The following is a 72089-nucleotide window of genomic DNA, read 5'->3' as shown; positions in this document are numbered from 1 at the left end:
AAATTTTAGTTTTTATTGAAGTTTTTGTGAAGTAAAGTAGACAGAAAATGTTGATGGCAGCATGTTCATCATTGTAAATTCTGAAATGTATTGTGTAACCCTTTACTGCCACACCTGTTTGAGCCGTAATGACCAAGTTAGTGGTTTAATTTCTTTTTGAGTCAATGGGGCAGATTTACTTACCCGACCCATTCGTGATCCAGCGGCGCGTTCTCTGCACAGGATTCGGGTCCGGACGGGATTTATGAAGGTAGTTCCTCTGCCGTCCACCAGGTGGCGCTGCTGCGCTGAAAATGATCTGAACGCTCCGGAATGCACCGAGCTGGACCAGGTGAAGGTAAGCGCTTCCCAAGCGACACATTTTCGGGTTTTAAATGCGTTGGTTTTTCCGAATACGTCGGGTTTTCATTTGGCCACGCCCCCCGATTTCCGTTGCGCGCATGCCGGCGCCGATGCGCCACAATCCGATCGCGTGCGCCAAAATCCCGGGCCAATTCAGGTACAATCGGCGCAAATCGGAAATATTCGGGTAACACGTCGGGAAAACGCGAATCGGGCCCTTAGTAAATGACCCCCAATGTCTACTACAAATTCAATTTTTTTTGTTTATTACGAGTGAGGTCTTGTTTTTGGTGAATAAATTAAAGTTTTTAAAGGCACTATTTAATAACACAGCTGGTCATCAGCTGCTCCAGGATCTGAAGTCCTACTATCTTTGTTAGAAAATTCTGTTGTAAAAAGGCAAAACATCAGAAGAAGGCCCCTCAATGGCCAATATAAAAGCCCAATAGGACAGTTATTAAACAAAATTGGTTTCTATTAAACCAATCAGAATTAACTTCAATGTAAGTATATACTCTGATTTATAATGGTGGCATATACCATGGTCCTATGTCAATATTATACCCCCTTGGATTCACCTAAAGTCCCAGGGTAGAAGAAAATGTTACAAAATATTAATCTCATCAATTTTCCCAAAATTTGAGAAGGTAGGATTGATGTAGGGTATAAGAGGGCCACAGCAGTAAGTGTCAGGTTCTGGTTTGGATGGTTGTCATTAGGACACTATATTTATATATATATATATATATATATATATATATATATATATATATTTACTTATTTATTTCATTCAATTAAGCTATTTATAGGGAGTGGTGATGAAAGGAGACATAGGGATAATAGGGATATCCATGGGTGAGAGCAGACTATTGTCCTTTATTGTCTAGGGTAAAAAAACAGGTAAAAATGTTTAAATGTTTTTATAATATAAGATAAAATTCTATTTAAACTATAAATCACCCCTCTATTACTCTTAAATATTTAAAATATTTTTAAGTTAATAAATTTAAAAAGTATGTGAAAACGCACAAGTGAGGGAAATTGATCAAAAAGTAAAACGTACTCCATAAAATCATATCACAAAAGGGAATAAGTCAGTTTGGTCCCTTGGTATAAAGATGAAAATGTTACATCTTTAAGAGTGAGATACAAAATGATTTAAAGAAAATGGTTTTCATGGTTTAACATTCGCAAAGCAAGAAAATATATAAGAAAATTGGATATTGTTGGAATCTAGATAGTTGTATTTGTGTTACACACTGTCAGAGGTGCTAAGTATCTACCTGTATATATTCTCCATATGTCTGTATTGTTTTATTAAATCTCTGAATTTCAAAAGAATAAATTGGCTTTAACATTTAACTATGTACTGATACATACTTACTGATGTATTAGCGAACCGTCACATTTAAGACACATCTAAACCCCAAAATCCGCATTGCATGGAATGTAAGCCCCAAACCTAGACCTTAATACATTAAATTGACTCTTAATTTAGCAAATTGTATTCAAATTTAGATAATTGTGTCACAGAATAAGGACACGTATGTCCTCTATGTGACACGTTGTTCCTCTATATGACACGTGTCTCCTCTATAACACTGTTCATATGGGAACACGTGTCTGATGTTCTCTGGAAGAGATCACATCAGTGCAGAGCAAACATCTCATCATTTATTCCTGGCAATCCAACAGTCACTTCCAAAAGGAACAAACCCAATAATAAAATGCAAATAACAAGTGGAACAGTAAACAGTCCCCGATCTTCCACTATGTGACACCTGGAGCCTGGAGGGATCTCGGATTAGTAAATTGACTTCCTTGCAGAAAGTTTCTTGGCTTCTTGCATCAGTCTTCCTTCATTATTCCAGGTGCTTAGTTTTTTCAGTCATACTATATGGCAGTGATGGAGAACCTTTTAGAGACCGAGTGCCCAAACTACAACTAACACCAACTCATTGATCGCAAAGTGCCAGCACTGCAATTTAAGCAGTAATTTATTGCTACCTATTCTACCATAACTTTCAATCATTTCTGCCTTTAGAAGCTGTAAAATCTGCTTAGTTTTGGGGTGCCAGTTAATAAACAGGGGATTTATTAAGGGTACAATACAGGGAAATACACATAGAGGGTAAACTAACTAAGGGATAGAGAGACGGTGGGGAGGAAGTGCTCTGACTAAAGATCTGTATACCATCTTATATACACACACACATAGCTCACACACATTGCCCATCATCCCACCTCCACCACTGATTTGGCCAATCCAATGATGATGTAGAGTCAATATATTCTTATCACACAAACTTGCAGGACAAGTAACTTGAGTCTTTGTTTCCCACAGGATCTGGGAGAATCTCAAGGGGGCAATGACATGCAGCTGTCCTCAGTGTAGTCAGGATGTTGCCTTAGCCTCCAGGTGTAATAGCACAGTCCATTGTAATCACATGCAGCTGTCTCTACAATCTTTATTAGGAGCAATGTAGGCATTTATGGCTTAGTTCTTCCTCTGTCCACAAAGACCATTACACTGTCTCAAGCCACATCATGTTATATTTCCAACATTATGCCCCTTTGGGCCTGAAAGGCCCACAAACTATTAGACCATGTTTAGAACAGAAATAAAAATCCATTTCTCCTCCATGATCTTCTTTGGGTGTGGAAATGATCTTTCTTTTTCTGGCTTTTCCTCAAGACAAAGTAGTTGAAGGTTGTATGGGTAAGGATTAGGGCACCAATGGTCATCACACCATTCACTCACATTCATTCTCCTATCCATTTCTTGAATAACATTTTTCATCTATACCATTTATCATCTATAGATAACCATATATGCTAGTAACTGTCATATTTACAATATACATTAAACTAACACTGTATATCATATACAGAGCAAACTGAAAATCATTATAACGCAGATATGGAATTACATCACAATAAAATAAACAAAAAAATCTAAATAATAGAAACCAATAACAGTAGTAAAGCAACAACTGATTCCAACAGATAGTCCATGGGGTAATCTAGGGGTTTCCAGATTATAATTTATTATAAGTTTATAACTAGTTTCGTAAGGATGAAAAATCAGTTGTATCTAGAGATGAGCGAGTATACTCATCCGAGTATACTGCTCGGTCGAGTATTAGCATACTCGGACCGGCTCGTTACTGGGACGAGTATCTCGCCGGCTCGAGATCGAGCATTAAATTAAGTGAAGAACAGTATTTTTATTACATAATAAAATATCCCAGATGTTTACTGATGTTTTGCTTGTAAGAACAAATTGAAATAACACTATTCTTCACTTTCCAGGTGTTTGCGCGTGTCTCCCGCTAAGTTAGGAGATGTGCACGAACATCTGGAATGTGAAGAATAGTGTTCTTTCAATGTGTCCTGCACTTAAATGTTCGTGTTTTCACTGTTTTTAATGTTTTAATTCTATTCTTCACTTTGCAGCTGTGCACGCGTATCTCCAATCCTACCGGGAGACACGCGCGCACACCTGCAATGTGAAGAATAGAATTAAAACATTAAAAACAGTGAAAACACGAACATTTAAGTGCAGAACACATTTAAATAACACTATTCTTCACATTGCTGATGTGCGCGCACATCTCCAACATTATCGGAAGACACGCGCTAACATCTGCAAAGTGAAGAATAGAATTAAAACATTAAAAACTGTGAATACAGGACCATTTAGGTGCAGAACACATTGAAAGAACACTATTCTTCACATTCCAGATGTTCTGAACATCTTCTAACTTAGCGGGAGACACGCCCGAACACCTGGAAAGTGAAGAATAGTGTTATTTCAATGTGTTCTTACAAGCAAAACATCAGTAAACATCTGGGATATTTTATTATGCACGGTTCTTTTAATGTTCTCTTTTACTAAAAAAATGCTCGGGTTTCCCATTGACTTTAATGGGGTTCGTTATTCGATACGAGCACCCGAGCATCGGGAAAAGCTCGTATCGAATAACGAGCACCCGAGCATTTTAGTGCTCGCTCATCTCTAGTTGTATCACATTTACCCCATTACCAAATTTAATGTCTATTTTTATAAAGTTTGATATTTACACTCCCCAAATACTTTTGCATTACATATCATATATGTCTTCTGTTGTCCAGAGTTGTATAGATTTACTAAAGGTATATCATGAATACATATCATGTAAATAAAAATGTCAGCAGTCACTATACTAGTGCAGGGCCGGACTATAGGCGGGGCTCCCGGGGCTCGAGCCCGGGGGCCCCCACCATCTTGCCCCCCCCCCAAGGGGCCCCCACCAGATCGCACCTCCCGTGCCCCCCCTCATGAGCCGAACGCCGTCCTCCGCCTCCGAGCATAGGTGAGCGCCTCCCCGGCGATCCAGCCCCTGTATAAACTGCCCGCCCACTCATCCTGCTGCATGGGGAACCGCCCGCAGCCACTCCGCCCCCCCTCCGGCACAGGTGACAAGCAACCCCGCTCGCCCCCCGGTCCGCTTAATCCCGGCTTAACACCGCCTCCTGTTCCACGCCCCCTGCTCCGCTCACTCGCTCCCCGCTCCGCTCACTCCCAACTCAACATCGCCTTCGGCTCCCCGCCCCCCCGCTCCGCTCGCTCCCTGCTCATCACCGCCTCCCTGCTCCGCTCTGCTCGCTCCCCGCTCAACACCGCCTCCGGCTCCCCCGCCCCCCGCTCCCTGCTCAACCGCCCCCCCCCACCCGCACGAAACATGCACCAGCCAACCCCCCCCCTTCCCGGCCGAATAAGCAACCGACCGACTCCCCCCCCCCCCCCCGCGAACAATCACCGGCAAGAACCCCCACCGCCCGAACAAACAGGCACCCGGTCAACCCTAACAGGTAAGTATATACATATGTGTTTTTCTGTGTGTGTATATGTGTATATACAGTGTATGTGTGTATATACAGTGTATATGTGTATATACAGTGTATATACAGTGTATAGGTGTATATACAGTGTATAGGTGTATATACAGTGTATATACAGTGTATATATAGTGTATGTGTATATACAGTGTATGTGTATATACAGTGTATAGATGCATATGTGTATATACTGTGTATAGATGCATATACTGTGTTTATACACGCATATATTTATATAAGCATATATGTGTGTACATTTATATATATGTGAATGATGTGGTTTTTGTATATACTGTGTATATGGAATATATGTATATACTCTATATATATATACATATGTACATATATATATATATATATATATATATGTGTGTGTGTGTTTCGTGCTGTCGCCGCTGTATGTAGCTGTGTTACAGGGGATGAGGTGGCTGTATGTAGCTGTTTTACTAGGGATGAGGCGGCTGTATGTAGCTGTGTTACTGGGGATGAGGCAGCTGTATGTAGCGATGTTACTGAGGATGAGGCGGCTGTATGTAACTGTGTTACTGGGGATGAGGCGGCTGTATGTAACTGTGTTACTGGGGATGAGGCGGCTGTATGTAGCTGTGTTACTGGGGGCGAGGCGGCTGTATGTAGCTGTGTTACTGGGGGCGAGGCGGCTGTATGTAGCTGTGTTACTGGGGCCGAGGCGGCTGTATGTAGCTGTGTTACTGGGGGCGAGGCGGCTGTATGTAGCTGTGTTACTGGGGGTGAGGCGGCTGTATGTAGCTGTGTTACTGGGGATGAAGCGGCTGTATGTAGCTGTGTTACTGAGGTGAGGTGGCTGTATGTAGTGGTGTTACTGGGGACGAGGCGGCTGTATGTAGCTGTGTTACTGGGGTGAGGCGGCTGTATGTAGCTGTGTTACTGGGGGTGAGGCGGCTGTATGTAGCTGTGTTACTGGGGATGAAGCGGCTGTATGTAGCTTTGTTACTGGGGTGAGGCGGCTGTATGTAGCGGTGTTACTTGGGACATGGCGGCTGTATGTAGCTGTGTTACTGGGGTGAGGCGGCTGTATGTAGCTGTGTTACTGGGGTGAGGCGGCTGTATGTAGCTGTGTTACTGGGGTGAGGCGGCTGTATGTAGCTGTGTTACTGGGGTGAGGCGGCTGTATGTAGCTGTGTTACTGGGGTGAGGCGGCTGTATGTAGCTGTGTTACTGGGGTGAGGCAGCTTTATGTAGCAGTGTTACTGGGGTGAGGCGGCTGTATGTAGCTGTGTTACTGCTGGGATAGTGGAAAGGAAGCAGGAGGACGTGTGTGTACGCTACACTTAGTGGGGGCCTCCACCAGATTTTGCACCCAAGGGCCCCCACCAACCTTAATCCGGCCCTGTACTAGTGGATTCAGAAAATGTCACTAACCACCCTCTAGAGTAGGTGTCCTTCAACTAATCTTACTTGTGTACAATAAAATATAATATACAATGTAATTATGTAGCTGAGACATTAATTACTATATGTTTAGGCATCCATGGAGACAGACACACATAGATTAAGAACATTAAAATAAAAAAAAAAATTCAAACTGAATGTTTTTCATTTAGATGCTTTACTGGTATAAAGGAGCGTGCAGTTTGTTTGAAAAAAAATTAAATTAAGTTACCAGTGAGACAAATGTATCAAAGGAAAACCTTAAATTAAAAAAATATATATATGCAAACATCTACATATCAGAATGTATCTGAGACTGTTTTGTTTATAGTCAATCACATTCATAACTAGATGTGTCTGTACACAAAGCATTACAAATCACCACTAATATTTGTCTCACACCAGGAACAACTTGTCTTCTATTCAGCTGGTAATGTACGTTATTACTCCACTACTAGTGCTGGTGTTTAGGCAAAGTAAAAACAACCAAAAATTATCACCTTGAAATTTATTTCACCTGACGGCACATTATTTAATTTTAAAGGCTTCTTCTCCTTAAAAATACAAACATTTTGTAAGGTCCTCTGGTACATGCCTAAATGGACAAAATTGACGCACATATCCATTGCAAAGACCGAAGTGGGAAAATTTAGTAGGGGTTGGATTTCAATTAGGCACAGTCTGCCATTTGTCCTTTTTTATTTTACGTTTATTTTGTTTAATAACTCAGTGTCATCTCATCTGGCATAGTAGCTAAATATAAAGCTAAATATAAAATGATCCTCATCCTCCTTATTTATTTATTTTTTTTCCTTATAAAAAAACTAAAATATTTATGCAAATTCACTATAGTCTGCCCCTTTGGTACTGAATTATTTTCCTCTACAAACCATGCCCCTTTGGTACCACAAAATGGTACCAAACACCATTAACCCCTTAAGGACGCAGCCTGTTTGCAGGTTAAGGCTCGCAACTTTTTTTTGAAATTTGACCAGTGTCTCTTCCTGTGGTAATAACTTTTGAACACTGTTACTTATCAAAGCGATTCTGAGATTGTTTTTTCCCCACATGTTGTAATTCATTTTAGTGGTAAATTTTGGCTGATAAGTTTTGCGTTTATTTACAAAAAAAAGAAAAAATGAAACAGCATTTACAAAGATTGTTAACCCCTTGAGATCTTCATAGTAATTGAATCAAAATGGCGGTGAAATTTAGAATGGTCAAATTTTGTCGGTTATACGTTCATTTAGCCCTAAAATTTACACATTTCCAAAAGATAAAAAGAGAAAACTCACCATAAAATTTGTTCTACAATTTCTCCTGAGTGCAGCGACCCCCCACACGTGTCCGTTACTTGTGTTATGGGGGCACAGCGAGGCGCAGAAGGGAAGGAGCACCCTGCAGCTGCCCGGATTTTACTTTTCTGGTTGCCCCTTTTGAAGGCTATAAAATTTTCGCTTTTCCGTTATTTGGGCCATGTGATGGCATTTTTTTTGCGGGACGAGATGCTTTTTCCAGTGTTACCATTTTGGGGTTGGTATCACCTATTGTTGAAAATTTTGGAACTTGTTTTGAGGTCATGAGTAGAAAAGCATCAATTCTGTACTGGATTTTTTACTTTTTTTTTTTTCGTGTTCACCGTATATCCTAATAATCCTGTTATCTTTATTCTATGGGTCAATACGATTACGGGGATACCAGACATGAATATTTTTTCTTATGTTTTACTAAATTTGCCAAATAAAACCCTAATGTGGGGAAAAATCTATCATTTTTGCATTGCTGTCTTCCAAGTGGCATAACATTGTTACGTTTTTGGCTACAGAGCTGGTTGATAGCTTGTTTTTTGCGGGACATGTTGTTCTTTGCAACAATATCATTCTGGAGTACATATGTTTTGTTGATCACTTTTTATTGCATTTTTAGTGGGATATAATAGGTAAAAATCATAATTTTTGGAGGGTTTTTGAGTTTTTTTTTTACGGCGTTCATCATATGGGTTCAATAGTTATTTAGTTTTATTCTATGGATTGTTACGGACGCGGTGATACTATATATGTGGGGTTTGTGTTATGATTTAGACTTTTTTGAGCGTTATATGTCTCTTTATATGTTTTGGGGCTTATGGGCATTTTTAGTGATTTATAAAGTAATTTTTTATTGAAAAACATTATTTTGTACATTTTTTACATGATCCACCATGGGATATGAACAAGCAATCATCTGATTGCTTGTTCTTGATAATACTCTGCAATACTAATGTATTGCAGGGTATTATCAGTGCCAGCCTATGCAGATGCATAGGCTGACACTTTGCCTTTAAGATGACGTCACAGACGCCATCTTAAAGGTAAACCCTCCAGGCTTCTCTGGGGTCCCGATCGGACCCCAGAGGAGCCAAAACAGCGATCGCCCCCCCCCGAAAACGGTGCGGGGGGGCCGATCGTGGGGTTAAGACCCCCAGAAGGCATGTTAAATGCCGCGGTCGCGTTGACCGCGGCATTTAACGGGTTAAACTCCCACGATCGGAGCCCACTCCGACCGCGGGTGTTAGCCGGGGATGTCAGCGGTAGATTACCGCTGAAATCCCGCGGCTAACGATGCCGGTTCGGCTGCTATGCGCTAATCGTCGGCTGCTATGCGCTAATCGTCGGAAGCTGCGCAGTACAGCTACGGCGCGGAGCGCTAAGGGGTTAAAAAAATAATACTTGAATCAAGAAAAAAACCCGGCTTCATTAAAAAATAAATAAATAAATTAAAAAAAAAAAATCCATCATTCCTGAGCACCGGATATTTAAAAAAAAATGTGTATTGACAGCAGGCAGTTTCCAATCAATCTTCTGTCAATGATTAAGTAAGGTCATCTATGGGACGAGATAAACAACAAAAACATAGCACAAAACAAAACAACAAATACATTACACACAGGACCTACACATCACAATGGGATGTTACTTCATTTTTTTAATTGTTTGCAAACAATTAACCCTCATAAATTTTGAGCTCATTACACCACATGGTTTTATTTGTAAAGACATAAACTTTAACCATTATTCCTAATACAAACTATCTTTCACATACTACCTTTTTATGACCTGTAAACAATCATGTCAATATTAATAATTTGTTTCTTCAGCAAACCACCTTGTTGTCTAAAAACAAAAACACAATGGGGCACATTTACTTACCTGGTCCGTTCGCGATCCAGCGGCGCGTTCTCTGCGCTGGATTCGGGTCCGGCCGGGATTCATCAATGCAGTTCCTCCGCCGTCCACCAGGTGGCGCTGCTGCGCTGAAGTCCGCTGGAATGCCTCGAAATACACCGGCCTACCCAGGATGAAGGTGAGTGAAATTTTCGCGACACAATTTTTTTTTTTAAATGCGGCGGTTTTTCCGAATCCGTCGGGTTTTCGTTCGGCCACGCCCCCCGATTTCCGTCGCGCGCATGCCGGCGCCGATGTGCCAAATTCCGATCGCGTGCGCCAAAAACCCGGGGCAATTCAGGTACAATCGGCGCAAAACGGAAATATTCGGGTAACACGTCGGGAAAACGCGAATCGGGCCCTTAGTAAATGACCCCCAATGGGGCAGATTTATGATGGTAGTTCCTCCGCCTTCCACCAGGTGGCGCTGCTGCGCTGAAAAGCATCTGAACGCACTTCAATACACCGAGCTGGACCAAGTGAAGGTAAGTGCGTCCCAAGCGACACATTTTCGGTTTTTAAATGCGGCGGTTTTTCCGAATACGTCAGGTTTTCGTTCGGCTATGCCCCCCGATTTCCATCGCGCGCATGCCGGCGCCGATGCGCCACAATCCGATTGCGTGCGCCAAAATCCCGGGGCAATACAGGGGAAATCGGCGCAAATCGGAAAAATTCGGGTAACACGTCAGGAAAACGCGAATAGGGCCCTTAGTAAATGTTTCTTTGTCTTGGAGTCATATGACAAAAGAATTCCAGTCTACAAGAGAAAGAAAACATAGTATCAATGGATTATAATGTGTCCCATGGTTTGCATTATTTACATTTCAGAAACGTTTAATATGTCCAGGCCTACTACATCCATAGCAATACCTGACATATCTCGTCCTCCTAGCTCTGTACTCTGTAGACAGATTTCCTGATGGTTCATCCCTATTGTTAGACTCCTCACACCAGTCTCTGAGTATATTAATAAAGTTCTCTAGGGATGTGGCATTCCTCAGGGCAATCCTGGTGGTGTAATCCACATTACACTGATTTGCCATTGAATAGAGGAATTTAGGGTCATCCTGAGACATAACAGGACAGTTGTAAACACTCCTAAATAAGGTCAGGTACTTGTTACAGAACATAAGGCGGTCATCACCTGTCCTGAACCTATGTTTTCTCAGGGTACTCTCACCCCTTATGTCTCTCCCTCCCATGATACGCTGCAGTTCCTTCCTTCTTAAGTCTGCACCAGTATCATTATCTCCCATGTGTGTAGATGACAATTGTGCGGCCAGAGGCCCAGGAAGCCATGCTTGGAGCAGAGACCATGCATCCGCATTACACAAGTTGTATTGCCTCACCACATCTTCAAATTTATTGGATACAATTATTGGTGATTCATTTGTATCCCATTCTCCAATAACCTGACACAGATGTAGTCTATCTTGGATGGTGAGTGTTGGAGACTTATCTGCAGGTATTAGATTGTGTTCATCACTCCCGGGTGTGACAATGCAGACATCTGCTGCTTTATGGCACGTCTGGTTTTGTACTTGGAGGGAACGGATCTGCTCTTCTTGTTTATACAGTTGGGCCATTGCTTCAGACAACTGACCCTTTAGTGAGGTAATTAACACATCCCTCTGATGGATCTCCCTTTCTAAGGAATGTATATGAGTTTCAGTAGACACAGAACTCAATCTACACTCATGTAGCTGCTTATCCAACTCTTCATTTCTTAAAGAAAGCTCATCCACCTTTGCTTGTAGATTATCCATCTCACTAGTTGTTTTTGCAGAAATTTCAATCACAGAGTCACTGATTCTGTCTATACTTTCCTTACATTGGAGCCTTTGTATGTACCAATTTACTTGCTTTACCTCAGCCAATTCTCTCATCTTAATTAACATCATAATTTCATTGCCCAACCTTTCTTTCTTCCCTCTCTTACTGAGCACGTTCCTATCTAACTTCTCATTATGGGCCTTACACTGCATCATCAGCTCCTTATATTGCTCCTCTAGTGAACCATCTGCACATGACTGGTATCTAGCAGAGGAATACTTTTTCACAAACTTTTGAACAAGTTCCATCTCTGTTACCACAATACACACTGACAAACACACAAAATGACAAACCGAGCAAACACAGTTTGTATAATAAATTACTACATTAACTTTCCGAAAGGCTACTTTACACACTGCTTACACCTTTATATTCATTCAATCTAGGAAAATGTACAGCTATATCCAGGAACAAACTTTTTCCTACAACTTTACCTCTGTACACTAAAACACAACCGCTCACATTTAACGTTAACCTACAATCTCAACAAGCGACTTCCTATACATTCACATAAAACAACCTGGCTTATGAAAGATAGTAATGTAATATGAAAACTTGTTACTTACCAGGATTTTCTCTGTACCAAAGATCCAAATTCCGTTCATAGATTGAAATAGCGCAGATATGTTGATGTGGATTCTCTGTAGAATTTAAATTACAGGTCCAGACTGGGGTGCCAAATGTAAAATCTGCTTAGTTTTGGGGTGCCAGTTAATATTAAATTAACAACAATATTCAATGGATCTTTATAGGGGATTTATTAAGGGTACAATACAGGGAAATACACATAGAGGGTAAACTAACTAAGGGATAGAGAGACGGTGGGGAGGAAGTGCTCTGACTAAAGATCTGTATACCATCTTATATACACACACACACGTAGCTCACACACTCATTGCCCATCATCCCACCTCCACCACTGAATTGGCCAATCCAATGATGATGTAGAGTCAATATATTCTTATCACACAAACTTGCAGGAGTCTTTGTTTCCCACAGGATCTGGGAGAATCTCCAGGGGGCAATGACATGCAGATGTCCTCAGTGTAGTCAGGATGTTGCCTTAGCCTCCAGGTGTAATAGCACAGTCCATTGTAATCACATGCAGCTGTCTCTTCAATCTTTATTAGGGGCAATGTAGGCATTTATGGCTTAGTTCTTCCTCTGTCCACAAAGACCCTTGCACTGTCTCAAGCCACATCATGTCATATTTCCAACAGAAGCCATTAATACAATTGAAAGATGGAGGGCAAATTTTCACTATCATTGTAACGTCTTGTAAGGGTCCCCCAGTTTAGCAAGAAACGTGGGGTCAGCAGGAGCTCTACAGATAATAAGCCCCTTTCCACATGTTCTACCTATTCCTGCAGTCCCAAGATACCAAGAATGTGTTGCTTTAAAATAGTCCTGAGTGGAGCATTTCTTGAGTTGCAACTGCAGGATAATTCTTTGAGTCCTATCTGAACTCCTTGCTACTAGACCTGCTACTGTTATATGAGAGGTCACTGCTATGGATGAGATTGTTAAGGTATAATTTTTCCTTTTGATAATTGCAGCACGCTGAATGCTATTCTAATAGCAATAGAAAAGACATTTCCTGTATTCCTATATTTCCTATACTGTAGTGTAATGATCCCTTAAAACAAAACTACCAACTGTGGTTTGTTCACCCCTGGTTTAGAATAATAAACAAATTATGTATTTTATTTTACTTGCCCTGTCACTAGACATTAGAGTACAACGGCTGACTGCTGTTATCTAGAGATGAGCGAGCACTAAAATGCTCGGGTGCTCATTATTCGAGACGAACTTTTCCCGATGCTCGAGTGCTCATCTCGAATAACGAGCCCCATTGAAGTCAATGGGAGACTCGATTTTCGATTTTTCAAGGGGACCAAGGCTCTGCACAGGGAAGCTTGGCCAAACACCTGGGAACCTCAGAAAAGGATGGAAACACCACGGAAATGGACAGGAAACAGCACGGGCAGCATGCATGGATGCCTCTGAGGCTGCTTAAACGCACCATTATGCCAAAATTATGGGCAACAGCATGGCCATGACAGAGTGACCGAATGAGGCTAGATAGCATCTAAAACATCCAATAATTGACGCTGACACTATAGGGGACGGCATGCAGAGGCAGCGGCAGCAGCGGCAGGCCAGAGAGTGGCATGGTGACATACCCTAAATGGACCTAAATGGGTGGCAGAGAGGAACCAAAGGAGGTGAGCAAGAAGCGCTGAAATGATTTCCTCTGTGAACAAAAGGTTGACTGTATATTTAGTCGATAACACAGCATGATGGCGACTGTTAAGGAGGTCACACTTGTTTCGGACGCCATCTTGACTACTGTCCGCCATCTTAGATACAGCGGCCATGTTCCCTGACCATTGTCAAGTTAATGTCATGATTCAAACTTCATTTTATGTAACATGTTTGCTGCCTGTCAGCTAATACCCTTTGACACTTTGAACTGAGCACAATTAATTCACTTTTTTCCCAGAATATGCTGATGTCCAATAGCTTTGCAGTATACTATTCACACCCCTTTGATGACTCTTCTGTCTGATATATATTATGCATTTTGATTATTAAAGGAGGGAAGATCTTGACTAAGAGATTGTATGTCTTGGTCCTTATGTTCAATCATGAAAGGGTTAATTAGGACTCACCTTACAAAAGTCAAGAGGGCTGTTGGGGCCCTGCATAAAAATCCCTAACAGCGACATAGTGACCAAGTTCCATAACGTATCTGGTGAAACACCCGAAAAATGAGCCTGACACAGCTCGTTTGATAAGGGGACGACATGTGGAGGCAGCCATGGAGACGACTTCCATGATTAAGAGCGACAGTATGGGGCATCCATATTGCGCTGCTATGATTGCAACTGCAGGTCTCCAGCATAGCGGCGACAGATGGGCCGAGTTCCACTATGTATCTGGTGAAACACCCAGGTGTAAAAGTAGCATTTCGGACATTTGGGCGCCATTTCCCGCCTCGGAGGTCACCGCCGGCCGTAACCGTTTTTATATTTTAAAAGATCGGGCATTTTGGGATGCGGCGATACCTAATATGTTTGTGATTTTTACTGTTTATTATGTTTTATATCCGTTCTAGGGAAAGGGGGGTGATTTGAACTTTTAATATTTTATTAATTTTTTTTATTTTTTAAACTTCTTTTTTTTTTTTTTTTTTCACTATTTTTTAGACCATCTAGGGTACATTAACCCTAGATGGTCAGATCGCTCCTACCATATACTGCAATACTTCTGTATTGCAATATATGGCATTTTTGCAGCACTTTCATTACAATAGCGGTGGGGGTTTTGTGCAAAATGCAAAAACCCCCACCTTTGTATGAAGAGGACTCAGCCCGTGAGCCCTCTTCATACATCCCTTATACCTCTGCACCGTAGAGCTACGGCGCAGAGCGTTAAGGGGTTAAAGGTGCTGCAGTAAAAACTATGTTAGTTGGATCTTGGGATGGAGCTGGCGCTCCGCTGCCAGGCGAGCTTTCGCCTGTCCATGCCCCTGTCTCTCGGCTCCTCCCCAAACAGCACCTCTAAGAACCTTTTGTATAAGATCAAGTGTAGTAGTGTTCTTATAAGTTTGGGTTATGGCGGCTGAGGGGAATGTAAACAGATGCGCAAGAAGCGCTGAAATAATATCGGTAAATCATAAAAGTTTGCCAGTATATTTTGTGGATAACACAGCAGGGTGGCGACAAAGTTAACAAGTTTGATGTGGAAGCCATGAAAACAACCCAAATTTCTGCCTGACACAGCTCGTTTAATAAGGGGACGATGTATGGAGGCAGCTATATGGACGACTTTTGGAGGCAGCTATGGAGATGACGTGTGGAGGTAGCAATGGAGACAACGTGTGGAGGCTGCTATGGAGACAATTTAATTTGGATAGTGCCTGTATGTGGCAGTCCAAAAAAGTTTTCAAACCAGAGGAGCAGGTAGGTGGCCCTCCAGAAAAATTAAATAGATTGAGTGCCTGTATGTGGCAGTCCAAAAAAGTTTTCAAACCAGAGGAGCAGGTAGGTGGCCCTCCAGAAAAATTAAATAGATTGAGTGCCTGTATGTGGCAGTCCAAAAAAGTTTTCAAACCAGAGGAGCAGGTAGGTGGCCCTCCAGAAAAATTAAATAGATTGAATGCCTGTATGTGGCACTCCCAAAAATTGTCTAAAACAGAGGACCGGGTAGGTGGCCCTCCAGAAAAATTAAATGCATAGAGTACTATAGCTAGAGCCAGTGGGCCCTGTCAAAAAATAGCCAGTACAAAGAGGAGGAGAAGGAGGAAAATGAGGAGGAGGAGTGCATAAATTATTCAGGTTGAGCTTCCTTCACCTGGTGGAGAATGGAAATTCTGAGAAATCCAGGCTTTATTCATCTTGATAAGCGTCAGCCTGTCAGCGCTGTCAGTCGACAGGCGTGTACGCTTATCGGTGATGATGCCACCAGCTGCACTGAAAACCCGCTCGGACAACACGCTAGCGGCAGGGCGGGCAAGAACCTCCAAGGCGTACAGCGCCAGTTCGTGCCACATGTCCAGCTTTGAAACCCAGTAGTTGTAGGGAGCTGTGTGATCATTTAGGACGATGGTATGGTCAGCTACGTACTCCCTCACCATCTTTCTGTAAAGATCAGCCCTAATCTGTCGAGACTGGGGACAGGTGACAGTGTCTTGCTGGGGTGACATAAAACTGGCAAAGGCCTTGTAAAGCGTACCCCTGCCAGTGCTGGACAAGCTGCCTGCTCGCCTACTCTCCCTCGCTACTTGTCCCGCAGAACTACGCCCTCTGCCGCTAGCACTGTCAGAAGGGAAATACTGTTTCAGCTTGTGCACCAGGGCCTGCTGGTATTCATGCATTCTCACACTCCTTTCCTCTCCAGGGATGAGAGTGGAAAGATTTTGCTTGTACCGTGGGTCCAGGAGAGTGAATACCCAGTAATCGGTGCTGGAATAAATTCTTTGAACGCGAGGGTCACGGGATAGGCAGCCTAGCATGAAATCTGCCATATGCGCCAGAGTACCAACGCGCAAGAATTCACTCCCTTCACTGGCCTGACTCTCCATTTCCTCCTCCTCCAATTCCTCCAACTCCTCTTCTTCTGCCCATACACGCTGAACAGTGAAGGACTGAACAATGGTCCCCTCTTGTGTCTCGCCAACATTTTCCTCCTCTTCCTCCTCATCCTCCTCCACCTCCTCCGATATGTGCTGAGAAACAGACCTGAGGGTGCTTTGGCTATCAACAAGGGAATCTTCTTCCCCCGTCTCTTGTGACGAGCGCAAAGCTTCCGACTTCATGCTGACCAGAGAGTTTTTCAACAGGCCATGCAGCGGGATGGTGAGGCTGATGATGGCGGCATCGCCACTGACCATCTGTGTTGACTCCTCAAAGTTACTCAGCACCTGACAGATATCAGACATCCACGTCCACTCCTCATTGTAGACTTGAGGAAGCTGACTGACCTGACTACCAGTTCTGGTGGAAGTTGACATCTGGCAGTCTTCAATCGCTCTGCGCTGCTGGTAAACTCTGGATAACATGGTTAATGTTGAATTCCACCTCGTGGGCACGTTGCACAACAGTCGGTGAGCAGGCAGTTGGAGGCGGTGCTGTGCTGCCCTGAGAAGGGCAGCATCTGTGCTGGACTTCCTGAAATGCGCACAGATGCGGCACCCTTCGTGAGCAAATCAGACAGATTGGGGTATGTCTTGAGGAACCGCTGAACTATCAGATTTAACACATGGGCCAGGCATGGCACATGTGTCAGTCTGCCGAGTTGCAGAGCCGCCACCAGGTTACGGCCGTTGTCACACACAACCATGCCTGGCTTCAGGTTCAGCGGTGCCAGCCACAGATCAGTCTGCGCCGTGATGCCCTGTAATAACTCTTGGGTGGTGTGCCTTTTATTGCCTAGGCTCAGCGGTTTGAGCACCGCCTGCTGTCGCTTAGCAACGGCACTGCTGCTGTGCCTAGAGCTACCGACTGATGGCGCCATGCCCACGGATGGTAATTCGGAGGAGGAGGTGGAGGAGGGGTGGGAGGAGGAGGCAAAAGTAGTTGCGGCTGGGGACCGAACACCGAGGGGCGGCCACCGCCAGGAGGTTTGGAAAGGCCTCGGTCTCTACCAGCCTATAGGGCAGCATCTCCAGGCAGTTTGGAGATGTGGACGTTGAGGGCTTGGGCGTGTGGGTGGGTTGCACTATACTTCCTTTTGCGCTCCAGCGTCTGGGGTATGGAGAGCTGAACGCTGGTGGATGCTGTGGAGGATCGTGGAGGCGAAGATGGGGTTTTCACACGGGAGGTGTTTGGGCCGGGGTCCTGGGCAGGGGGCTGACTAGTAGATGACACAGGGGAAGGAGCAGTGGTGTGCCCGGCCAGAGGTGAACGAGTTTGGTGCCATTGAGTGGGGTGTTTAGCATTCATATGCCTGCGTATACTGGTGGTAGTTAAGCTAGTAGTGGTGGAACCCCTGCTGAGCCTGGTTTGGCACAGGTTGCACTCCACAGTCCGTCGGTCATTCGGTGTTTCTTTAAAGAACCTCCAGACTTCTGAAAATCTAGCCCTCGCCACGGGAGCTTCACTACGTGAAACATTTGGGGCTGATGCACCAGCTCTGGCCCTGCCTCTCCGTCTGGCCCCACCACTGCCTCTTCCAACCTGTTCTGGTATAGGACTCGCCTCCGTCTCAGAAGCACTGTGTTCACCCGGCCTATCAACCCAGCTTGGGTCTGTCACCTCATCATCCTCCGATCCCTCAGTCTGCTTCCCCCTCAGACTTCCTGCCCTGACAACATCTTCACCACTGTCTGACAACCGTGTCTCCTCATCGTCCGACACCTCTTTACACACTTCTTCCACTACGTCAATAATGTCATCATCACCCACAGACTGCGACCGGTGGAAAACCTGGGCATCGGAAAATAGCTCAGCAGCAACCGGACCAGTGGTTTGTGACTGTGGGAAGGGTCCAGAAAACAGTTCCTCAGAGTATGCCGGTTCAAATGCCAAATTTTGCTGGGAGGGGGCAGACTGGGGGGAAGGAGGCTGAGGTGAAGGAGCTGGAGGAGTGCTGATTTCGGTGAAATGGGTGGACTGCATGGAAGACTGACTGGTGGACAAATGGCTAGAAGCATTATCTGCAATCAACGACATCACCTCTTCGCACTGTTCTGGCCTCAACAGTGCTCTACCACGAGTCCCAGTAACTTGAAGCATGATGAACCTAGGGAGTGTAGCTCTGCGGCGTTCCCCTGCTCCCTCATCAGCAGGTGGTGTCTCACCCCGCCCAGGACCACGGCCTCTGACCCCTGCAGTAGTTGGACGCCCACGCCCTCGTCCTCTACCCCTAGCCCTGGGGTTAAACATTTTCCAAATTAAAGTGTAAACTTTAATTTTTTTTTTTTTTTTTTAAACAAAACGATGCTATCCTATTGCTATGGCTAGTTTCTAACCTACACTGACAGCACATAAATGGATTTTGTGCTGTGCCTGATGACTTTGAGTTCTAAAAAGAAATAAACGTAAAAAAAAATAAATCATTAGACTGTGCCTAATTCAAATCAAACCCCTAATAAATTGTCCCACTTCGGTGTTTGAGGTGGATATGTGTGTCACTAAGAGCTAAACACAAGGGCCGCAAGTCTCCCTGCAAATTATTCACAATATGGTACTAGCTGCACTACTAATGCCAGCAAGCCCAGCCACAAGCAAACCAAAAAAAAGGAAAATATAACGCTATTGTAGGCCTAAGTAAGCCGTTGGGGTTCTCCTATGGCTATTTTCTAGCCTACAGTGAAAGCACACTGCTTTGCCAGATTACTGTGAGTTTTAAAAAGAAATAAACGTAAAAAAAAAAAAATCAGCAGACTGTGCCTAATTCAAATCAAACCCCTAATAAATTGTCCCACTTCGGTGTTTGAGGTGGATATGTGTGTCACTAAGAGCTAAACACAACGGTCGCAAGTCTCCCTGCAAATTCCTCACAATATGGTAGTAGATGCAAGCCCAGCCACAAGCAAACCAAAAAAAAGGAAAATAAAACGTTATTGTAGCCCTAAGAAGGGCTGTTGGGTTCTTGTAGAATCACTCCTGCCTAACACTATTCTAATAGAACACCCTAACGCTTTCCCTGACCAGCAGCAGCTCTCTCCCTAGCGGCATCCAGACAGAGAATGAGCCGAGCAGCGCGGGCAGGGGCTAGTCTATTCCAGGGTCACCTGATCTGGCCAGCCAACCACTGCTATCGACATGTAAGGGTACCACGTCATGCTGGGTGGAGTGCAGAGTCTCCTGGCTTGTGATTGGCTCTGTTTCTGGCCGCCAAAAAGCAAAACGGCAGGAGATGCCATTTTCTCGAGCTGGCGAAATACTCGAGCAACGAGCAGTTTCGAGTACGCTAATGCTCGAACGAGCATCAAGCTCGGACGAGTGTGTTCGCTCATCTCTACTGTTATCTCTTTGTGAACTTCTCCTCATGCTGCCATTTAGGATTTCATCTTAGGCTGCATTCACACTCATGTATGGGGGACGTATATACGGCCGACGTATATATATACGGCCGATATACGTCCCCCATAGGCAGCAATGGGTGCACGGCGCCATACGGGAGCAGTACGGTGCTGCACACGTGCGGCACCGTACCATTCCGTACCCGGGAAAAAGATAGGACCTGTCCTATCTTTTCCCGTAATACGGCGCCGTGTGCCATACATCCCTATGGAGAGGGGCGAGGGTGAGCTGCGCTCACCTCCTCCTCCTCTCCCCGTGTACTGCCGTTGCCCGCTACGGTACGATACGGGCAGGCAACGGCAGTGTGAATGCAGCTTAAGTTTGGGAATATGCTCTATCTGTATAATCAATCTTTCTTTTCCAGATAGTTTATTCCTTCTTTTATCTTTTTATAGAGATTTATGTTATATCTTCCTCAGTCCAATCCTGTTTTACCCTCAAATCTGTCCTATACCTCACTGTTAGATCTGATTTTCTCTTCCTATGAAATCAGATACATATTATTTTTGGTGGCAGATAAATGTTCTATTCCTTTCTAGTACATACATCTACCTCATTTCTATTATCTTAGTCTTCCCTTCTCTAATTTTTACCTCTGGTTTATCTGTGATGCATTTGTGCCGTGGCTGATTTATACCCAATGCTACACACAATTCTGCAGTGAAAGGGGCGTTTCAGTGCACAGTCGGACCGTTTGCCACATTTATCATGCAGTGTCTGACAGAATTGTGTTGCTTGATATATGTTAAAGGGAACCTACCACCCCGATTCTACCTATAAAGGTAGAAGGGGTGGTAGGTGGATGAATGGGACGTGAGGATTAGCCCTTTTTTGGGCTATTCCTCACGTCCCGGGTGTCTTTTAGAAAACTTTATTGCAGATATATGCAAATTTTTTTATGTGGCTACAGGAGCGTGGAGTAGCCGGACATGAGGTTACTCCACGCCCCAGTAGCCACGTTACTCCGCCTACCAGGTAATCTTCGGCGCAGCTCCTGGTAGCTGCGCGCCCTCGTCTGAGTCCCCTGGCATCTGCGGCCTTCTGCGCATGCGCAGTAGCTCCGGCCCCGGAGCCGCGACCGCGTAGCCGAAGGCCTGCGTTCTACACTTGCGCAGAACGCAGGGTGCCAGGACGAGGGCACGCAGCTACCAGGAGCTGCGCGCCGAAGATTACCTGGTAGGCGGAGTAACGTGGCTACCGGGGCGTGGAGTAGCCGCGACTAGTAGCCTCATGTCCGGCTACTCCACGCTCCAGTAGCCGCATAAAAAAAAATTGCATATACCTGCAATAAAGTTTTCTAAAAGACACTCGGGACATGAGGATTAGCCCAAAAAAGGGCTCCGGCACACGCACACGCGCGCCTGCGCAACTTAGCACGGCCTGTTTCCCCGTGCTGAGTTGCGCAGGCGCACGCGTGCCGGAGAGCTCGGTGACATCACCGGCTCTCCAGCACTTTAGAATCCGGCGCACGCACGGTGCGCCGTGCCCGAGTGCGGTGCGCCGAGTTATAAGTTAATATAACTTATAATTCTGCGATAGGGGCTTTGTTTCCCTAACAAAAATATGCTCTGGCACCAGCTCACCCTGAGCTGGTGCCATGTATATGTGTATAAACCTACCACTTTTAAGTGGTAGGTTTCCTTTAATGTGCCCCTGTTTGCACTGGAGGAGCCTGGTATTATCACTGAAACATACAGGGCAGATCACACTGCACTCGGCTGCACAGCTCATTCGGCCCCTCCCCCTCACTCCCATTGGCTGCTCCCTGTCAGCTGGTCTCCTTCAGTCTGAGGCAGTGGAGGAGTCTGCAGTCAGAGATGTAAACAGACAAGCAGAAAGTGATTCCTTCTGCGCAGACTCGGCCAGGGGAGAAGGCAGGCAGGACGGGACACAGCTACCAGCATGGGGAGCCAGCAGTCACCTCACAGCAGAATAACTCAGTAAGGCTGCATATTTTCTAATAACAGTAAATTGTGAAATTATAGCTTACAGTGCACTGAGCTAGAGTATGTCTATCTGCTATGGTGACACAACCCCTTTAATCAGAAAAATATGTCATACCCAGTCTTTGAAGCAAGCATGTCGCGCTCCGATATGGCGTGTCTGTCTCAGTATATAATTTACCGCTCGCTTCTCCGGACAAGATTCAGAGATTGTTCACACCTGCACTGTGCAGATTCCTTGGTGTGCTGAGACCTGTAGTTCGATTCGGTTTTCCTTTCTTGATTTGCGGATAGCCTTATTTAATCGCAGGCTGTGAATAGGCAATCAATAGGCAGATAGGTCAGAAGTAAGTACTCTTCTTTCATTTGCAGGGAATTTCTTTAGCTTGGCGTTATTTCCCTTTCTCTTTCCAGTTTATGAATCTGTTAATGTATAATTTCTCCTTTTGATAATTGTGGCACGCTGAATGCTATTCTAATAGCAATAGAAAAGACATTTCCACTGTATTATGACACAATTACTAATCTTTTTGTGCAAAAACTACAAAAGTGTAATGATCCTTTAACCCCTTCCCGACATTTGACGTAATAATACTGCATGGCGGGAGGTGCGTTCCCGCAATTTGCAGTATTATTACGTCATGCTTCTGGTACCGGCTCCTAAACGGAGCCGGTACCAGAAACATGGGGTGCCAGCTGTATGTTACAGCTGGCACCCGTCTCTAGTACCCGCGATCGGAGTTTCCTCCGATCGCGGGCATTAACCCCTTTCACGCCGCGGTCTTGTGTGATCGCGGCGTGCAAGGGTCCCATGCGCCAAATCGGACCCCCCTGTGGGGTTTACCGGGGGGGTCCGATCCTCCGCTGTCATCCCCGGGGTCTGCCAGTGCCCCGGGGATACGCAGCTTCTTCCGGGAGCTGGGTCCTGCCTCCTTAGTGTGCATGCTTAGTGTGTCACATAATACAGTGTAATACATCTGTATTACACTGTATTATATGAAGAAGAGCTTGAACAAGCGATCAGAGGATCGCTTTTTCAAGCCAACCTGTTAAAGTAAAAAAAAAAATGTTAAAAACACTTCATATATACATTTATTAATAAAAAGAATTAATTAAATAAAGTTAAAGTCCCCTAAACACAAACATTCCCTATACATATCTAATAAAGTAATAAAACACAAAATCACCAGAAAAACCCCACATATTTGGTATCGCCGCGTCCGTAACAATCTGTACAATAACTTAGTAACATTACTTGACCCGCTCGGTGAACGCCGTAAAAACAAAACACGAAAAACTCGCAAAAAATGTCCATTTTTCATAGAATCACTTCACAAAAATGTTCTAAAAAGTGATCAAAAAAAGTTATGTACGCCGAAATGGTATCACTGAAAAGAACAACTCACCACGCAAAAAATAAACCCTAAACCAGCTCTGTCAACCGAAAAATATTAGCGTTATATCTCCGTAAAGATGGCGATGCAAAAACAAATGAGATTTCCTCTATATTAGTTTTTTTCCAGTAAAATTGTAAAAATAAATGAAAAACTATATAAATGAGGTATCACCGTAATCGTAGTGATCTGTAGAATAAAGATAATATAGTATTTTTATTGTACGGTGTAAAACCCCCAAAAAATACAAAAAGAAAGGAAACCAAAATTGACAATTTTCTTTTCACCCATACATTCAAGAGTTAATAAAATCTCATCAATAAGCTAATGACCCATTAAAATGAAGTATTTGTAAAGTGCATCTCATGTCGCAAAAAATAAGCCCTTATATGTCCAAATTGCTAAAAAAATAAAGATTGTATAGCCAATAAAATGTGACAATGCATAATCTACTCTGAATGGTGTAGCTTCACCTCCATGCCCTGGCGTGCGCCCGTACAGCAGGTTACCACCACATATGGGGTATTGTTATCAAATTTTGGGTATCAAATTTTGTGGCGCGTTTTGGTATTTTATCCACTGAGAATTTGTAAATTTTTTGAAAAACACATAAATTTAGCCCAAAAAAATGTACTTTCAAAATTGTATCCGATTTTGTTTTAACCCCTGTAAAACAATTAAAGGGTTAACAAACTTCATAAAAGTTGTTTTACATATGTTGAGGGGTGTAATTTCTATAATGGGGTAATTTATGGGGTTTTACTTTTATTTAGGCCTTTCAAGTGACTTGAAACCTGAGCAGGTCTCTCAATAGCAGGATTTGGGGTTTTTTATGAAAATGTGAAAAATTGCACCTAACGTTCAAAGGCCCATAACATCCTACAAATATAAGAGTATGCATAAAAAACCATGGACACATAAAGTAGACATTTGGTGAATGTTAGTTATTACGTTTTTTTGCTGTTATGACTATGTGTGGAAAAAGTAGAACATTTTGAAGTTCGAAAATCGAGAATTTTTCCAAATTTTCACCAAATATCTGATTTTCTCATAAATAAATGTAAACATACCACCAAAATTTTTCAACTAACATGAAGTACCATGTGTCACGAGAAAACAATTTTAAAATCACTTGGATATGTTAAAGCGTTTCAAAGTTATAACCACTTATAGAGACACCGGGCAGATTTGAAAAAATGGGCCGTGTCAGGAAGGTGAAAAGTGGCTTCAGCGTTAAGGGGTTAAAAGAAAACTACCAACTGTGGGTTGTTAACCACTGTTTTAGAATAATAGACAAATTATTTTTATCTTTTATTAAACTTGCCTTGTCACTACATGAGAGTAAGGAGAGCAATGGCTGATGCCTGTTATCTCCTTGTGTACTTCTCCTCATGCTGCCATTTTGGATTTCATCTTAGTTTGGGAATATGCTGTATCTGTATAATAATTTTTTCTTTTTCAGACAGTTTATTCTTCCTTTTACCTTTTTATAGAGATTTATGTTTTATATTCCTCAGTCCATTTCTATTTTACCCTCAAATCTGTCCTATACCAGATCTGATTCTCTCTTACTATGTAATCAGACAGATATTATTTTTGGTGGCAGATATATCTTCTATTCCTCTCTAGTACATACATCTCCCTTCTCTTTCATCTCTTAGGCTTCCTTTTTCTGATTTTTACCTCAGGATTATAATATTTTATATCTTTGTTAAAAACTACCTCAGCTCAGATTCTTTTCCCGCCTTTTTTCTTATTGGTCATGTCCATTGAGCAAGGCATAACAAGAATCACAGCTCTCCTCAGCTAAGCTTGGTTGCACTGTGCTCCAATTTTATCATAAAAAAACTTCAAAAAGATGAACAAAATGTGTCACAGAGCAAATTGGTGCAACCTGCAAAAAGAAAAATGAGGTGTAAGATTACAATAATTCCCAAAAGCTCAGGGCACACAACACAGCAAAAGGCAACCAGGTGTACAGTCACCAAAAATAAAGACTGATCGATTACACTATGGCCAGTACACATCACACCAGACACAAGACTATCCCTTTCTATAGCACCACTGTCTCTACAGCCTGTGCTCTCCATGCAGACAGTGGCCCACATTTATTAAAGCCTCTGCACCATTTTGTGTCTGACTTTGCACATTCTTTTCAGTGCAAACTGTTTGCACAACATTTATAAAGTGTCCATGACACATTTGTGTTGTGGCTGAACTATACCCAATGCAGAATACCACCTAGCAGCCTTGGGCCAAGACAAGATGTCAGACATCTGTTGCGTTGAGCATGAGCTCTACTTGGTGGTGTAAAGTTTTCTTCCTTTTAATGCAGACATTCCAGAACTGATGCACAAAGGGCCTTGTCTTTTATGACAGAGAGAGGAAGGGCAGGTTTTTTCCAATAGCCACAAATGCAGCTACTTTTAATCACTCTGCGCTGCACTTCAGTAAAATATAGATGTAGTTATCAGTTTCAGTGCTCAGTCGGACCGTGAGCCAGATTTTACATGTAAAGTCAGACAGGAATGTTAACCCTTTGGTGTCTAAGGCATTTTATGTGATTTTGAGATTGTTTTTTAATGATATGTTGTACTCCACATTAGTGCTATATTTTGGTTGATATGTTTTGAATTAATTTATTGAAAATTTGCTGACAATTTTGAAAAAATATAGATTTTTTGGTTTCTAATTGTTATTCTCATTGTACAGTTAGTCCAACCACCCACATTTACTACTAATTAACATGTACCATAAATGTTAGCGTCGTGTTTTAAATGTTATAATATTTTATTAGAGATTAAGTGACTTTTTAATTGAACAGCAATTTTCCAAATTTTCATGAAAATGTAATGTTACAAGTTTGTTAACCCTTTATGTGTCTCATATAAATGAACAAGATAAAGGTTCCATTTGCAATTTTCACATTTTGACAATGAAGTTATTATTTAGCACTAAAATATATATGTTGATGCAGGATAAAAGGTAAATACCTCTCAGATTTTGTGCAGTTTCTTATTACTATGGCAATAATCCCCATGTGGATGTAAACCGCTTCATAGGCCCACAACATGGCAAAGAATAGAAGGAGCCCTATTGAGCTTTTGAAGGGAGATTATGATATATACAAGAGTATAAGCCGACCCGAGTATAAGCCGAGACCCCTAATTTTACCACCAAAAACTGGGAAAACCTATTGACTCGAGTATAAGCCACGGGTAGGAAATGCATTGGTCACAGTCTACCAGTATAGAGCCAGACAGCCTCTGCAGTAAACAGCCAGCCCACAATAGTATATAGCCAGCCAGCCCTCAGCAGTATTCAACCAGCCAGCCCCCAGTAGTATACAACCAGCCAGCCCCCAGTAGTATACAACCAGCCAGCCTCCAGTAGTATACAGCCAGCCCCCAGTAGCATACAGCCAACACCAGTAGCATACAGCCAGCCACAATGTAGTATACAGCCAGCCCCCAGTAGTATACAGCCAGCCCCCAGTAGTATAAAGCCAGCTCCCAGTAGTATACAGCCAGCTCCCAGTATTATACAGACAGCCCCCAGTAGTATAAAGCCAGCCAGCCCCCAGTAGTATACAGCCAGCCCCCAGTAGTATACAGCCAGCCACCAGAAGTATACAGCCAGCCCGCCGCCAGTAGTATACAGCGAGCCTGCCCAGTACATAAAAAAAAAAACTTACTTACCACTCCTGGCGGCTCCTCCTCAGTCTTCTCTCTGCTCCATTAGCCGGCACAGAAGCTTCCTTGCGATCTGTCGGCGCAACACTATGATGCGGCGGTGTCACTGCAGATTACGTCATAGTGTTGCGCTGGGACGAGTAACGGGGCGCCGGAGTATGTAAGATTTTTTTTTCATTGACTCGTGTATAAGCCGAGGTGAGGGTTTTCAGCACATTTTTTGTGCTGATAAACTCTTCTTACACACGAGTAAATAAGGTAGGTGAAATTTGTTTTTCAGGTGCCTTGACACATTTGAAAAGTTCCTGAGGTTTCTAGAATGCTGAAACCCCCCCAGAAATGACACAATTTTTGAAGAATTCAGGTATGGATATGATCAGCCTTTTGACGCTATGGTTTTTTTTTTACAGTTTTATGTTAAAATGTAGTGTGAAAAACAAAATTGGGAAATGTTTCACAAACTCATCACTTATAGGACAGATTTCTCATATCAGGAAAGTGAATTTTTATAGATATGCTTTATCTTCTGAGTTCAGAAATTCCCCCCCAAAGGGCCATTATAAGTGTGGCACTATTATGTTCTGGGGCACCAATAATAACATTATATTTGGAATCCCTCTGTGGGAGACAAAGTTGTGGACAATCTGTTTTTGATGCTATCATCTTTTCAAACTGTGTGGAATAGCACAATATGGGCATAATAATTCAAGGTGTTGTTGGGTCACTTTCTTTCTTTCAAAAACAGCTCCTCTCCTGACCATGGGTGCTCAGTAATGTTGGATTGCACCAAGGGCGGCACGGTGGCTGAGTGAGTAGCACATCTGCCTTGCAGCACTGGGGTCCTGGGTTCGAATCCCACCCAGGTCAACATCTGCAAAGAGTTTGTATGTTCTCTCCGTGTATGCGTGGGTTTCCTCCGGGTACTCCGGTTTCCTCCCACACTTCAAAAACATACTGTTAGGTTGTTTAGATTGTGAACCCCATGGGGACAGGGACCAATTTGACATGCTTGTGCAGCGCTGCATAATCTGTGTGCGCTATATAAATAAAGAATTATTATTTATTATTATAACTCCATTCCTATTTATAGAGCTGAAATGCAAACAAAACATAGTCAGAGGACATGCTTTTAAAGGAAACCTACCACTTGAAGTGGCAGGTTTCAGATGGAAATACCGAGCACCAGCTCAGGGTGAGCTGGTGCCAGAGCTTATTTTTGTTAGTGTTTTTAACCGCTGAATTGCGGTTTCAAACACTTTTTTAAAAAGAATAGCCGGCGCATGGGGGTACGCGCTCTGCGCTTACCATGCGCGCGGCTACATAGGAAGTGAAGGAGAGCCGCGCGCATGGTAAGCGCCGAGCGCGTACCTCCCTGCGCCGGCTATAAAGTTTAAAAAGTGTTTTAAACCGCGATACCAAAAATAAGCACCGGCACCAGCTCACCCTGAGCTGGTGCTCGGTATTTCCATCTGAAACCTGCCACTTCAAGTGGTAGGTTTCCTTTAAACCCCTATTAACTGTGTAATATTTAGGAGGCTTTGGACAGACCTATTGGTGTATTGAATGTAGCACCTGGGACAGCAGCAGACACACTACATCCACGCTTTTGTTAACAGGCACAGAATATTTGACAGCAGCAGAAAAGCTTTATTAACCCCTTAAGGACGTAGCCGGTTTATAGTTTAAGGCTCAGCCCCATTTTTTGTATTTTGACATGGGTCGCTGTATATGGTCATAACTTTTGAACACTGTCACTTATCAAAGCGATTATGAGATTGTTTTTTCCTCACATGTTGTACTTCATTTTAGAGGTAAATTTTGGCTGATAATTTTCGAGTTTATCAGAAACATCTTTTATGAAGATTGTTAGCCCCTTGAGATTTTCATAGTAATTAAATCAAAATGGAGGTGATATTTAGAATGGTCAAATTTTGTCAGTTATATGTTTATTTAGCCCTAAAATTTATACATTTCCAAAAGCTAAAAATAACCCTTAAAATTTGTTATGGAATTTCTCCGGGTACAGAGACCCCCCCACATATGGACGTTACTTGCTTTATGGGCGCACAGCAAGGCTCAGAAGGGAACGAGGACCCTGCAACTGCCAGAATTTTAGTTTTCTCATTGGCCCCTTTTGTAGGCTAATACATTTTAGTTTTTTCATTATTGGGGCCATGTGACTGAATTTTTTTTGTGGGATGAGATGCCTTTTCCAGTGTTACCATTTTGGGGTTCGTATCCGTTATTGTTGAAAATTTATGAACTTTTTTTTTATGTTAGGAGAAGAAAAACATCAATTCTGCACTGGATTGCAGATACGATTATGGGGACACTTGAATATTCTTTCTTATGTTTTACTTAATTTGCCAAATAAAACCCTAATGTGGGGAAAAAATCTATCATTTTTGCATTTGCATTTTTCCAAGTGGCATAACATTGTTGCTTTTTTGGCTATGGAGCTGCTTGATGGCTTGTTTTTTGCAGGACATGTTGTACTTTGCAACAGTATCATTCTGGAGTACATATGTTTTTTTGATCAAGATGTATTGCATTTTTTGTGGGATTAAAAAGGTAAAAATCATAATTTTTGGAAAGTTCTTAACAGTTTTTTTACAGGGTTCATCGTACGGGTTCAATAATTAGTTACTTTTATTCTACTGGTTTTTATGGACGAGATGATGCTATATATGTGGGGTTTGTGTTATGATATGTGCATTATATGTCTCCTTTTATGTTCTGGGGCTTATGGACTTTTTTAACCCGCTGGCAGGCAAGCTAAATGCAGTGTTCACGCTGACCGTGGCATTTAACAGGTTAAATACCGCAGACCCCCGCAACTCCCGATTCCGGCTGAGCTTCGATGCAGAGCGCTAATAGCGGGAGCCCGCGCTGCACTAGTATGGTGCTGAGCACTAAGGGGTTAAAGGGGGAATATTGCAGAAGCCATAGGCTAAGGATATCTCATACATAAACTCTACAGTGTTCAGAAGGGAATAAAATATAGATACCATATTTTTCGGACTATAAGGCACACCGGATAATAAGGTACATTATCAATAAAGGCCTGCTAAGGCGTCTAGGTTCATATATAAAGCACACCGGATTATAAGGAGCAGGTGGTTTCTTGGTGGCTGCTTGGGTTAGAAGGGGGTCAGTTTGGGCAGCCGATGAGTCCACTGCCCTTCTCCGATTTGCCTTCTCCTATCTCTGCCGAGTCCCCCGCTGGTGGTACTGCCGAGTCCAGTCTCTCCATGCTACTGCCCTGTTCCAATGCACGGAGGCGAACAATGTTGGTAATGCGGTGCTGGGGCACTTCAGGGGCCAGTGTGGGTATTGTGCCCGGTCTACAGTGCGCGCTGGTGCAGGATATTGGCAGGATATTGCTGACTTGGCCTGGAGCTCTTTTTAAACACTTCCATCTTCCATTTGTTGTTACATATATTAGGCGCACCAGACTATAAGGTGCAGTTTTGATTTCTGAGAAAATCATAGGATTTGTTGTGCGCTTTGTAGTCCGAAAAATACAGTAAATATTCTATCTTTGGCTGCATCTGATCAGTACTGACCACTATGACTTTAAAACATAAACCAACTTACCATTCCATACTTATCCGCTGAATAGAAACTGTCAATTATTGCAACCAGGACCCACTGCTAAGAGACGGCTTGTGGGGGCCTTTATTTATTTACCTGTGTGGGACATGGATTATAAATCTACCCTGGTTTCTATAGATTGCAATACCCACATATAGACCATGAATTAGGGCTTTGCTTCAACTAAACCACCATTAACAGGACTTGTTAGATTCTAACAATTATGCCTTGCATTTTGATTTATTAAGGTTTGGATTATTATACTATCCAACGCAACAAGAAGGAACCAATGCACTATGTGTATCTTTCTCTCTATTCTGTATCTATCCCTCTATTCTGTATGGAGCTACAATGAAGGTACATGAGACTTCTAATGTACTTTTTCGGCATTTGACTCTTTTTTTCTAATAGACTGGAATATGCAAATATGGCAGAAAGTAAAATAAGGTTTCCTTAATATGACTAGCATTATTTACTTTTTTTAAAACTAGTATTTGAGGTTACTTAGTTATAACCCCTAAAAGTTAGTCCTACCAGATGTGACATTTTCATGCAAGTAAGACGTCTACTATATTTATTTTGTAGGTGTACACAGGAGTAGTTACACACAAAGAAACAGTTTGATGGAAGAGGAAAGAAAAGATCGAGGCTCCAGGAAGATATGAAAAATATAAAGCATCCAGGAGTACAATGCCCCAAGCAACTTTCACAGGGAACAAACAATAAAGAATTAGAAAAAACCTTTATCACGTTGCAGATTGTAAATCAGAATACGGTGTAGTTTATCCAGAAGTCACTACTGTGATATGGTCAGTCTACAGCCCGGTCAGTGCATTGTGTCAGTGTTACAGGACAGGACAGCGCTGTGTATATGGACTGTCAGTCAGTAATGAGATATATAAGAGAATAATGTGCAGGAGTGATGTATAACAGCAGCAGAGCAGTGTGTTCTGCTAGTCTATTGTCTAACCTCACAGGGATTTAGTCACAACTAGTCATTCACATCCGTGCTGAACATAGTGGATTAGGGTCCCTGGATTTCAGCAAGAATTCAGGTTTGGCCACACACAAAAAATCTGATGATGGTGAGCTGCCCATCAACCAGCAATTAGCCCCCGACAACCACAGCAATGCCCACCATAGGCCTGGTTGTGAGGGAGAACTGATAACTACATCCGAATCATTACATCATAGTGATAACTGCATCTGTATCCAGTATTGTTACAGTGCAGGGCTCATGATAACTGCATCCATACATTGCTAAGCGCTGAATTCATTGTCAGTGATAACTACATCCGTTTATTGGTAAAATACGGAGATAGTGATAACTGCATCTGTTTATTTCTTCAGTGATTACAAGTAGCTGCCCTTCCTCTCTGTGTCATAAAAGACAAGGCCCTTTGTGCACCAGTTCTGGAATGTCTGCATTATTAGGAAGAAAACTTTACACCACCAAGTAGAGCTCATGCTCAATGCAAGGGATGTCTGACATCTTGTCTTGGCCCAAGGCTGCTACTCAGTTCTGCCCATTGTCACACAGCACCTTACCAAGGTTTAGTGACATGGGAACAAAACTTTGTGTAAATAGTTTCTATAAATAGTTTGTGTTGAAAATCTCAGTTTTTCATTATAGTTTCCACATTTTAAACAATGTCTATTGATCCCGGGAGTTTTTCTGACTGCCATATCAGGGGTTGGGCAGGAAATTTTGCCTACTTCAGCTGCTATGTGGTCTTTCATCCAGACAAAAGAGTTTCGGCATGGCCTGCTGCCCTTCCCCCAGGGCTGTGCTGAAACTGGTGGTGCTAGCTCTGCACTGACTGGATGAGATGTCAGAAGAGGAGGCAGTGGAGTAGGAGCAGAAGGCAACAGGAGGCAGTGAGTGATGTCTACCAATCCTGGGTGGTGGAAGTATATTTGCCAAATGCTTCCTTTCTCGGCCCAGCCGCCACTAAAATAACTCAGAGTAGGTGATGCAGTGAGATATCAAAGGAGGTAGGATTTCATATGCATTACACGCTACATAGAACACCTTCTCCCTCATGTCCATGTTCTTGATTTTATATACGCCACCTGTGTTCACCTCTAAGCCGGTATAATCTCGGACCAGGCTTATATCTAACAAAAGTAGGAGCAGGCTAAACACTGTGAGAGCTATGTTTTACTGCAGCTAATGGCAAGGGTTTTTCAGCCTTTCGGGGTTGTGGGAAATTGTTGTGTAATACCAGGGGTTTATGGTGACAACTCCATTTCTATGAATTATGAAATCAGTAGTTAATTGACCTTGCTCCATGACTGCTCTCTGACTCGTGACTGTGAGATGTCTCCTTTGCTTTGAAAGGGTTGGAGATGGAGGGCTCTGCACATACAATAGAAGTGGACTGGGTTGAAGCCAATGCGTTGGAACTTGGGACACTGTTTCTGATGTAATTTTTCTATACCTCGACCTGTGGCCTCTCTATTCTGATAGCTTGTGGCCTATAAGAATATGCTGCAAACACTGGTGCATCCTTCACCAGGGGAAGTTGTAGAAGGCATGGATGTAACATGTCCTCTCCCTCCAGCAACAGCTCCATCACCACCAGAACTAGTACCACGGCCATATTTCCAAACAAGACCCCACATCGATGAGCTATCTCAGGCAACCTAATGCCAAAGAGAATGGAGCCAGGAGCTGAAGGCTGTGAAGCAATTGTAGGGTTACTGCCACTAAGCTCTCATTACTTGTATTGTGTTGCAGCTACTATAGAAAGGTTTTCTTCCTCCAGCTCTATCCCCTGGGACTGAGCTCACAAATTGCATCTACCGTACATTGCTTTTTGAAACACATTATAAAGTGGAGGGTGCTTGCCTCAATTCCATTGTGTTAACTATTTGTGAACAATGCAATTATGTTAACACAGTCTTTGACTTTGACTAAATTCAAACCGTTTGAGCGTTTGCAGCTCCATTATTATCATTCATCGCTATTACTAACAACAAAAACTGAAGTCTAATAGACCTATTAATATGTCTATTGATTTCAATGGGCTTTAATTTACTTTAAGTAGTGTTCGTTTGCACCATTACCGAATCCATTATTTGTAGGTAAAATTTCAAGGAAATGACAGCAATATTTTTCTAATTCAAATAACTAGAGCCTAATGAAATGGTATAAACGTTTATTAAAAGACTATTAAAATCAAAAAACATTTTAACTATAGCGTTGGACTACCGTTATTGTCATTTAACCCCTTAAGGACCAGGCCCTTTTTCGTTTTTGCGTTTTTATTTTTCACTCCCCACCTTCAAAAATCTATAACTTTTTTATTTTTCCATGTACAGAGCTGTGTGATGGCTTATTTTCTGCGTAACAAATTGCACTACGTAGTGATGGTATTAAATATTCCATGCCGTGTACTGGGAAGCGGGAAAAAAATTCTAAATGCAGTGAAAATGATGAAAAAACACATTTGCGCCATTTCTTGTGGGCTTGGTTTTTACAGCTTTCACTGTGCACCCCAAATGACATGTCTATTTCATTCATTGGGTCAATACGATCACGGGGATACCAAATTTGTATAGGTTTTATAATGTTTTCATACATTTACAAAAATTAAAACCTCCTGTACAGAAAAAAAATTCTTCATTTTGCCGTGTTCTTGCGCTAATAACTTTTTCATACTTTAGTGTATGGAGCTGTGGGTGGTGTCATTTTTTGCGACTTCTGATGACGTTTTCAATGCTTCTATTTTTAGGACTGTTCGACATTTTGATAACTTTTTATAGAATTTTTTCTATTTTTCAAAATGGCAAAAAAATGCCATTTGCGACTTCGGGCGCTATTTTCTGCTACGCGGTTTAACGCAGTGAAAAACGGTTATTATATTTTGATAGATCGGGCATTTTCGGACACGGCGATACCTATTGTGTTTATGATTTTTACTGTTTATTTATATTTATATCAGTTCTAGGGAAAGGGGGGTGATTTGAATTTTTATGTTTTTTTAATATAATTTTTTTTTTTTTACTTTTTTTTATTTATTTTTTTTTACTATTTTACAGACTCCCTAGGGTACTTTAACCCTAGGTTGTCTGATTGATCCTACCATATACTGCCATACTACAGTATGGCAGTATATGGGGATTTTGCATACCATCTATTATAATGTGCAGATCGCACATTATAATAGATAGCCTCGATCATGACAGTCTGGGATCTTTGTGTGATCCCAGGCTGTCATGGCAACGGATCGCCGCTCCCCGGTGACGTCACGGGGAGTGACGATCGGAGCCAAGATGGCGGCGCCCATGCGCCGCCGGCTCTTTAATGCCGCCGGCAGCTTTGCCGGCGGCAATCAAAGGGTTAACACCCGCGATCGGTGCAAGCACCGATCGCGGGTGTTAGCGACGGGCGTTTGCTTCATTATGAAGCAAATGCCCGGTGAGTATGAAGAGGGCTCAGCCTGTGAGCCCTCTTCATACTCCCCCATGCGCAGTAAGACGTAAGGGTACATCTTATTGCGCTATGGGGTTAAAGTCCAAATGCAGGTGTGAACTGGGCCTATGTCAGATTAATTTTAACTTTTTTGAAAAAAAAAATATTTTTGTAATCAAAACAGTTTTTAAACTGGTTACCAAAGTTTGTTCCCCACAAAGCAATACATTTAATTCATAAATATTTTAGCACAAATGAAAGAACTTGAAATATACACTCACCGGCCACTTTATTAGGTACACCTGTCCAACTGCTCGTTAACACTTAATTTCTAATCAGTCAATCACATAGCGGCAACTCAGTGCATTTAGGCATGTAGACATGGTCAAGACAATCTCCTGCAGTTTAAACCGAGCATCAGTATGGGGAAGAAAGGGGATTTGAGTGCCTTTGAACGTGGCACGGTTGTTGGTGCCAGAAGGGCTGGTCTGAGTATTTCAGAAACTGCTGATCTACTGGGATTTTCATGCACAACCATCTCTAGGGTTTACAGAGAATGGTCCGAAAAAGAAAAAACATCCAGTGAGCGGCAGTTCTGTGGGCGGAAATGCCTTGTTGATGCCAGAGGTCAGAGGAGAATGGGCAGACTGGTTCGAGCTGATAGAAAGGCAACAGTGACTCAAATCGCCACCCGTTACAACCAAGGGAGGCAGAAGAGCATCTCTGAACGCACAGTACGTCGAACTTTGAGGCAGATGGGCTACAGCAGCAGAAGACCACACCGGGTGCCACTCCTTTCAGCTAAGAACAGGAAACTGAGGCTACAATTTGCACAAGCTCATCGAAATTGGACAGTAGAAGATTGGAAAAATGTTGCCTGGTCTGATGAGTCTCGATTTCTGCTGCGACATTCGGATGGTAGGGTCAGAATTTGGCATCAACAACATGAAAGCATGGATCCATCCTGCCTTGTATCAACGGTTCAGGCTGGTGGTGGTGGTGTCATGGTGTGGGGAATATTTTCTTGGCACTCTTTGGGCCCCTTGGTACCAATTGAGCATCGTTGCAATGCCACAGCCTACCTGAGTATTGTTGCTGACCATGTCCATCCCTTTATGACCACAATGTACCCTGTAACATCTGGTGGCTACTTTCAGCAGGATAATGCGCCATGTCATAAAGCTGGAATCATCTCAGACTGGTTTTTTGAACATGACAATGAGTTCACTGTACTCAAATGGCCTCCACAGTCACCAGATCTCAATCCAATAGAGCATCTTTGGGATGTGGTGGAACGGGAGATTCACATCATGGATGTGCAGCCGACAAATCTGCGGCAACTGTGTGATGCCATCATGTCAATATGGACCAAAATCTCTGAGGAATGCTTCCAGCACCTTGTTGAATCTATGCCACGAAGAATTGAGGCAGTTCTGAAGGCAAAGGGGGGTCCAACCCGTTACTAGCATGGTGTACCTAATAAAGTGGCCGGTGAGTGTATTGTGGCAGGGTATCAGATTTTGTGCAAGAAAGGTGTACAGAGTACAATCAGTCATATATAACAATAGGAGTGAGGTTACAGTCTATGAGTTTGAAGGAGGTGACACAACTTTTTAATTTCATTACATTTTCTCAATTCAATGAAACAGTTATTATTAGCAAACCAATGTTTTTTTTTCATAGTTTTTGATCAGATTAAACGTAACCTGCCCTTCCTTCCACCCTCTAATTATTAATAGTCTGGCAATAAACAACTCCTTAAAATTGATGTTTCCTTGGCATTTTGAGCCCAGTAGCCCAGAGTTCTCCCCAATAGAGCTAATTATGTCTTTAAAGGGAAAGTGACCTTGGTTCTAGTAACCAGTATTATTATGGGTTTATTCCAAAAGTTCAACAGCGTTGGGCAGAACCATAAAATATGCAGAAAAGCTGCTTCATTTTTATGACAAGTTATACATTTGCTAAGGTCTATTTAATATAGCTGGATAATAATAATAAAGTATTTAAACTGCTTTGAATTCAATGGGAGTCATTTATCTTATCTCCGTTTGTTTTGGGTAGTTTTTGCCTGCCGTTTTTCTTCTGCTTCTTTATCAATCTCACTTTTTCCTTGTGTGAAATGGGGGATGTTTTTTAAAGATGTCTTTGAGAGACATTTGTTACAAATGTCTCAAAAATGTTGCACAAATGTCGTAAGTAACTTCTTTCCATTTTCTAAGTTTTCCTTAAATATGGTTTAGTCTGGAGTTTTTTGCGCCAAAAAATGTTGCAAATTTGAGACAATTTGAAATGATAAATGTCATTTGCGACATTTAGCACATCTGGAATAGAAGATAAATGTGTCTTTACTGACGAAAAACAAATATCAGGCGAACATTTCAAAATGTCCTCCAAAAGGCGCAAATATTGCAATGCGCCAAAAAAGTCTCAAAAAAGAGAGAAAAACAGGAAGAAAAATAAAGATAAATGACCCCCAATGAGTCTATGAGCATTATTAAAAGAATAGTAGAAATACTTTTGAGCACATTTTCCCAAAAGATTTATTTCTCTTAACCAAAATCCCCTTCCCACAGCACTAAACTTGTAGTCACCTTATCTTTTATAAGTCTATATATTAGTAAAGTTACATTTTTTAGTGATGTGAGTTTAGAAATAATTTAAATCTCCTCCGTGTTAACAAAGAATATATCCTTTATTTATATCTTGACCTTTTAGAGTGGAACCCTGGGTCATTGTTCTATTGATACAGTTACTTTAGGTATACATTTCTGCAGAACAACTTGTGATTTTCATTTGTTTATGTTTTTTTCACAGAAAAAGTTTGTGGCACCCTGTACATCATTGTAAATTATTATGATATATTTTTATGTGTAACCCTTTACCGCACCTGTTTGAGCCTTCATGACCAAGCTAGTTGTCTCTGGATCTGTCTTGAGGTCCCTGCATGCTGAATCGCATACACCCATACACCAGCCGCTTGCTGACATCATAGTGTGTACGCCGCCATTGGCACACACTATGGTGTCAGCAAGGGGCTGACGTCATGGTGTGTGCGACGCAGCATGTGGAGACCCACAGCCAGAGCTACAGAAGACAGAGGACGATCTGCAGGGGGAATCCGAAAGCGTCTTTGGGCTGGCTATTTTACCAGGGGGCAGGCACTGGCTATATACTAGGGGGCAGGGGCTGTCTAGCTATATACTGGGGGGCATGTGCTGGTTATATACTAGGGGGCAGGGGCTGGCTGCTATACTAGGAGGCTGCTGGGTATATACTAGGGGGCTTGCACTGGTTATATACTAGTGGGCTGCTGGCTATATACAAAGGGGCTTCTGGCTATATACTAAGGGGCAGGGACTGGCTACATACTAGGGTGCTGCTGGCTATACAAGGGGGCTGCTGACTATATACTTGGGGCTGCTGGCTATATACTGGGGGACATGGGCTGCTGGCTATAGGTTGGGGGACATGGGCTACTGGTTATATACTGGGGGAAGGGGTGGCTGGCTATTTCCTAGGCAGCATGGGCTGCTGGCTATATACTAGGGGGCATGTGCTGCTGGCTATATACTGGGTGGAGACTGTGACCAATGCATTTCCCACCTAAGGCCTATACTCTAGTCAATAGCTTTTCCCAGTTTTTTTAGTTAAAATTAGGTACCTTGTCTTATACTCAGGTCGGCTTATACTGGAGTATATCTGGAATGTATGAGGTCTTGTTTTTGGTGAAAAATGATGTTTTAAAGTTAATATACCATTACCTGTAACTAAAATTAAAATACTTTTTTAGGTGATCCCTGCATGTCAGGCTTAGTGAACACAAGAGAACATCAGTGGGCTCCATTGGTATGAAGATAAAAATGTTACATCTTTAAAAGGGAGATGCAAAATGATTTAAAGAAAAGGGTTTTCATGGTGTAACTTTAGCAAAGCAAGAAAACATATAAATAAATGTGATATTGTCTGAATCTAGATAGATTCACACTGTCAGAGGTGCAATGTACCTACTTGTATTATTTTTTAAATGTTCATATTGAAAGGTCTTGTTTGAATAAAACACTGAATTCAAAAAGAAATGTGTTGGCACTGTATGCACAGCTTTGTGATTTCTGTGATTGGCTTCAACTTTTAACTATACCGTACTAACAAAATGCCAGGTTTAAGAAAAAGACACATCTGCACCCCAAAATCCGTTTTGCATGGAATGTAAGCCCCAAACCTAACTTAAGACATTAAATAGACTCTAAATTTTACAAATGATATTCAAACTTTAGATAATTGTGTCACTAAATAAACTGCACAAGAGGTTAGACACCGAATAAGGACACATAGTCCTCTATATGACACGTGTGTCCTCTATAACACTGTTCATATGTGAACACGTGTCTGATGTTCTCTGGAAGAGGTCACATCAGTGCAGAGCAAACATCTCATCATTTTATTGTTGGCAATCCAACAGTCACTTCCAAAAAGTAAAGAACCCAATAATAAAATGCAAATACTAAGTGGAACAGTAAACAGTCACCAATCTTCTACTATGTGACACCTGGTGCCTGGAGGAGATTGACTTCCTTGGAGGAAAGTTTTTTTGCTTCTTGCATCAGTCTTCATTCATGATAGCAGGTGCTTAGTCTTTTCAGTCATACTAAATGGGTAGCTACAGAAATTGTGCCCGCTGCTTAATTAAAAGCAAAAAATGACCTTTTAAGCCAAGTTTATGTTAAATATGCCCCCACATAAAGTAGTGCATTATCCAAGATTTTGATTTCTCTGTGAGACCTTCTACTTCTAAAACTGTTAATATACAATTTCTCCTTTTGATATATGCATTACGCTGCATGTAGAGATGAGCGAACACACTCGTTCGAGCATTAGCGCACTCGAAACTGCTTGTTGCTCAGACGAGTATTTCGCCAGCTCGAGAAAATGGCATCTCCCGTCATTTGATTTTTGGCGGCCAGAAACAGAGCCAATCACAAGCCAGGAGACTCTGCACTCCACCCAGCATGACGTGCTACCCTTACACGTCGATAGCAGTGGTTGGCTGGCCTGATCAGGTGACCCTGGAATAGACTAGCCCCTGCCCGCGCTGCTCGCATCATTCTCTGTCTGGATGCCGTTAGGGAGAGAGCTGTTGCTGCCCTTGTTAGGGCTAGAATAGCGTTATATTTTATTTTTTTTTGTTTGCTTGTGGCTGGGCTTGCTGACACTAGTAGTGCAGCTAGTACCATATTGTGAGGAATTTGCAGGGAGACTTGGGAACGTTCTATTTAGCTCTTAGTGACACACATATCCATCTCAAACACCTAAGTGGGACAATTTATTAGGGGTTTGATTGAATTAGGCACAGTCTGACGATTTTTTTTTTTCTTCAAAACTTAATGTGACAGGCACACCACAAAATCCAGTTGTGTACTGTCAGTGTAGGTTAGAAACTAGGCATACAAGAACCCAACAGGCCTTCTTAGGGCTACAATAGCGTTATATATTTTATTTTTGGTTGATTTGCTTATGGCTGGCCTTGCTGGCACTAGTAGTGCAGCTAGTACCATATTGTGACGAATTTGCAGGGAGTCTTGCGAACGTTCTGTTTAGCTCTTAGTGACACACATATCCATCTCAAACACCTAAGTGGGACAATTTATTAGGGGTTTAATTGAATTAGGCACAGTCTGCTTTTTCTTTTCTTTTTTTTTTCAAAACTAAAAGTTATCAGGCACAGCACAAAATCCTGTTGTGTGCTGTCAGTGTAGGTTAGAAACTAGCCATAGCAATAGGATAGCATTGTTTTGTTAAAAAAACAAAAACACAAAAAAAATTTACAGTTTACACTTTAATTTTGTAAATGTTGAACCTGAGGGCTAGGGGTAGAGGACGAGGGCGTCCAACTACTGCAGGGGTCAGAGGCCGTGGTCCTGGGCTGGGTGAGACTCCACCTGCTGATGAGGGAGCAGGGGAACGCCGCAGAGCTACACTCCCTAGGTTCATGTCTCAAGTTACTGGGACTCGTGGTAGAGCACTGTTGAGGCCAGAACAGTGCGAACAGGTGATGTCGTGGATTGCGGAAAATGCTTCTAGCCATTTGTCCACCAGTCAGTCTTCCACACAGTCCACCCATGTCACCGAAATCAGCACTCCTCCAGCTCCTCCACCTCAGCCTCCTCCCCCCCAGTCTACCACCTCCCAGGAAAATTTGGCATTTGAACCGGCATACTCTGAGGAACTGTTTTCTGGACCCTTCCCAGAGTCACAAACCACTTGTCCGGTTGCTGCTGAGCTCTTTTCTGATGCCCAGGTTTTCCACCGGTCGCAGTCTGCCCGCTCACCGACTGTTGTGCGATGTGCCCACGAGGTGGATTTCAACATTAACCATGTTATCCAGAGATTACCAGCAGCGCAGAGCGATTGTAGACTGCCAGATGTCAACTTCCACCAGAACTGGTAGTCAGGTCAGTCAGCTTCCTCAATGAGGAGTGGACATGGATGTCTGATATCTGTCAGGTGCTGAGTAACTTTGAGGAATCAACACAGATGGTCAGTGGCGATGCCGCCATCATCAGCCTCACCATCCCGCTGCTTGGCCTGTTGAAAAACTCTCTGGTCAGCATGAAGTCGGAAGCTTTGCGCTCGTCACAAGAGACGGGGGAAGAAGATTCCCTTGTTGATAGCCAAAGCACCCTCAGGTCTGTTTCTCAGCGCATATCAGAGGAGGTGGAGGAGGATGAGGAGGAAGAGGAGGAGAATGTTGGCGAGACACAAGAGGGGACTATTGTTCAGTCCTTCACTGTTCAGCGTGTATGGGCAGAAGAAGAGGAGTTGGAGGAGGAGGAAATGGAGAGTCAGGCCAGTGAGGGGAGTGAATTCTTGCGAATTGGGTCTCTGGCGCATATGGCAGATTTCATGCTAGGCTGCCTATCCCGTGACCCTCATGTTCAAAGAATTTATTCCAGCACCAATTACTGGGTATTCACTCTCCTGGACCCACGGTACAAGCAAAATCTTTACACTCTCATCCCTGGAGAGGAAAGGAGTGTGAGAATGCATGAATACCAGCACGCCCTGGTGCACAAGCTGAAACAGTATTTCCCTTCTGACAGCGCTAGCGGCAGAGGGCGTAGTTCTGCGGGACAAGTAGCGAGGGAGAGTAGGCGAGCAGGCAGCTTGTCCAGCAATGGCAGGGGTACGCTTTACAAGGCCTTTGCCAGTTTTATGTCACCCCAGCAAGACACTGTCACCTGTCCCCAGTCTCGGCAGAGTAGGGCTGATCTTTACAGAAAGATGGTGAGGGAGTACGTAGCTGACCATACCATCGTCCTAAATGATCACACAGCTCCCTACAACTACTGGGTTTCAAAGCTGGACATGTGGCATGAACTGGCGCTGTACGCCTTGGAGGTTCTTGCCTGCCCTGCCGCTAGCGTGTTGTCTGAGCGGGTTTTCAGTGCAGCTGGTGGCATCATCACTGATAAGCGTACACGCCTGTCGACTGACAGGCTGACGCTTATCAAGATGAATAAAGCCTGGATTTCTCAGGATTTCCATTCTCCACCAGGTGAAGGAAGCTCAACCTGAATAATTTATGCACTCCTCCTCCTCATTTTCCTCCTTCTCCTCCTCTTTGTACACTAAAGCAGAGGAAACTGGCTATTTTTTGCCAGGGCCATGGCTCTAGCTATAGTACTCTATGTATTAAATTTTTCTGGAGGACCACCTACCTGGTCCTCTGGTTTGAAAACTTTTTTGGACTGCCACATACAGGCACTATCCAAATTTAATTGTCTCCATAGCAGCCTCCACACGTCGTCTTTATAGCTACCTCCACACGTTGTCTCCATTGCTACCTCCACACATCATCTCCATAGCTGCCTCCCAAAGTCGTCCATATATCTGCCTCCATACATCGTCCCCTTAGCAAAAGAGCTGTGTCAGGCAGAATTTTGGGTTGTTTTCATGGCTTCCACATCAAACTTGTTAACTTTGTCGCCACCCTGCTATGTTATCCACAAAATATACTGGCAAACTTTTATCATTTACCGATATTATTTCAGCGCTTCTTGCGCATCTGTTTACATTCCCCTCACCCGCCATAACCAAAACTTATAAGAACGCTACTACACTTGATCTTATACAAAAGGTTCTTAGAAGTGCTGTTTGTAGCCCCCGCCTGCTTTGAAAATTATAATTTTTTCAAAGTAAACGCTTCTGGCCCCCAGGCCCATTTTGGGTGGGGAGGAGCCGAGAGACAGGGGCTTGGACAGGTGAAAGCTCGCCTGGCAGCGGACCGCCAGCTCCATCCCATGATTAGGCAGCCTCAGAGGCATCCATGCATACTGCCCCTGCTGTTTCCTGTCCATTTAGCCTCCACGATCCTTCACAGCGTCCACCGATGTCTCCATGCGCAACTTTCAACTCTCTATACCCCAGACGCTGGAGCGTGAGAGGACATACAGCACATCATCCCCTTATCAAACAAGCTGTGTCAGGCAGAATTTTCAGGTGCTTCACCAGATACATAATGGAACTCGGCCCATCTGTCGCCGCCATGCGGGAGACCTGAAGTTTCAATCATAGCAGCGCAATATGGATGCCCCATACTGTCACTCTTAATCATGGAAGTCGTCTCCATGGCTGCCTCCACATGTCGTCCCCTTATCAAACGAGCTGTGTCAGGCTCATTTTTCGGGTGTTTCACCAGATACGTTATGGAACTTGGTCACTATGTCGCCACCATGCTGTGTTATCGACTAAATATACCGTCAACCTTTTGTTCACATAGGAAATCATTTCAGCGCTTCTTGCTCACCTCCTTTGGTTCCTCTATGCCACCCATTGGTTTGAAGCCTGAGTCCATTTAGGGTATGTCGCCATGCCACTCTCTAGCCTGCCGCTGCTGCCGCTGCCTCTGCATGCCGTCCCCTATAGTTTCAGGGTCAATTATTGGATGTTTTAGATGTTATCTAGCCTCATTCTGTCACTCTGTCATGGCCATGCTGTTGCCCATAATTTTGGCATAATGGTGCGATTAAGCAGCCTCAGAGGCATCCATGCATGCTGCCCCTGCTGTTTCCTGTCCATTTCCGTGGTATTTCCATCATTTTCTAAGGTTTCCAGGTGTTTGGCCAAGCTTCCCTGTGCAGACCCTTGGTCCCCTTGAAAAATGCTCGAGTCTCCCATTGACTTCAATGGGGCTCGTTATTCGAGACGAGCACTCGAGCATCAGGAAAAGTTTGTATTTTAGTGCTCGCTCATCTCTAGCTGCATGCTATTCTGAAATATAATATACATTTCCAGGTTATTATGGTGCAATTACAAATCTTTTTTGCAAAAAAATACAAAAGTAGAATAATCCCTTATCATTCCCTTAGCATTGATAAACCAGGGACAGTTACTTATAGATCCTCACACTGTGACTGTGGTAATCTTCTTATCATTGATGGCAGCTCTAATTGGTCTCTGTGAGCAGCAGGGTCTGAGCAGCAACCCAAAGTTCTGTAGATTGCGGTTTGTTCACCCCTGGTATTTTGGATTTCATCTTAGTTTGGGAATATGCTCTCATTTCAAGAAAATAGTCTAGAACTTTTAATAGATGTATATTGGTAAATTACTGAGGTTTACCCAAAAAAAACTGAGTAAAAGTGGTTAAAAACGATCTTTATTGGGTAAACATCACTAGGAAATTAAAATTTGCAAACGTTCTACCGGCTGCGCCCGGGAAATTGTCGTTACATTGCATTTCCCTATGCGGTTTTTTCCTTTTATTTTTATGTGGCTTTAACTCAAAATGTAAAAAAATGTAAGGCTCTGTTTTTCTCTGCCTTAATAAAAAAGCTCTGATTTTAAAAAAGGAGTGACAGAGACAGGTTGGATTTATATCTGTGAAATACAGTATTTTTGGTAATAACATTGTATTAGAGAATGTGTTTTTTTGTTATCCTGTATATGTTTAAGAATCTTGTCTTCATGGGAACACCCTTTTATATAGGATCCTGCTGCTGACATAATAGAGTGGCCAACCCCTTTAACTTTTAATTTGTGCTAAAAACATTCACCCAATTCAGACTTTTATAGTTTAAAATTAGGATATTAAAACCTTTCTCAAATGCATTTATCCTACACAAGTTTTCGATGAGGGAAAAATATGACAGATAGAAAACTAAAGGGTAAAATCTGCCTTATGTTTTATTAATGTTTACATTCAAAGCAGGATGTGAAATTTTGGCAAATGTTAAATGTTTTCTTAACTATGCTAATAAATGTGATTAAAATAATGGAGACATCAAAGCTGTAGGCATTTAGGATCATTTCCAATGTGGGCAGTGCCATCATGTGATCTTAGTGATGTCACCTCATTTTATCCCATAAAAGAAGAGCAGTGTCTTGTACCATTCACACCTTAATCTCAACAATCTCCAGAATGAAGATCATCATACTCTTTGCTCTGGCCGGTCTCAGCCTGGCTGTGGGTATGTAGATATAATACATTGTAATTTAGATGCTAATGTATTAATAGAATCTATAGATCATACATACAGTAAATGTATATTCAGCTGACTTGTGTCTTTTGTATTTTTTTCTTTTTGCATAGAAAGGTCATGTTATGATACATCAGGAAGTAAACCAACAAATGCTCAGTGCGTGGAATCTGCTGTAAACGTAAGTTTGAATAAATACTAATGTATTTCATCTTTTTATAACAAAATGGATATTTAGGCCTCAATGACCAGTATAAAATCTCAATATAAATAAAGGATTTTTACATCTAGACCCACAAAGCTGTTATTTTAAGGCCGTTTGTTCAAATGTCGGACAATAATTTTACCTTTAACTTTTTTGTGCAATTTTGCAGCCCATAGAAATGTTAACTGTAACTACAGCAGCAAAAAAGTAATAATAATAATAACCAAGGTCCAAAAATATTTATGTGACAGGGCAAAAGCAGATGCGGTCAAGGTAAAGCAGGCAAACATTACTAGAGGAAATCACAGGTTAATGTGCACATTACAAAGCTACTGGGGTCTAAACATAGACTTTCATCAGCTCAGCCTGTGCAAGTTTGCTATTAACTCTCTAATGACTTGTCCCGTTTTTGTTTCTGTGTTTTTGTTTATTGCTGCCCACCTTCAAAAATCCATATTTTACTTTAAATATCCATGTACAGAGCTGTGTGAGGGCTTGTTTTTATGTTAAACAATTGTACTTTCTAGTGGCTGGATAATAATATTCTATATCATTTAGTGAGAAAAAAAATATAAAAATGTGGAAACTAGTGAAAAAAAACACATTTGCACAATTTTCTTGTGTGCTCTGTATATTTATGTATTTTAATTTTTATTCCAAATTATACTTTCTTCATATTCCTTGGTTGGTACAGTCACAGGAAATCCAAGTTTATGTAACTGTTAATATGTTCCAATAGTTATCTTTTTGTACCAAAAAAAATTTTTTAGTTTTTCCATGTTCTATCACCAATGAATTTTTCATATTGCAGCATTTAGACAGGTCTCATTTCTTGCAGGACAAGATTATGTTTTTATTGTTGCCATTGTCCTTACTATACAACCTTTTAGTCACTTTGTTTGAGTTGCAAATTAGCAATAAAGTGGCGGTTCAGAGATTTGGCTGCTATTTTCTGGTACAGGCTTCACTGTTGGGTAGACACATTTTCTATTTTTAAAGAGCAGGATTTTGGGGGCACAGGGATATCTAACATTTTTATGATTTTACTTGTTTATTGTTTTATATGTGTTCTCCTGAAAGAAAGGGGGTTTGAATTTTTAGATTCCTGTAATTTTATTTAACAACTTTTCTTTTACTATTTGTCCCCCAAGCGTACATTAAACCTTAGGGTTTTGATCACTTCTACCATATACTGCAATACTGAAGTATATGACAGTTATATGACTGAGGTCTAAGTAACTGTCTCTGGCAGGTTATGGTCAGGATAAATGACAGACCTGGGACTCTAGCATTGACATAGTTGTCATAGTAACTGATGGCGACTCCCCCAATCTAAACCAAGGTTATGTAGTTCTGATCTACAGTGACTGATATATTTCTATTGTCTCTTCTTATCTAGCATGCTCCAGCTTTCACTGTAAATCCTGCAATTTTTATGTGTAGCTACAAAGGAAAGGTAAGTAAATTATATTTGCCAATATATAATATCAATAAACAATGTGTAAGTTAATTGTATAAGTGTACAAATATTTATTTTTCATAATTGTTTACCCACAGATGACACGAAATGAAGAGAAATTTACGGCAGCTACGAAAGAACTTATACTCATACTGGTAAGATATGACATTGCTATTGTTTAAGAACATGTGCTGCAAATATGTATATATATAGTCTTACAATTACACTAGATTACTTACATAGCGAGAGAGGGGAAACATTTGTCAAGTTCCAATGGACACTGATAGACATTTCTGCAGTAGAACCTTGTGGGGCAGATTTATCAAACTGTCTAAAAGTAAGAATGTTCTTAGTTGCCCATGGCAACCAATTACAGCTCCCCTTTAAAATATTCATGAGCACTGGTAAAATGAAAGCTGAACTGTTATTGGTTTTAAGAACCTTCTTACTTTTATACAGCTTGATAAATCTGCCCCTACGTTTCTAATGTTTTTGGTGGCTTATGCAGTGAAGCATCTCAATTATTGTTGCAGCACTGTATGTATTTCTTATCATTTGTAACCTTCAAAAGTATATTACTGCCGTTGCAGGATATAAGTAAGAAACGGCACTAAATTCTGTTGAAAAGATTTGTAGAGAAGTGTCTGGAAGTCCCATCTCAATCAGTAGTGTCATGATATTTATCAGCTACTGACAGGACAGGACCGACCATGGGATTCTATAGGATTAGGATGGTTTCCTATTTCCCATTATAGATGTTGTTTAGTGAATGTAATATCTCCCTGTTATAATTTATTAGGGTATAATTTTCTTACTAAAAGAAATTTACGATTATTAGTTAGAAACTTACTATATATCCAAGTGTAACAGTTCCAGTAATCCCTGACTAAACCAAATTTCATTGATTTGAATTGTTATTGTTGTATTTATCACAGTGCAGGATCATAGTGATACAAGATAAGGATGGTGATGACATTATACAATACCTGACACTGGAATAAAAAAGTGTCCTAAAAAAACTATTCTGAATCTTGTTCTGCATAGTTTACTTTTAGAACATGATAAATGATGTTATATGACATAGAACATATTGTTTGTAGCTGATGACCTAAATAAAAGGTTCTCTTTTCTTCTAATCTCTTACTAGGAATGGGCCGGTTGTGCTTTGGATGTAATTCTTAAAATTCGTGAAGATCAGACATTAGTAAGTAAACAACTGCATTAACACCTCATTCTAAATGAAGTGGAAAGTATGGATATGAATGGACAAGCTTCCACAGGAACCAAAAAATTGGAAAACCAACAGAACAGATATTAAATTGTCACGGGCACCCCCGCGATCCATACCACGGATCGCGGGTGCACCCGTGCCTCTCTCCGCTGCCCCGGTCCCGCTCCCGTGCACTCACCTCTCCTGGCTCCCGCTCCCGACCGGACTAGGTCCCGCGCGCGGCCCCGCTCCCTAGGGCGCGCGCACGGCAGTGTCTCCAATTTTAAAGGGCCAGCGCGCAGGTAATTGGTGCTGGTCACTTCCTGTTTTGTATTTAAACCTATGACTCCCTTCATTCCCTGCCGGATCTTTGTGTGTATTCCATGGTGAAAGCTCCCCTGCGATATACCTGCGTTCCTGTCTGCTTCTGCGTTCCTGTGGTTCCTGTGTTACCTGTGTCCCTCTGTGTTGCCGTGTTTCCTGAGTGTTTCCTGAGTTCCTCCGTGTTGCTGTGTTCCTGTGTCCCATGTGCCTGTCCTCCTGTTCCCTCCTGCCTGGACCTCCCGTTGCTGACCCCGGATTCGGACTTAACCCTGCATCTCTGCCGCCTGCCCTGCTCTTCTGCTTGGACCTGACCACGAGATTGTTCTCTGCTAAGGTACCTCGACCTCGGCTGCCACCGAGGGCTAGTCGCATCTGTGGAACGACCTGGTGGTATCCTGCCGCAGCAAGTCCATCCCGCTTTGCGGCGGGCTCTGGTGAAAACCAGGTGCCACTTAGACTCCGGTCCCAGGTGTTGGCTAGTACCATCTCCCGCGGTGGTCCAGAGGATCCACTGATCCTGACAGTAAGATCCGGCCATGGATCCCGCTGAGGTTCCGCTCCCTGAGTTGGCCGATATCACCACGCTTCTGGCCCGACAGTCCCAGCGGATCAACGTGCAAGGTCAGCTGCTCGACCAGATCACCGCCATGCTGCGACATCTCTGGACTTCTCAGTCGCATCCGCCACAGCAGGAATCAGCAGCTCCTTCCGTTTCTTCTGTTGGCTTGCCTCCCGCTGAACCCAGGTTGCGACTTTCCTTACCGTCTAAATATGACGGGGATCCCAAACTGTGCAGAGGCTTCATCACCCAGTGCACCCTGCATATTGAATTTATGCCGTCGCAGTTTTTCTCTGAGCGGTCCAAGGTGGCGTTTATTATCAGCCTTCTGTCTATATTGTGCCTCACCTGGACAACTTCTCAAGACGTGTCCTATTCGTCCCCAGCGTCCGGGAGGACGTTCTCACCTTGGATTTATAGGGGAGTCGTCCCTAGGTGAGAGAGAGGCTTCTCCAAGATTGAACATTCTTGTATTGCTCGGCTCTCGTTCTGAGGATCTGATCCAGGTTTCTGCGTTCCTGGATTCAGGCTCTACAGCGAACTTTGTGGATGCTGCCCTGGTCTCTCAGCATCACTTCCCGGTGGTTCGTCTTGAAAAGCCTTTGTCTATCGCCTCTGTCAGCGGCCAGATTCTCTCTGTACCCATCTGGTTCCGCACTGAACCTCTACTCCTTCAAGTTGGTGCTCTACACAAAGAGAGACTTTCTTTGTTTGTGCTACCCCACTGCACTTCTGCTCTCCTACTGGTTCTCCCTTGGTTGCAGCATCACGCCCCTGTACTGGACTGGTCCTCCGGGCAAATCCTCCGTTGGGGACCGAACTGTGCTTCACTCTGTATGCAGATTCCTCGTCCGCTGCCGGTTAGGACTTCGACTCTGTCTCCCAAGTCTCTGGAGGGTCTGCCAGCTTGTTATCAGGACTTTTCTGATGTTTTCTCCAAGAAGCAGGCAGAGATTCTGCCACCACATCGCCCCTATGATTGTCCTGTGGATCTTCTTCCAGGCGCCACTCCTCCCAGAGGTCGTGTCTATCCTCTTTCTGTACCTGAGACTATAGCCATGTCCGACTACATCAAAGAGAATCTGCAGAAGGGTTTCATACGCAAGTCCTCCTCTCCGGCTGGCGCAGGTTTCTTCTTCGTTACCAAAAAGGACGGCTCCCTACGTCCCTGTATAGATTATCGTGGACCGTTGATTACAGAACTCTTTGATCGCCTGCGTGGTTCCAAGGTGTTCTCCAAGCTGGACCTCCGTGGTGCTTACAATCTCACCCGGATCCGCAAAGGTGACGAGTGGAAGACGGCCTTTAACACCCGTGACGGGCACTTTGAGTATTTAGTGATGACCTTTGGACTGTGTAATGCCCCTGCTGTTTTTCAGGAGTTTGTGAACGACATTTTTCGGGACCTTTTTTATACATGTGTCGTGGTCTACTTAGATGACATCTTAGTGTTCTCTCCAGACCTTGAGTCCCACCAGGCACACGTACGACAAGTTCTAGGTCGACTTCGTGCCAATCACCTCTACGCCAAGTTAGAAAAATGCCTGTTTCACCAGCACTGCCTTCCTTTCCTCGGTTACATAATTTCCGACAGAGGCCTCCGGATGGACCCCGCAAAACTGTCTGCAGTTCTTCAGTGGCCACGTCCAGAGGGTCTCCGAGCCTCCTGGGGTTTGCGAACTATTACCGACAGTTTATTCCCCATTTCTCCACTCTGGTGTCTCCCATCGTGGTACTCACCAAGAAGGGTGCCAATCCACGTGTCTGGTCTCCGGCTGCTGAAATGGCCTTCTCCGAGCTGAAGTCCGCTTTTGCCATGGCTCCCGTGCTCACTAGGCCAGATACGAACAAACCCTTTCTTCTGGAGGTGGACGCATCCTCCGTAGGAGCTGGAGCGGTGCTCACTCAGAAAGGGCCCAAGGGCCGAACTTTGACTTGTGGTTTCTTTTCCAAGACTTTTTCCCCGGCTGAGAGAAATTATTCTATTGGAGACAGAGAACTGTTGGCCATCAAACTTGCTCTTGAAGAATGGCGGTATCTTCTGGAGGGTGTTCTCCATCCCGTTTGTGTGTACACTGACCACAAGAATTTACTGTACCTCCAGACAGCCCAGCCCCTGAATCCCAGGCAAGCCCGGTGGTCATTGTTCTTCTCTCGCTTTGACCTGCTGATTCATTTTCGTCCGGCAGACAAGAATGTCAAGGCTGATGCTCTGTCCCGTTCTTCTGATGTTGTTGGAGATGAACCAGCTCCTCGGCACATAATTTCTCCTGACCAGCTTGTTGTTGCAGCTCCGGTGGACCTTCGGCAGCTACCTCCTGGCAAGACGTATGTTAGACCTGCTCTCCGGAAGAGGATTCTGTCTTGGGGACATTCTTCTCGTCTGGCTGGGCACCCTGGGGTGCAACGCTCCGTGGCCCTCATCTCCCGCTACTACTGGTGGCCTGACCTGGTCAAAGATGTTCGGGAGTTTGTGGGATCCTGCTCCTCCTGTGCCCACAATAAAGCCTCTCGTCTCAAACCGGCTGGACTGTTACTCCCGTTGCCGATACCCAGTCGCCTGTGGTCTCACGTGGCAATGGACTTTGTTACCGATCTGCCTGTCTCCTCAGGCAATACTGTCATCTGGGTGGTGACGGACCGGTTTTCCAAAATGTCCCATTTTGTTCCCCTTCCAGGTCTTCCGTCTTCACCACAGCTTGCCAGTTTGTTCTTCAAACATATCTTCCGGCTGCATGGTCTTCCGCTTCACATTGTGTCCGATCGAGGAGTCCAGTTTGTGTCAAAGTTCTGGCGTTCTTTATGTAACCAGCTGCAGGTCAGCCTTGACTTTTCTTCTGCTTACCACCCTCAGTCGAATGGTCAAGTAGAGAGAGTGAACCAGACATTGGGCTGCTACCTGCGCCACTTCGTCTCAGCCCGTCAAGACAACTGGACTGACCTTCTACCTTGGGCTGAGTTCTCTTACAATTCCCTGGACTCGGGATCTACTGGTTCGGCTCCGTTCTTTGTGGTCTATGGACGCATTCCTCGCCCTCCTCTCCCGCTGTCTACTCCCTCTGTTGTCCCTGCGGTGGAGGATCTGGTGCAGGATCTCAAGGCTGTTTGGGACCAGACCCGCCAGTCCCTTCTGCGAGCTACAGACCGTACCAAGACCCAGGCTGATAAAAGACGTCGAGCTCCTCCTGTCTTCTCACCTGGTGACAAAGTATGGCTATCCTGCAGATACGTCCGGCTTAAGATACCCAGCTATGAACTTGGGCCCCGGTTCCTTGGTCCCTTTGAGGTAATCAAGCGCATCAATCAAGTGGCCTACAAACTCCGCCTTCCTCCATCAATGCGCATCCCGAACTCCTTCCATATGTCCCACCTGAAGCCAGTCGTCTTGAACCGCTTCTCCCAGCAATCCCCTCCTCCGGCCCCTGAGGCTGATTCTCCAGATGTTTATGAAGTCAAGGAGGTTCTGGACATGAAGTTCGTGAGGGGTAAGCGGTTCTTCCTTGTAGACTATAAGGGGTTCAGGCCTGAGGAGAGATCCTGGGAGCCTGAAGAGAATATTTTTGATCGGACTCTCCTCCAGAGGTTTCTTGGGACCAAGAAGAAGAGGAGGAGGCCGAAGGGGGGGGGGGTACTGTCACGGGCACCCCCGCGATCCATACCACGGATCGCGGGTGCACCCGTGCCTCTCTCTGCTGTCCCGCTCCCGTGCACTCACCTCTCCTGGCTCCCGCTCCCGTCCGGACTAGGTCTCGCGCGCGGCCCCGCTCCCTAGGGCGCGCGCGCGGCAGTGTCTCCAATTTTAAAGGGCCAGCGCGCAGGTAATTGGTGCTGGTCACTTCCTGTTTTGTATTTAAACCTATGACTCCCATCATTCCCTGCCAGATCTTTGTGTGTATTCCATGGTGAAAGCTCCCCTGCGATATACCTGCGTTCCTGTCTGCTTCTGCGTTCCTGTGGTTCCTGTGTTACCTGTGTCCCTCTGTGTTGCTGTGTTTCCTGAGTTCCTCCGTGTTGCTGTGTTCCTGTGTCCCGTGTGCCTGTCCTCCTGTTCCCTCCTGCCTGGACCTCCCGTTGCTGACCCCGGATTCGGACTTGACCTTGCATCTCTGCCGCCTGCCCTGATCTTCTGCTTGGACCTGACCACGAGATTGTTCTCCACTAAGGTACCTCGACCTCGGCTGCCACCGAGGGCTAGTCGCATCTGTGGAACGACCTGGTGGTATCCTGCTGCAGCAAGTCTATCCCACTTTGCGGCGGGCTCTGGTGAAAACCAGGTGCCACTTAGACTCCGGTCCCAGGTGTTGGCTAGTACCATCTCCCGCGGTGGTCCAGGGGGTCCACTGATCCTGACATAAATGAGGTCAATTGCCATCAAAGCATTAAGAATGAAGAATTGGTGTACAGGCCTGACATCTGCTCCAACTACTTATATATATATGGCTGTGGGAGATGTTGCTTACAACTTCAACACTTTCTGCATTATTAGAACACAGACTATAGGGAAGGGGCCATAATAGTCAATGGTGGGTCCCCATTAGGACATTCTGGGTGCATCACCACCCAAACCACCTATCAATTCTACAGCCTAATGTTTCCTAGAAGTGGCTTGTACCTGCACCCCCTGCATGGTAGCAGGCCAAGTTGCTAGAAGAAAGGAAGGACTTGGGAGTCACTACTCTTTACACCCATACACTAAGGAAAGGGGAGGAGCAGGAGGAGCAGGCCTGAGACACTTTTGCTCCTCTGCTGTGCTCTGGCTGAGGGCCAAAAATTCAGACCAGCGCCCCTCCTATCATCCACTTCCTGGCCTTTTGGAAAGTGAGCTGGATGAAGGGAAGTGCAAGGTCTGCTTCTGCCGTACCTGGCTATCATTTATTCCCCTATATCCATTGTTGACCCCTCAGGAGCAGCAGAAGAGAAGCATTTGTGCATTTCTTCATTAGTACAGGCTCACACACATTGGGGCAGATTTACTTACCCGGTCCATTCGTGATCCAGCGGCGCTTTCTCTGCGTTGGATTCGGGTCTTCCGGCGATTCACTAAGGCAGTTTCTCTGACGTCCACCAGGTGTCGCTGCTGCGCTGAATGCACTGGAGTTCACCAAGCCGGGCCAAGTGAAGGTAAGCGCGTGTGGATCAACACTTTTTTTTTTCAAAATGCGGCGGTTTCTCCGAATGCATCGTGTTTTTGTTCGGCCACCCCCCCCCCCCCATTTCCGTCGTGTGCATGCCGGCACCAATGCGCCACAATCCGATCGCGTGTGCCAAAAACCCGGGGCAATTAAGGGAAAATCGGCACAAATCGGAAATATTCGGGTAACACGTCGGGAAAACGCGAATCGGGCCCTTTGTAAATGACCCCCATTGTAGTCAGAGCAGGGAGGGAGGAGGAGGGAGCATGAAGACACAGGAGAATACAGAGTTCTTCCCTGTGCTTCCTGCTCTATCACTGTAAATTGATCCTATTATTCTTCTGGGATGTGACAATTGGGATAAATGATCCCTTCTTTCTGGATTACCCATCCACTTATCTTCATAGAAAATGTAAGTGGCTGCTTATGTTACATGTTTATATACAGTCACACAGACGATTTAAAATGTACATTTAATATATTTTACCTTTTAATTTAAGCTTCGGAGGATATACTTCTATGAAATTTAAAAGTAATGAATAAAACCATGTTTCTACTGTGTAAAATAGTTAAATGTATTTCCCCTACAGAAGGAAGCGTCAGCAGCAGCTGGAAAGACTCTGGAGGATGTGGCTCGTGAATTGTTCGAATTGCTTGTAAGTTTTTCCTTTAAATGTGATTGCACAGCACGGCCCTTACTGGGGGATTCAGATATAGAATTTGTATTTCTATGGAATGTAAACTATGAAGGTGGATACATTTTATAGTTTTCCACAATGTTGATCAGTGTGGAATTAGATCAATTGATAGCTACAAAAACTTCCAAAATAATAAGATATATAGTTTTTCATATTTTTACACTTGCCTGTAAATAAATTCTTATTAGATCCAGATTAATTCATAGATTGATAGAATTGTATTGGAAAACGGCACAATCAAGGTTACAGTTACATAAATATAACCTTGGTGTAGTCCTCGCCCTACCTACAAGACTCCATTCACATTTCAAGCAATCAGACTTTTTGACTGCTTTCCCATTTTTTTGATGGATTAATTTTTGACAGATGCATCTTTCATATCCTTAAAGTCAGTGGTAAAAACTGAAAGCAGCTTTCTGATAGGAGACTGTTTTGTAATCTGAAAGTAAAGCACATGAGGCAGAGATACAAATGAAAGAGTTTAGTTTTCATTAAAAAATAGATCATTCAAGTCCTGAAGTTTTCCAAAAATGTGAACAAACGCTGAAACATCTGATGGCCTTAGGACTGGTTTTACTGGTGTGTGGGTGGCAGTCTGCCAAAACGCTTTAGGATAAAAGGGAACAGCAGCGAATTATGCTGAAACTCAACCTGCACACGACATATTCCCTGATCATTAGTCAGACCGCTCCAGGATATGTCAGATTGCAGGTAGGTTTCTCTGGTATCGCTGTAACTTGCTGGCGTTATGGAATAGGTTGCTTGTCATAAGATAATACAAAAGGTTCAAAAGCTACTACCAGCCTGTTATCCAGGACAGTGACAGGAGGACAGGAGATTGTTCCACTCTCTGTTTGGTATAATGCTGAACTTCCAGAGTATAAGATGACATCAATGTGATCCGGGCACCGTCCTGTATATTGTGTTGGTGGAGGTTTCTGAGCATCAATCTCATGGCTGGGTCAGCACAATGGTGTCACCTTAAAAGTAGTAAAAGTAGCAGCACCGAGGTATTTATTCAGACCATCTGCTTTGATTTTCCAATACTTTTTTGTTCCAACCTGGATTTTATTGGGAATTTCACAATACTGGAAGAGGCTATAGCTGATATCTACCTGACCAGATGTAATTCTGTCCCCAAGACTTGTCCCCAAAACCTTTTAAGTTTCCAATAAATCTTGTAAAAGTTCTTAAAATACTTCCAGAAAAAAATACTGATACTTCCTATTATTATTTCTATGTAATATATATTTTTAAGACCAGGTATAATAACAGACTTACAACTTTTCTATGTAGAAAATGTAAATATAGAAAATCCTCATCATCATCATTGTATTTTTCCAGGACACACTACATCTAAGTGAAGGTGCAACACAAATACTATGTGCGCTGGTAAGTTTACCATTATGTGTTATAGCTCTCTCAGAGATTTATTTACACCATATTGTATGGCAGCTTAAAGTGTAAGAGACTGTGTAACCATTTAATTATTTGAATGATTATCTCTTTTTAATATGACAGTGGTGTTTAATATTATTATGAAATTTATTCTAATAATCTCTCTGGTAATGTGACACATATGGACATTTATTAACAGAACAAATGATTATATCTGCAGAATTCACGATTTCTGATAAAATTATTTATATTTATAATTACAGGCAGATGATGCTTTGCTATCAACCTGTATGGCAAAGGCCCTGACGGTATCACCAATTTATACTTACATATTTGTAGATAGAAAATGAAATAAGGTCTAAAAGGTTTATTCAATTAACATTATTAATGGGAAAGTTTAGTAGAAATAAATGTAATCAGATTATCTATTGTAATTCTCTACTCTTTGAATACACACACATAAACACTAATGTTATATATATGGAGGGGGAGCAGTGGATCAGTCGTGTTATTATTACAGTAACTTACACATATCACACAGAATTATCTTTTTTGTAGATTGATGGATATTATGTAAAATTGGACTGAAATAAATCCCTAGATCACATGACTTTTATAGCAACTACAACTTACTTGTATATTCTTTATTTTAGAATAATGTCTCTCCATTGCTCGACATCTTAAAGGCCTTCCTTTGTGAGGTAAAAATATAAATTTTAATGTAATGATAAAAAAAAAACTGTTTTAAAAGTTTGGCTTTGGTCAGACTTTGGTCAGACTTGGTTTATCTAGATATAAAAGTCTTATAGTCACAGCCTGGATATCTACAGAAATGTTACTTGTGGGTATAGAACGCTCAGGAGTAGGAAGTTCTTATAGAAGTCGGATATTCACAGCCATTTGGGGATGAGGCCACTAATGGGAGGATGGAATCAGTGTGACACATGGAAAGGTTCTTTCTTCCTCTTTTCTGTGAATACGGAATCCCATGGAGTGAGTGATGGGCGGACAGGCGCTTGTTCGGTGAAAGATACCGGACAATCTGGTTCCAATTGAAGAGCTTTATTCTTGCGACGCGTTTCAGCCCCAGTACGGGGCTGAAACGCGTCGCAAGAATAAAGCTCTTCAATTGGAACCAGATTGTCCGGTATCTTTCACCGAACGAGCGCCTGTCCGCCCATCACTCACTCCACGGGATTCCGTATTCTATATTCACTCGACGAAGTGGCTCCCTGGGTACACTCGACACAAGTCTAAAGGCTGGACGGGCTGCCATTATCATCTTCAATACTTAAGGCTCACATCTCATCTGAAACCAGGTGAGAGTCAGTATTTTACCATTGCATGTTTATATTGTCATCGTAAGATATCACACTAGGGTAGCGCCCTTCTTTTGTGCTTGTCCCTCCGGTGTTTTAACACGCAAGAACTTTGCGGTTAACACCACATCCCAGGTTTACTATCATTCCTCTTTTCTGTGGAAGTGACAGATCTGATCCCCCTGCACTGGTTTTCTCTTTAATAACTAAAAGATATCAAATATTTATATGATTGCATTTATTAGTGGTAAAAAACATGTAATTTTAATGTACTGCTGAGAGCTTAATTCAATCAGAATTATTACTTTGTGAACTTTACAGATGTTTTACAGGGACTAGGTCTTGGTAATTATACATGATTCTATAGTATGTGTGATGTGGGAAGGACTGGTTTGTTGAAAGGTTATATATATTTTAAGGCCAAAATAAACAGTTTGTCGTGAACAACCAATTGTCACAGACACCACCACATTCTGGCTGCTGAGACCCCCAGGCTATCTGCTTTGGAAGTTGTTAGAGGGGGTTTTCTATCCATTGTATGTAGGGCATATACAGAGGAAATGTCATAAATACATCATTGGAGCTTATTGTCCCCTTCCTGCGGCCGGGCTGATCGGAGAGCTTTCACCACATTTGCCTTCTCTCACCATTCAGGCAGCGCTGAAAATAACTCTGCTGTTTTTGTTGCTCCAATAGACTTGAATAGAGAGTGGCCACATATATATGGCAAACCTATATACTTTGTTCCTTATGCATGCCGAACTATACAGCTGTGCCAAGGGGGTCAAGGACCCGCATCTGTGGATAGGTCATGAATACACAAGATTGGAAAATCCCTTTAACTTATTAGAGATTATAGAAAATTCCCATGTAACTTGCTGCGTTTGCTTTCTAGGGAGATCGAAATGCAGTAACTGCAAAAGACGTTGTGCAGCTCTTGGTAAGTTTTAAAACTTCTAATTCACTGTAATGAGTAGAGACACAAATCGGATGTGTCCATATACAGACACTAATTCATGTAGATACTGATCTCAGTGGAAATAGAATAGTCAGATACCTTTACACATACAAGAACCATCTCTGCCTATGTGCTTTATACATGTGAATCTTATTCTTATCATTCTGTACACCAAAACTTACTACAGAAAATCCAATGATAAATATCCCCTGTATAGCTCTGAAGGATAGAACAGGCTGCTACATCCACTACTATGGGCTTCCAAGGGACACAAACCCTTCATCATTAAGAAAAAAAAAAATCTTAACTCACCTTCACCTTCTTCTCCCCCGCCCTGCGGCTCCATTTTCTCCTCTTTCTGCCTGGGCACATACGCTATGATGCGGAGGTGTCATTAATCGTGTGGGGGAAATCTGTGCTGTGGACATTTATGTAAAGGGGGTATCTGTTGTGGAAATTTTATTAAAGGTGGGCATCTACTGTGAACATTTATGTAAAGGGGAATCTGCTGTAGATACTTATGTATAAGAGAGCTCTGTTGTGGACATTACATCAAAGGGGGGCTTTACTGCTGATATTTCATTAATGTGGAGCTCTGTTGTGGACATTTCATTATAGGTAGCATTTGCTGTGGAATTTCATTAAATTTCCTATTCTAGGGCTTATTCTTGAGTCAATACCTTTTTTTTTGTAAAATTGGGAGCCTTGGCTTATATGCAGTCTTGGATATCTGGTTGCGATGGTTTCATGCAGTTATGGAATGAGATTGGCTTTACTTAAAAGATGGGTTTTAAGTGCTTGTTTGAAGATTATCATGAAATTACTTTTAGGAACAGTACAAGATTAACCATATAGATGAGTACCTAAGTCCTAACATCTGGGCACATGTTAGTTTAGGTAATGAGGGGCCCTAGTCTTGTGAACAGCCCAGGGCCCATGGAACCCTTAATCCTCCACTTATATCTAGCATTGGTTGAACTCAATTAAACATAAACCCCTATTGGTGGCTCCAGTAAAATGATATGAATGTATGTTGAGATGTGTATGAAGGAAATGAAACCCTGGACAACCTTCTCGCCCAGGCCCATACCAGCTGCATGTTCTGCCTTCATGCTTTCTCAAACTCTGTCATCAATAATCCTTCATTTTTCCAGATATGACACTTACATCATACAATAGAACTGCTATATAATGCACAGTTATTGGAATCAAGTAGGAGAGAGAAAGCTATTGTTAGGATCAGTGGATCCTCTGGACCACCGCGGGAGATGTAACTAGCCAACACCCGGAACCGGAGCCTAGCGGCACCTGGTATTCACCAGAGCCCGCCGCAAAGCGGGTTCGACTTGCTGCGGCAGGATACCACTAGGTCGTTCCCAGGTGTGACTAGCCCACGGTGGCAGCCGAGGTCGAGGTACCTTAGCGGATGACAATCTCGTAGACAGGTCCAGGCACAGGGTCAGGGCAGGCGGCAGAGATGCAACGTCAGGTCCAAGTCCGGGGTCAGCAACAGGAGGTCCAGGCAGGTGGGAACGGGAACACAGGCACACGGAACACAGCAACACGGAGGAACTCAGGTAACACGGCAACACAGGACTCAGGAGCGGGAACACACAGGAATACACAGGAATACGCAGGAATACACAGGAACGCAGGAATACTCGCTTGGAAGCTTTCTCTAAGGCTATGAGGCACAGAGATCCGGCAGGGGACACAGGAAGAGGCAGGATTCTTAAAGGTGAGGTTCAGCCAGTGCACCAATTAGCGGTGCGCTGGCCCTTTAAATTTTCGGCAGGAGCCGCGCGCACGCCCTAGGAGGCGGGGTCGCGCGCGCACAGCAGTCCGGGGAAGAGCAGGAGCCGGGAGAGGTGAGTGCAGAGACCGGCCTGCAGCGGGGGCAAACGGGGGTGCACGGATGCGCCCGCGATCCGAGACAGGGATCGCGGGAGCACCCGTGACAGCTATGGGTAGTTGTAGTTATTTCTTTACACTTGAAAACCTGAATCACAAGATCAAAATTGTTAGGCAAACTTTTGGAAAAAATGCCATGGATAACTAGATCAGTGACATCATTTTTAGCTATATAGACTATATTCCTAGGTGACCACTGGCTGATTATTGCTGTCGTATTATTAAGTTGCTTCTATCGCTTCTAATACAAGAAGGTAACACAAGTTTTATTTTCTTTATTTCTCATTAGAGAAACGCTGCTTGCTTTGGGGACGATGCACTTGGCACTGGTGATACAGTGGTAAGAAATCTTGCTCTTATTAGTATATCTTAAAATCATTCCATTAGTCCAAATTATTCAGTTGATTCTTTGTGATAATGTGGGCTTGGTGTTCATACACTATAACAAAGCAGAAGAACAGAATCCTCAAAGGGAGATGTAAAGGTCGCCCAAAACTGTAACATGTGGATATTTTCATATACAACGTCTACACAAAGTGTTAGTTTCCTCAGTACAATAAAGAAAGGTTTCTACAGTCTGATAAAGATAATACAATAAGATCACTTGTATAACTAACACATTTACATGACAAATGTATTACAGGAAGAATTAGTCACAAAGCCTGGAGAAAGTCTAGAAGGTTTAGTGCAGAAGGTACTTGATCTACTTCAGGTAAGTTTCTTTTTAGATTTTGAAAATATTTGTGTAATTATTGTATTGTTATAGTCTAATAAGATATAATTATAACCCCCCATCTGTCAAATACTGGTGAGAATCACAAATCTACAACATTTATAGTTATAGTACATGTTATTATTTATTCATTTCTCTGTTCATTTCACAAATCCCAACTGATTTAGAAGGAAGGTAGGAAGAATCTACTTTTGAGTAATGCGGGCAATTTGAAAGCAGGAAAAGTTCTATAGGACAGCAAAGCACTTTGAGATAAATGTACAGAATAGATAATACTGGTGTACAGATCTAAGAATACAACTAGCACCAGGTTAAAATAATAATAGCAAGTGAATATAAAATAAAGTATTGCAATGTTTCCACTACAAATAGTTTATGGTTTTGTCGAGATCTCAAATTTACTTTTGGGATCCAGATTCCTATGTGGAGCTTGTTACTTGTCCACAGATTTACTACTGACTCCTAGAACAAGAGGCTGCAGCACAGTAATAATGAAAGAGAGAACAATCAGAGGTTTCTACATCGTTCCATCATTTATAATTTAACCTCACAATAATATACTTGCAGAAGGTCACATTTACATACTGAACATATTTCCTTGTAGGTGAGGTGCCTAAGTCTTACTTAGGAAAAACTGGTTTCAAACACAAGAAAGGCCTGCTTATGGCACTGGACATTTATCCAACTAGAACTTTGAAGCAAGATTATGTTTTCTTTTTTCTTTCTTACAATACAATGATTCTACTTCCTCTGAGATATACTCCTCTACATCTCTTGCCCATTTATTTTCTATCTTACCATTACAGTTATTATCTTCCCGGGATGTCAAATTCATTCTAATGTTTGAAATCGAAGGGTTTACTCCCAAATATTTTCCCAAGTAGTTCACAGTTACCTTTTCCTATCCTCTTCAAAAAATTCTTTATCCATTAATGATCTGCAAATAATACAAAACATTCTGAGTCCCTTAAACCAAACTCACTCTTTACCTGGTCAAATAACTTCAATTCCTTTCCCTTCATATCTATATCTCCAAGCCCATAGACTCCTTTCTACTCCCAATTGGAAAGCCATCCCTGCTGTCCTTTCCATTTACCCATATAAAATAAGTCTCTTAGTAACAAAAATTCTGAAATATCCATTGGTAACTGGAATTTTTTTCTAATAAGCCTCCAGACCACACTGGTATCTCTTAAAAGTATTGATGCTTTTCCTGGTATCTTTAAATTGGAATTATTTTCATGCACAAATCTTCCCAAAGTTAAAGAGGAAGCTAGAGTTTCCCCTCTAGTAGTAAGATTGTCTTAAGCACAAAAACTGTTGCAAAAGTGCAAATGCACCAAAGAAAGTTTCATCTAAACAAGAAGAAGCCAAGCCAAATAAAAGATACATGTGTCCCCATAAGTTTATATATTGTCTAGAAGCTGACAGAATCTCATTTAGATTTCACCAATTTAGGAATTTATTAAATACTGCACAACAATATTATTAGATTTCAGTAAATTTGCCTTTAGTAAAACCATATAAAAAACGACAATTATTAAAACTTTTTATGTTATTTCAGCCACTTATCGGACCATCTGGGGTTTTGAATGATTTGGCATGTAAAGTGGTAAGTGCACATGTATGGTTGTCCTATAAATAGGATGAGGCTGGAGATAACACATTCAGGTCTTTAGGGTTTTTGTAGGATTGCTCTTTTCTTCTGATTAGGAGTTTTATTTAGGATTGCTCTATGCAGATAGGAGGTGTAAATAAAATGTACCATCAAAGTGTATTCCGGTCACAACCACATATCTTCTCTTATAATCCCATATGTGATGTAAATAGGGTGACTGTATATTTCACATCAGGATAATAATAATATCCTGCTGCAGGTCCCATTATACACAACCAGGAGTTCCACTAACATTTCTGCAGGTTTTTGTGGCGGTCAAGCTGCAGCTCGAGTCATGGAATCAGTGTTGATTTCTGTTTCTGTGTCTTTAAACGTATATTTTGCTTCGCTATTACCTAATAATAACCAAATGATTCCCTTTTATTTAGATAGGGATTTCAGATGGCGGTCTTGGTGGTATGATTGGCTGAGGTCTTGTTTCATTCAGAAACTAATCCCAACTTATCCGGTAAACTGTGCAAAATCTCATAACATTATCATTTCTTTTATATATATTTATGTTTCATTGGTAATAGTGACCATTTGGAGGACACATTTCCTTACATATTTACCTTGCTCTGTAGTATTGTGCCTCAGTGTTACTAGGGACCTCTGTACATATAGGGTAGAGCATAAATGATATTAATCACACAGAGCTTAGTAGATGGGATGTAAGAAATAAAAAAATGCAATATATACACAATTTATGGAAGTATTTGGCTAGTGAAAAAAAAATCATAAATTTCCCTCTGTACACATATGGATTTGGAACAATGTCATCCAGATGTGATTGGGCAGTATTCAATCTTATTCCACTTGAATTACTTTCTTGTCTGTGTGCTATCTTTTTTTTTGCAGATAGTACACTGACACATTTATTTCAATAGCCACATGCACACAGCTGGGTGTAGTCTGTAGAAAACTCAGAGCAGGTCCTATTCCTGCCCATGTTTACAACCCGAGCCTTCCCACAGAAGACTATGACAAAAATACTGACACCACCCGGGAGACACTCAGGAGTCATTTGATGCAGCTCATATGTGCAGATCACTTACTAGGTAACACAGTTATGTGACTCTTCTAGAGGATCAGATACGAGTAACACACAAACCTTTCCTGCTGACATACGGCTCGGCAATGGATTACACACTGATGACATTTGAAGCACAAAAATAGATCACATATCTGTTATTCGTGGCCAGAGATTAGCACATGTTCACATGCAGGGAGCCAAAACCTGAGAGATTTAGAAAGCAGAACACAATCCTTTCTATCCGTGTTTTACACAATCCCTTCTCTTCCATCATCTCTCCTCCAAAATGTTTCACTAGTAAAGTAACCCAGACTTTATTATATCACTGGAGATACAGCTACTGTATTCTCCAAAAAAGGTTAAAGCTGTTTATATCATGTTATATTTTACTTCATTATTTATCGTACATATCTATTTTTTTTTAGGGACATTGGACCAAGAAAGTAGAAGAGATGAGAGCAAGCAATAAAAAAAGAATAAAAAATATAAAATCTTATGATTAATCCTTTTGATTTCCTTGATGATCAAACAATCTGTTTCTTATACATCTAATATTTCATCCAATCAATAAATCTTTCTTCTAATCAATCCACTTGTGTTGTTTTATTTAGTTGTACTGAGATTTCTTGATTCCACCAGAGGAATAATTCTGTGGTTTGTCCTCAGTAACTCATGTATACTAGAAAGAAGGGCCAGAGTAGAGGTTATAGGGTAACTCTGCTTTATATTAGATGTTATCATGTGTTTTCTCACCATTGGTAGTAATACTTAGCACATAACCACTCTGTAGGCTCAGTAATATGGTGTTAGGGGGAAGGCTGCTGCAGGCCTTCTCTACTTCCTGGAACCTTGTAGGGGTCAGTTGCTTGCAGTATCGCTGGTACATGGACATCTACAATGCCGAGGCCTTTGTATGCCGTGCTGCTCACCTCAATAGCACTTTCACCAGTTGGAATTCTTTTTGCTTCCAAGTGTATTCAAAGTTTCAATTAAAAGGTTATTTTAGGTAAAATAAAAGTTAAGGCTTAAAATGGCTTCTTCAGGCTTTTTGAACATATATTGATACCTCATAGATAGAGATGAGCGAGTATACTCGTCTGAGCTTGATGCTCGTTCGAGTATTAAGGTACTCGAAACGGCTCGTTGCTCGGACGAGTATTTCCCCTGCTCGAGATCGAGCATTTAATTAAAAAAACACAGTGAAGAACAATGAAGAATAGAATAAAAACTGTGAACACAGGATCATTTAAGTGAAAAACACAGTGAAAAACACAGCGAAGAATAGATTACAGATGTTCGGCACATCTGCTTACTTGTCGGGAGATACGCGCGGAACAGTGCGAAGAATAGTATGTGAAGAACAATATATATGTGTGAAGAACACATTGAAGAACACGGTGAGCAGGACAGAGACACCGGGACATGGGCAGCACGGAGACACCGGGGCAGAGAGACATGGGCAGCGCGGAGACCCCGGGGCAGAGAGACATGGGCAGCGCTGAGACACCGGGGCAGAGAGACATGGGCAGCGCGGAGACACCGGGGCAGAGAGAGATGGGCAGCGCGGAGACACCGGGGCAGAGAGACATGGGCAGCGCGGAGACACCGGGGCAGAGAGACATGGGCAGCGCGGAGACACCGGGGCAGAGAGACATGGGCAGCGCGGAGACACCGGGGCAGAGAGACATGGGCAGCGCGGAGACATCGGGGCAGAGAGACATGGGCAGCGCGGAGACACCGGGGCAGAGAGACATGGGCAGCGTGGAGACATCGGGGCAGAGAGACATGGGCAGCGTGGAGACACTGGGGCAGAGAGACATGGGCAGCGCGGAGACATCGGGGCAGAGAGACATGGGCAGCGTGGAGACATCGGGGCAGAGAGACATGGGCAGCGCGGAGACACCGGGGCAGAGAGACATGGGCAGCTCGAAGACACCGGGGCAGAGAGACATGGGCAGCGTGGAGACACCGGGGCAGAGAGACATGGGCAGTGTGGAGACATCGGGGCAGAGAGACATGGGCAGCGTGGAGACACCGGGGCAGAGAGACATGGGCAGCGTGGAGACATTGGGGCAGAGAGACATAAGCAGCGTGGAGACATCAGGGCAGAGAGACATGGGCAGCGTGGAGACACCGGGGCAGAGAGACATGGGCAGCGTGGAGACACCGGGGCAGAGAGACATGGGCAGCGCGGAGACACCGGGGCAGAGAGACATGGGCAGCGCGGAGACACCGGGGCAGAGAGACATGGGCAGCGCGGAGACACCGGGGCAGAGAGACATGGGCAGCGCGGAGACATCGGGGCAGAGAGACATGGGCAGCGCGGAGACACCGGGGCAGAGAGACATGGGCAGCGTGGAGACATCGGGGCAGAGAGACATGGGCAGCGTGGAGACACTGGGGCAGAGAGACATGGGCAGCGCGGAGACATCGGGGCAGAGAGACATGGGCAGCGTGGAGACATCGGGGCAGAGAGACATGGGCAGCGCGGAGACACCGGGGCAGAGAGACATGGGCAGCTCGGAGACACCGGGGCAGAGAGACATGGGCAGCGTGGAGACACCGGGGCAGAGAGACATGGGCAGTGTGGAGACATCGGGGCAGAGAGACATGGGCAGCGTGGAGACACCGGGGCAGAGAGACATGGGCAGCGTGGAGACATTGGGGCAGAGAGACATGAGCAGCGTGGAGACATCGGGGCAGCGAGACATGGGCAGCGTGGAGACACCGGGGCAGAGAGACATGGGCAGCGTGGAGACATCGGGGCAGAGAGACATGGGCAGCGTGGAGACAGCGGGGCAGAGAGACATGGGCAGCGTGGAGACAGCGGGGCAGAGAGACATGGGCAGCGTGGAGACATCGGGGCAGAGAGACATGGGCAGCGTGGAGACATCGGGGCAGAGAGACATGGGCAGCGTGGAGACATCGGGGCAGAGAGACATGGGCAGCGTGGAGACACCGGGGCAGAGAGACATGGGCAGCGTGGAGACACCGGGGCAGAGAGACATGGGCAGCGTGGAGACATCGGGGCAGAGAGACATGGGCAGCGCGGAGACATCGGGGCAGAGAGACATGGGCAGCATGGAGACATCGGGGCAGAGAGACATGGGCAGCGTGGAGACACCGGGGCAGAGAGACATGGGCAGCGTGGAGACACCGGGGCAGAGAGACATGGGCAGCGTGGAGACATCGGGGCAGAGAGACATGGGCAGCGTGGAGACACCGGGGCAGAGAGACATGGGCAGCGTGGAGACACCGGGGCAGAGAGACATGGGCAGCGTGGAGACATCGGGGCAGAGAGACATGGGCAGCGCGGAGACATCGGGGCAGAGAGACATGGGCAGCGTGGAGACATCGGGGCAGAGAGACATGGGCAGCGTGGAGACACCGGGGCAGAGAGACATGGGCAGCGTGGAGACACCGGGGCAGAGAGACATGGGCAGCGTGGAGACATCGGGGCAGAGAGACATGGGCAGCGCGGAGACATCGGGGCAGAGAGACATCGGGAAGGGCAGAGAGATCGGGGAGACTTCAGTGGAAGAAGAGGAGCGGATTCCGGGACAGCGTATCTCCCGACAAGTAAGCAGATGTGCCGAACATCTGCAATCTATTCTTCACTGTGTTTTTCATTTAAATGATCCTGTATTCACTGTGTTCACTGCTTTTATTCTATTCTTCACTGTTCTTCACATCTGCTAACTTGTCGGGAGATAATATACGTGCGGAACAGTGAAGAATAGATTGCAGATGTTTGCATACATCTGCTAACTTATGAGAAGACATTCTTTTTCAATTAAATAACACATTTTATTCCCGAACCATGGTCCCTTTGAAAAATGCTCGAGTCTCCCTTTGACTTCAATGGGGCTCGTTATTCGAGACGAGCACTCGAGCATCGGGAAAAGTTTGTCTCGAATAACGAGCACTCGAGCATTTTAGTGCTCGCTCATCTCTACTCATAGATGTCCAGGTTTCTTTGCGAGTCCCAAAAATCTAATAACTAAATCCCTTGATAAATGTGGTGCAAGGTGCTTTGTTGGAATAAATTATGGCAGATTTCTGTCATAAATAGATTGATTGATAACCATTTTTAAATGTACAGGGCCACATTTACAGCTTAAACTGCCCTAAGCGCTAAGTCTGGACACTCCCCTATTGTTTCCACTGGACTATTATAAGGATTTACTTCTGCCTAATTGAAAAATAATGGTTTTTGACAAGAGATAAAGTATTAAACTATCTGTTCGTGACAGTGATATCTCAACCGTGACCTGAAGGTCACATCCCACTCCTAATACCTATCACCATTTGTACCCTCATTGCTGTATATTATGACCCTGTGTGTAAGGCTATATACCATTAAGTAATTGTATGAGACAAGGACGGGTATGCTGAATTTGTGTTCAAATGTGTAAGATCACTGCCTGAAAAATTAGAACACTTAAAATTTCAATATTTATTAAATATATTAAAAAGGGGCCACTCTGCAGCCACTTTCAGGTCACTGCACTGGTGCCGGATGACGGCGACAATTGCGGACGAAAACATGATATAATAGCGTGCATTTGCAATGTATCCTATAGGTTTCAATCTATATGCCTCTGATGACACACTACTAGAGATGGGTGAATCGATTCTAATGATTCTAACTTCAGTTAGAATTTCAGGAAAAATTTGATTTGTCAAATTTTTTTGCAGCCAGATCTTGTTGCAGTGTGCTCAGCAGAGTTTTGTGGCACAGAATCTTTAAAAAAGCATCAGAAAAGCGAGTGTGGGAGCTTGGTGGCGAGTGTGCATTGATCTGAAGTGTGTGCAGTGTCCTAAGTGTGACTTTACTTTAAGGGATTTAAGTTTGAGGGACGTTAGCATGTAACTGCTGTATTTTGTGGTACTTTGACTGTAAATTCTTCTTTTTGTGCATATTTCTATTATAATCCCCATTAGAACAATGGACTCCATAAGTGGCATTGCTACACAGTGTACATCCTGTGCCATGTATGCTTTCCTTGAACAGCCGTTTGAGGGGGAATACTGCTGTGTGGGATGTGTGAAAATTGCTCATCTGGAAGCCCAGATTCTGGATCTAAATGAGCAAGTCTCAAGGCTGCGGGCAATTGACAATATGGAGCGAAGTTTGCTGCTCCTGGAGCACAAACTCTCTGGGGAAGATGGGTGTGGGGAGGGAAGTATGGAGGTGTAGAGTGAGGGGGCAGCTAGTTGGGTAACATGTAGAAGGCGGGGTAGAGGGAAGAGTTGTAGGGAGTCTAGTCCTGATCTGGTGCACCCCAATAAGTTTGCCAGGCTGGCGGATGAGGGGGATATCAGCTCTGGGGTAGCAATGCTGCAGCAAGACGTGGCCTCTAGCAACCAGGGGACTGTCTGCTCCAGTAAGAAGGGTAATGGGAGCACAGGCAAGGTCAGACAGGTGCTGGTAGTGGGAGATTCGATTATTAGGGGAACACACAGGGCAATCTGTCACAAAGACCCGTGCATACCGAACAGTGTGTTGTTTGCCGGGTGCTCGGGTTCGGCATGTTGCGGATCGGGTTGACAGATTACTGGGAGGGGCTGGTGAGGAACCAGCGGTCATGGTCCACATTGGCACTAATGACAAAGTAAGAGGTAGGTGGAAGGTCCTTAAAAATGATTTCAGGGATTTAGGCCATAAGCTCAGGGCAAGGACCTCAAAGGTAGTTTTCTCCGAAATACTACCTGTACCATGTGCCACACCAGAAAGGCAGCGGGAGATCAGGGAGGTAAATAAGTGGCTCAAAAGTTGGTGTAGGAAGGAGGGTTTTGGGTTCATGGAGAACTGGGCTGACTTTGCTGTCGGCTACAGGCTCTACAGTAGGGATGGGCTGCACCTCAATGGGGAGGGTGCAGCTGTTTTTGGGGGAAAAAATGGCTAGAAGGTTGGAGGAGTGTTTAAACTAGAGAACTGGGGGGAGGGCAACTACATTTGTGCAGGGCAAATAGACAGTGTAGATAGAGAGCTGGGAAGAGTCATAGTCCATGGGGGATTAAGGGGGGCTGGAATGAGATTGGGGAATAAGAACAAAAGGAATACGGACAGGGAAATCCATATAAAGTGCATGTACACAAATGCCAGAAGCCTCACAAACAAAATGGAGGAACTGGAACTCTTTATGTTGGAGCGGAAATATGAAATAGTATGAATCAGCGAGACATGGCTGGACAGTAGCTATGACTGGGCTGTTACTATAGATGGTTATAGTTAGAGATGAGCGAGTATACTCGTCCGAGCTTGATGCTCGTTCGAGTATTAAGGTACTCGAAACGGCTCGTTGCTCGGACGAGTATTTCCCCTGCTCGAGATCGAGCATTTAATTAAAAAAACACAGCGAAGAACAATGAAGAATAGAATAAAAACAGTGAACACAGTGAACACAGGATCATTTAAGTGAAAAAGACAGTGAAGAACACAGTGAAGAATAGATTACAGATGTTCGGCACATCTGCTTACTTGTCGGAAGATACGCGCGGAACGGCAGCAGGGAGACATCAAGCAGCAGGGAGACATCAAGCAGCACGGGGAGACATCGGGCAGCATGGGGGAGACATCGGGCAGCGGGGAGACATCAGGCAGCACGGGGGAGACATCGGGCAGCACGGGGGAGACATCGGGCAGCACGGGGGAGACATCGGGCAGCACGGGGGAGACATCGGGCAGCACGGGGGAGACATCGGGCAGCGCGGGGAGACATCGGGCAGCACGGGGGAGACATCAGGCAGCACGGGGAGACATCGGGCAGCACGGGGAGACATCGGGCAGCACGGGGGAGACATCGGGCAGCACGGGGGAGAAATCGGGCAGCACGGGGGAGACATCGGGCAGCACGGGGGAGACATCGGGCAGCACGGGGGAGACATCGGGCAGCACGGGGAGACTTCAGTGGAAGAAGAGGAGCGGATCCCGGGACAGCGTATCACCCCGACAAGTAAGCAGATGTGCCGAACATCTGTAATCTATTCTTCACTGTGTTTTTCACTGCGTTTTTCACTTAAATGATCCTGTGTTCACTGTGTTCACTGTTTTTATTCTATTCTTCACTGTTCTTCACATCTGATAACTTGTCGGGAGATAATATACGCGCGGAACAGTGAAGAATAGATTGCAGATGTTTGCATACATCAGCTAACTTATCAGAAGACATTCTTTTTCAATTAAATAACACATTTTATTCCTGAACCATGGTCCCTTTGAAAAATGCTCGGGTCTCCCATTGACTTCAATGGGGCTCGTTATTCGAGACGAGCACTCGAGCATCTGGAAAAGTTCGTCTCGAATAACGAGCACCCGAGCATTTTAGTGCTCGCTCATCTCTAGTTATAGTCTTTTTAGAAAGGATCGTATAAATAAAAAAGGTGGAGGGGTTTGTTTATATGTGAATTCTTGCCTCAAGCCCGTCCTGCGAGATGACATCAGTAACGCAAATGTGGAGTCCCTATGGGTGGAGATAAGGGGAGGGAAAAAGAATAATAAAATATTACTAGGGCTTTGTTATAAGGCTCCAAATATATTGGAGGCAGCAGAGGAAATGCTGATAAGTGAAATGGATGTGGCTTCAAAGCATGGTGAAGTACTTATCATGGGGGACCTCAATTACCCAGATATTGACTGGGGGGCAGAAACATGCAGGTCCTTCAAAGGCAGCAGGTTCTTGTCAACAACAAAAGACAATTACCTGTCGCAAATAGTCCTGGAGCCAACAAGAGGGGGGGCACTGCTGGACCTTATCCTAACCAACAGACCTGATAGG

General features: G+C 43.6%; 1 protein-coding gene across 3 annotated transcripts; it reads left to right on the top strand.

Annotated features, from left to right (window-relative positions):
• The first annotated feature begins 21981 nt into the window (after positions 1-21981).
• On the top strand, positions 21982-64896 carry LOC140105169 (ranaspumin-like). Of its 3 annotated transcripts, XM_072129113.1 has the most exons (16): positions 21982-22140; positions 27510-27593; positions 45826-45893; positions 47317-47373; positions 47475-47531; positions 48524-48580; positions 55192-55257; positions 56644-56691; positions 56961-57005; positions 57351-57398; positions 58912-58956; positions 61175-61225; positions 61529-61597; positions 63183-63230; positions 63665-63744; positions 64734-64896. In XM_072129113.1, the coding sequence occupies exons 2-15, from the start codon at positions 27569-27571 to the stop codon at positions 63704-63706; spliced, it is 726 nt and encodes a 241-aa protein (XP_071985214.1). In that variant the 5' UTR covers positions 21982-22140; positions 27510-27568; the 3' UTR covers positions 63707-63744; positions 64734-64896. The 3 variants fall into 3 exon arrangements, with proteins under 3 accessions (XP_071985214.1, XP_071985213.1, XP_071985215.1); XM_072129112.1 differs by lacking the exons at positions 21982-22140; positions 27510-27593 and adding an exon at positions 45533-45703; XM_072129114.1 differs by lacking the exons at positions 21982-22140; positions 27510-27593; positions 58912-58956 and adding an exon at positions 45654-45703.
• Positions 64897-72089: the final 7193 nt, after the last annotated feature.

Source organism: Engystomops pustulosus, chromosome 10 (assembly GCF_040894005.1).
Source record: "Engystomops pustulosus chromosome 10, aEngPut4.maternal, whole genome shotgun sequence".
Taxonomy (NCBI): domain Eukaryota; kingdom Metazoa; phylum Chordata; class Amphibia; order Anura; family Leptodactylidae; genus Engystomops; species Engystomops pustulosus.
This window is presented reverse-complemented; position numbering and strand designations above follow the sequence as displayed.

What these genes read in the sequence shown, in the direction of transcription:
- LOC140105169 (XM_072129112.1), top strand. Translation starts at nt 45,655, where the DNA reads ATGAAGATCATCATACTCTTTGCTCTGGCCGGTCTCAGCCTGGCTGTG. An exon ending in GCGTGGAATCTGCTGTAAAC is followed by an intron (nt 45,894 to 47,316) that starts GTAAGTTTGAAT and finishes CTTCTTATCTAG; the next exon opens with CATGCTCCAGCTTTCACTGT. An exon ending in GTATGGCAAAGGCCCTGACG is followed by an intron (nt 57,006 to 57,350) that starts GTATCACCAATT and finishes TCTTTATTTTAG; the next exon opens with AATAATGTCTCTCCATTGCT.